This window comes from Acomys russatus, chromosome 29 (assembly GCF_903995435.1).
Source record: "Acomys russatus chromosome 29, mAcoRus1.1, whole genome shotgun sequence".
Lineage (NCBI taxonomy): Eukaryota > Metazoa > Chordata > Mammalia > Rodentia > Muridae > Acomys > Acomys russatus.
The window spans coordinates 14,821,258-14,882,205 of NC_067165.1; the positions used below are offsets into that span (position 1 = coordinate 14,821,258).

The following is a 60,948-nucleotide window of genomic DNA, read 5'->3' on the forward strand; positions in this document are numbered from 1 at the left end:
CGGAATTGTCTGGAGTGCCACTCCTTTGGTCTGGTTTGTTTGTTTTTTTAAATGGTTTCAGTTACAGTGTCTCTTACGCATCCTGACAGAGGTTCACAGTCCTGCCATTGACATTGGGATTGGTTGAGAAGTACCAGGGTTGCTTTTGAGCTGGAGCTATGAGGTTCTGTTTGTTTGTTTGTTTGTTTGTTTTCTCCTTCTCGGCAGTTGGGAAACTTGGCTACAAGGATCAGGGACCTCAGCCCCATTGTGCTTTCCAGCTGTCAGGCACTGAGTGCTGCCAGGTCTACTGCATCTTAGAAAGCCACTAAAAGAATAATCCCTCAAGGGCTGCCAATTCCTCCCCCGCATCCTACTTTGGTCAGAATGTAGTCACCGGACAGTTTTAACTCCACCACCTACCACCACCAGAAAAAATAAAATAAAATAAATAAATAAATCTGTTACCATTTGCCAGCCTCTGGGTTACCTGCTAAGAATTTGGGGCTAGGAAAGGTAATGAAGCTTGTCCAGGGATAGGCTACAAAGAGAAAGACCTGGGATTGGACACGAAACCTCCAGAGTCCTATGGCTGGCAGGCCGAGAATTAGTTCTGGGAACTTCCTAGCCTCTATTTTTTTTTTTTTTTCTTCGCTCCAGTCTGGAATCCTGATTTCATCTCTGGTTCCTGCCTCTGCCCCTGAAACCTTACTCTGAGTAGGAGGACGGCATGGTAGGTGATATATACATAGGCTTTGTAAACAGATCCAAGTTCAAATCTTACTTTCTAATTAACTGTGTGACTTGGAGCAAATCACTTCATCCTTGTTGAGCTGCAAGAGCCAATTCCTAGCTGGGTACAGTGGTGGCACATGCCTGTAATCCCAGCACTCAGGGAGGCAGAGGCAGGAGGATCTCTGTGAGTTCAAGGACAGCCTGGTCTAGAGAGTCCAGGACAGCCAAGGCTACACAGAGAATCCCTGTCTAGAAAAACAAAAACAAACAAACAAAAAAATCAATTCCATAGACTCCTATAAAGACATTGCTTTATGGGGTTGATGAGATGTTTAAATGAGATAATATTTAATGTGTTTACTTCCAGCTGGGTAATGGTGGCACAGCTTTAATCCCAGCCCCTGGGAGGCAGAGACAGGTGGATCTTTGTGAGTTCAAGGCCAGTCTGGTCTATAGAGGGAGTTGCAAGACAGCAAGGGCTACATGGAGAAGCCTTGTCTCAAAAAACCAGAGAAAAACAACAAACTATAGGCATACATGAATTGTGTAATTCAAATGATAATTTCTGTACCTCCCATATCTGATTTCAGTCCCTGTTCTGAGAATCTCTTGGCTCAATGTTGTGTTAACAATGCTCCCTGGCTGGGCGTGGAGGTAGCAGTGCACGCCTTTAATCCCAGCACTCAGGAGGCAGAAGCAGTCGGATCACTGTGGGTTCGAGGCCAGCCTGGTCTACAAAAGCAAGTCCAGGACCGCCAAGGCGGATTCAGCCACCAGAGAGACATCAGAAGGAATTGGAGCAGTAAAGCTACAAAGTTCAAGATTCTGTGGGAGGTGTGCTGGGAGGAAACCAGATTAATTTAGAGTGTAAAGAATAGAGTAATAATGGCTCAGTTATTGTGTTGTGAAGCTTATTATTAAACAAATATAAGAGTGTCAATTATTTGTGTGATAGCTGAAAACCTGAAAAACAAACTCAGTTTTAGAAAAGTAACTTTAACAACAAATAAATAAATAAATCATTCACTTCCACATGAGTATTCTTGGGACATGGCAGGCTTCTCTTGGAGAAGGCAAAGTCTTCTTCCCTCATGGTAATATGAGCCATCTGGTCTCAAGAGACTCCATTCACATCAGTCTGTCAGTCTGTGTAAGAAGCCTTCTCTAAAGGCATAAAGTATAAAACCCAGACAACTGAACACGGCCACCTTGTACCTTGAAGCATGAGAGGAAATGTCACTTCCATCTGAAGGGACTGTGGGATCTTCTTGACAACCCCCGATAGCTAATATTTAGGCTCTAATCGTTTCTTGTTGTTGTTTTGATACAGGGTCTCACTATGTAGCTCTGGAATTCACACTGTAGACCAGACTGGCCTCAAACTCACAGAGATCCACCTGCCTCTGCCTCCCGAGTACTGGGATTAAAGTTGTGTGTCCCTTTGTGTAGTGACAATTCTGGAATTTTGGTTTCTTTAAAAAAAAAAACACACACACAGAAATATTTTAAGAAAGTGTTTTCATTTTAATCCCAGGTGTGGGGTATGGGGCTGCTTTGGACTGTGCGCAGTAGCTGACTATAATTTGCCTTGTGCTCTAGCAGAAGTGTGTTTTTTCCAGCTGCAGATAGTTTCTGTGATTGTGTGACATTTGGAATTCTGGGAACTTTTCAGAAGGTACATAAATGCAAAGGTCCCAATAGGCAGCATGGGTTGTTCAGAGGTGGTGACTATGATTTGTCATGCTCAAAGAAGAAACAAAAGGAGAGAAATTGATCCAGGAATCTCAATCTCTCTCACCCCCATATCTCTCTCTCTCCTCTCTCTCTCTCTCTCTCTCTCTCTCTCTCTCTCTCTCTCTCTCTCTCTCTCTCTCTCTCTCTCTCTCTCTCTCTCTCTCTCTCTCTCTCTCTCTTCCCCCAACCTGGCCCTCTGTCCAGTGTTAGTGGGTGAAACCCTGGGGATAATAGTGGTGAAAAAAAGCCAGGCAGTGGTGGCACACACCTTTAACCCCAGCATTTGGGAGGCAGAGGCAGGTGCATCTCTTTGAGTTTGAGGCTAGCCTGCTCTACAAAGCTAATCCAGGACAGCCAGGTAACACAGATAAACTCTGTCTTGAAAAACCAAACCAAACAAAAACAAAAACAAAAAAGGAGAGAAAAAGAAGAACCCACAAAGTAGCAAGACCAGCCACAACTATGCTCAGCCTGTTATTACCATCATCATCGTTATTGGTGCTAACATTTTTAGTTAGGGCCTGTGTTTATGGTTTTAAAGGACTAGATTCTGCAGTTCTTCAGTTCTCTGACTTTAAGAATCCAAGGGTTAGCTATCTGTGGCGACGAGTTTGAGGCTAGACTTGTCTTCGTAGTTCCAGGACAGGCACAGCTACATAGTGAGACCCTATCACAAACAAACAAATCCAAGAATGTCTGTGCTGCATCTCCCTCAGGCTGGGTCATTTCTTTCTTTCTTTCTTTCTTTCTTTCTTTCTTTCTTTTTTTAATGTTTCTCTCTCTCCCTCTCTCTCTCTCTCTCTCTCTCTCTCTCTGTTGCATTAGAGTGCATGTATGTGCTCATGCACACACATGGACTTGTACACACTCAAACACACTTGTTCTTGCTGGTGGAGGTCAGAGGACACACAGCAGCTGTGCTGGCTGTGTCGTTCTGTCACAGGTGTGCTGTGTTGAACATTTGTCTCCGTAACCGGGGAATTCTTCTACCACAAGGACAGAATTGGAGTCCACCTCTAGACCTAGCTCTCAATGCCTGGATGGACATGTCATGCTCACAGGACATGTTTATGGGATGGATAACCCATTGACCAATGGGCCGTGGGAAATGAGTTCTGGTGTCCTTCTCAGCCACCATCCTGGGATTGCATCGTGATGGGGCTGGCAAAGTGAGCATGTTTCTAAAGTTACCCAAGCAAGTAAAAGCAAGACAGAGTTCGTCCTCACGTGAGTTTGGAGCCAAGAGCAAGACAGATCGGAAGGTCTGGGTCTGGAGCAGATGGTAACTGGAATTCAAATGAGGAGCCAGAGGGGAGTCTCATGAGGGAGGCCACACAGCAAGCAGAAGTGCCCAAATGCCCCAGGTGTGAGTGACTCAGTTCTGCAAGTAGTCATTTAAAAAAAAAAAAAGAAGAAGAAGAAGAGGAAGAGGTCAGGGTATACATGTGAAAAAGTCAGGTGTCCTCAGCCGTGTGTCAGAGTCTCATTTCCCAGCCGACACCCTTCAGGACTGTGGAAGCTCTCCAGGGCTGGCCTTTGCCCTGCTTCCCAGGTGCGGGCTGCTGTGGCTGATCCCCAGACACAGCTGCTTCTACCTCTGAGCATCTTCAAGCCCAAAGTCCAGGAGCCCCTGTTTGCCCCAGCCTCAGCCAGATACCCAGCTTCCCTCAGTGGGGCCAGCTCTTTGATCCAGCCACCCACTCCAGCAATGACTCCCTCCAACAAGACAGGCATCACACTGCTGCTGTGTCTCTCCCTCCCCTCCACCCCCCCCCCCCCCCACCCTCCATCCCTTCTACCCCACCCCCACGCCCATTCTCCAGGCGATCTCCACAGGACTGCTCTAAACCGCAAAGCTGACCCTGACTCTCCACCACCACCACCACCCGCCCCCCGCCCCCCCCCCCCCCCCCTCAGGCCCTCCAACAGCTCCCCATCGCCAGTTCCTCAGCCAGGCACGCAGGGCCCTTCACCAGCTACCCTGCTGACTCTCCCAGCCTTCACTCCCTCCGCACCCTTGAACTTCACCTGAGTTCCATCCACTGAAAACAGTGCACACCTCTGTGCCTTTGCCCTCCTTAAGTCCCCTACTCGGTCTTCATTCAGCCTTCCATTGGTCACACCCTGGTTTTATAAGACCGTATACACAACATCATGGTGGCAATAATGGTGTTGTATTAGAGTTCTTTAGTCATGCTGTTTCTCCAGGTGAGAACATATTGTCCTTCCTAGCTGAACTTGTGCCTGGCTCTTTGTCCCTCTATGTCGCTATATGTCTGATGGAGGAAGGGGGAAAGGAGTGAAAGGCAGTCACTGGCACCAGGTGACTGGAGGCAGGAGTGGAGTTGTGGGTTGGAGAGGATGAGAGAGGGATTTGGAGGAAAGAAAAAAAAAGGCAAAGCATGAAGACACAGAGCTGGTTCCAGGAGGGAGCTGAGGAAGCTGCCCAGAGTGTCAGCCTCAGCTCTCTGTGGGGGTCCATCCCATACCTAAACTCTGTGCTCTGAAATCCCCAGAATCCTTGTCATTTCCTCATGGTTGTTGTTTCTGCTGCCCTGGGAGGAAATGACCCTTGACCCTGTCTTTGGGAAGAGTTATTCAGACCTAACCCAAGACAATTGTCTTCTGGGTGGGCTGTGGGCCACATAATTTGCTCCCACCCTGAGTACCGGGATCTCAGCAGGGCCAGGGTGTGGGGCACCCACCAGGAAGCTCAAGCCAGGGCAGAAGAGAGTAGGAACGAGGAACCGGGGAGCCTCAAGGATTTGAGGCTGGACCAGTGGTGAGTTTCCTGTCCTGGTCCTCTTGTTCTTAGTCATACTCCAGATAACAAAGAATTTCAAGCTCAGAGGAGCTGAAGAAATATGACTGGGGTGCGCAGAGAGAGACCTACTACCCATTTGTACCATACTCACATGGCCTGGCACATGGTAGGATCCAGAACCAACTGGAATAATGGGAAAGCGGTCCTCATCCTAGTGGGCTTTCCATAATGATCATTCCTGGGTCTCACCTGAGAGCTGTTGGCTCAGAAAATTGATGGTTTGGACCGGGGGACTGGGATTGTTTGAAAGTGGCACAAGCGGGGCTGGAGAGCTGGCTCAGAGGTTAGGAGCGCCGCCTGCTCTTCCAAAGGTCCTGAGTTCAATTCCCAGCAACCACATGGTGGCTCACAACCATCTATAATGAGATCTGATGCCTTCTTCTGGCTTGCAGACATGGAGGCAGAGCACTGTATAATAATAATTAAGGCCGGGCAGGGTGTGGCATGCCTTTAATCCCAGCACTTGGGAGGCAGAGGCAGGCAGATCTCTGTGAGTTCTAGGCCAGCCTGGTCTACAGAGTGAGTTCCAGGATAGCCAAGGCTACACAGAGAAACCCTGTCTCGAAAAACCAAAAAGAAAAAGAAAAAAAAAAGAAAGAAAGAAAGAAAAGGAAAAAGAAAAGCCCCTCAGCAAGGTATTCCCCTTGAGACTTGGCCCCAGTGGCTAGGTGCTTCCTTGCCTCATGAGAGACTTCTTGCTCCACAGAACACATTCAGCTTCTTCTTCTTCTTCTTCTTCTTCTTCTTCTTCTTCTTCTTCTTCTTCTTCTTCTCATCACCCTGATCACAGAGCACCTGCCACTCTGCCTTGTTATTATTTAATAACACCAGTGCCAAACAGTTAGCACAGGGTGCTTTGTGTAAGCCTCCCTAGGACCCCTTCAGATGGATGACAACAATGACCACAGTGGCGATGACAGTGACAGTGGTAATGACAGGGAGAGGGTATGGAAACACTTACTGGCTAAAGAGCTGCCAGACCCCCTCACCCTCACAACACTCCTTTGATATTGGACGTGTTTTAAATTTTTAGATAAGGGCCCTGAGCCACACAGAGGTAAATTCATTTGCTCTAGGCCACATAGGAGGTAGGAGAGGCAGGGTCTAACCCAGGCCACGGTCCAAGCACCTACCGGGTTTCCATTCTTTTAAGGATGGAAACATTGAAGTGCATGGAGACCATTAATCCAAACTCAACATTTTCATTTATAAGAACCTCTGATCCTGAGGCTGCACACTCCCACATGGCCCCTGCTTAAACTCTTGCTAAGTTATTTTGGGCTGACCTCCCCAATTCCTTGCCTTCCAGGCTCCCTTCCCCTCTCTCTCCCCATAATCCCCAGAGACTTGCCTCCTCTTCTTCAATGCCTGCTTCCCCTCTGACCTCACTCCCTACCCATCCTGCCCCACCTTGCTTCCCTGGAAGCAAGGCCAGCCAGGCCTGGCTGAGGTCACTGCTCCTCAGGCAGGGAGGGATCCAGAAAGACTCAACTGTTTCCCTTGGTTCCCTTAGCTGGTGTTCTATACTGAGTCTGTTGAGTCGAGGAAAGGCACCTGCCTCTCCTGCCACCCTCCCCACCCCCGACTCAGCTTCTCTATTGGTAAGGTGGAGAATGGCCATGCTCTGGTACCTTCCAGGGCTGAGAGAGACCCTGATGAGACCCTAGGCCCAGGAGGGTACATGCTGATGGGCCCACTCCAACTGCCTCATTTTTGGGCAGTGGTTTAGAAAGTAGGGGTTCCCAAGTCAGCCAGATAACACTACATGTTTATTTGACCTTGCTGGTGCCCTTCTGGGCCTCCGTCATCTATGGGACAGGAATCATAGCAGTACCTTCTGTGTACTCTGAGGCCGTTACGGTTGGAAGGAACCATTAAGGGAAAGGCCACTAGCACAGGGCAGGATCTCCATCAGCAAATGGTGGCAAGTGTCCAGTGAGGCCTTGCCTCCCTCTGTGGAATGCAGGGCCAGCATGGGGCAGCTTGTCAGAGACTTGCTAGGTCTCCAGGGTGGGTCTCCAGTCCAGCCATCAGGCCATGGCCACCAAGAATCACCTCAATAACCGAGTGGGTGACATCAGGCTTCCAAATGTCACTGTGTCAACAAAAATGCTATTGAATTCCGAGTGGGAAAGAGCCCCTCTCCTACTTCTCTTTCTCTGGTTTTGGTTTGTGTTTTGAGATGGTGTCCCAAGCACCCAGGTGGGTGTTGAACTCAGTATGGAGCTGAGGGTGACCTTGAACTCCTGCTTTCCCCTGAGTGCTGGGTTAGAGGCTGAGTGCTGCACCACCAGTTTCTTTGCTATTTTTCTCCTTTGATCAGCTAGTCTACACAAAGCCCGGTGCGTTTTCATGATAAGTCTGAGCTCACCACCAGCTCTGCTGTTCATTCCCAAGGGAGCACGACAAGCCATTTCTCTGTCCTGGGTCACACCTTGCTCATCTGTGAAGTGGGTGGGGTGCTCCCAGCCTTTGAGGGTTCCTGTGAGGGTCACGAGAGTCAGGCACAGAGTACGTAAGTCCTCAGCCACCGAGACGCTAGTTTCTTCTATTCTGGATGAAGACACTGATGTTTGCTCATGTGGTTTTGGTGATTTTTGTTTGTTTGTTTTTCAACCGGATTTCTCTGTGTAGCCCTGACTCCTAGTACTCACTCTCTAGACCAGGCTGGCCTTGAATTCAGAGATTTGTCTGCCTCTGCTTCCAGAATGCTCTCTGTCTATCATCTCTCTCTCTCTCTCTCTCTCTCTCTCTCTCTCTCTCTCTCTCTCTCTCTCTGTGTGTGTGTGTGTGTATGTGTGTATGTGTACATGTACGTGTCCACGACACACATGTGGCATTTAGAGGACAAGGCTCAGGATTTTATTTCTTTCACTGTGTTGGGTCCTGGGAACTGTACCTAAGTCATCAGTCTTGGCTCAAGGTGTCATCCAGCTGGCCTCAGTCCCTTGGCTTGTTCCATAGTCAGGAAGAAACAGGCAGTGGTCAGGAGACCTGCTTGCACTCAGGAAGGCAGTCCCCTGGTGCAGGAGGTGTTTGTTGCTTTGTTTTTGTGGTACCAGTGTTCCTCTCTTGCAAGGAACATCTGCCATCCACCCACATCTTCAGCATAGTCTATGACTTTCTGAGGACAAAGACTAATCCGCCTTGTATGTTACACCCTCATTAGTAATGCCCAGCCAGGCCCAGCTACAGCCCAGCTCCTTCAGACTGGGTCAAAGGGAACAATCACCACGAGAGAGGTGTGGCAGGTAAGGCCACATGTACTGTTCCCACTAGAAAGCCCACAAACACAGGACAGGAAATCAGTGGGCTTGTCCCAATAGTTGGTGCAGAGAAGACAGTGACCTTAGACCTACTGCCTGTAGCTTGGCTGGCAGCATACAGCATTGATTTCCCAGTCTGTCCCTGTGTGTCAAGCTGCTTGGTCTTGCTGTCTCTAAGGAAAAACCAAATCCAATTTTTGGTTTGTTTAGAGTGCTGGGGATTGGCCAGCCATCTACCATCACCAATCTGCATCTGGCTCAGAGCCACTTTGAATCTTCTCTCTTCCAAAAACAATAAAACCCCATTTCTAATTGGGCATCGTGGCACACACCTTTAATCCCAGCACTTGGGAGGCAGAGGGAGGTGGACTGCTGTGAGTTCGAGGCCAGCCTGGTCTACAAAGTACGTCCAGGACAGCCAAGGCTACACAGAGAGACCCTGTCTCGAAAAACCAAAACCAAACCAAACCAAACCAAAAAAACATTTCTTATAGATCTAACTGGCAAAGACTAAAATACAAAGGACACTTAGTATTGATGAGGGCTGTGAAAGGGTGGTGGTAGTGGAAGTCTTGGTTTCTTTAAAAACTCAGTTATGTTATATAAATATGTATTTGCTTTAATCCCAAGTGTCGGCTATGGGGCTGCCTTAGTTTATCCACAGCTGATAACAGCCTCATGCAACTCAGAGAGGGGCATTGTCTTTGCCAGCTAGAGAAAATTTAATTCTGAGAACTCTGAGACTGCCTTCCAGAGTGCAAGCAGGTCTCCTGACCACTGCCTGCTTCTTCCTGACTATGGAACAAACCAAGGGACTGAGGCCAGCTGGATGACATCTTGAGCCAAGACTGATGACTTGGGTACAGTCCCCAGGACCCAACATAGTGGAAGCCCATATCACAGCCCAGGCAGAGAGAAAGGACACTTCAAGGAGATGGTTAGAAAATGCTCTGAGAAAGGACACTCAGAGAGAGAGAGAGAGAGACAGAGACAGAGACAGAGACAGAGACAGAGACAGAGACAGAGACAGAGACAGAGACACAGAGAGACAGAAACACACACATAGACAGAGTTAGAGAGACAAAGAGACAGAGATACACACACATACACACACACATACACAAAGAGAGAGACAGAGAGAAACAGAGAGACAGAGAGAGAGGACACTCAGAGAGAGAGAGAGAGAGAGAAAGAGAGGGGGGAGAGAGAGAGAGAGAGAGAGAGAAAGCTTTGCAGAGAAGGTTGAAGGAGGCTGCTTGTTCATTTGCTGGTCATCAGGACTGCCGCATATCCTGATGACTGAGGTTGGTATTGCCCTAAAGAACCCACCGAACCTAACCAGCTGGAAGTAGCTAAGGAAAACTGCACCTCCTTTTCCCACTAACCTTCTTTCTCTCCTGCCTGGTGGGAGGGGGGAAGGGGGGAAGAAGTATAAGAACTGACCCCTCCCAAATAAAATAAAATTTAAAAGTAGCGTGAGTAAAATAGAGTTGAAACAGTAGCACCTACAGGTGGTGTCTTAGGTTTTTGCTGCTGTGATAAAATGCCGTGTCTGAACATGTGCTGTTGACATGTGCAGAGTCATGTCAAAGACCCCAGTGCTTCAGACCCATGGGAGTGGCAAAACCATCCCTAGAAGAGGCTTAGCAAAGTTTTTCTCTGCTCTCGATATGAGCATTTATGAACAACTGACCAGTATATATAAAAAGTATCAACCACAGACAACTACAGCCTGAGACGGCACCCTCCAAAGACCTACAAAACCTACCTCCTTGTCAGCTGGCTGCAAGAAACCGGCCTCTTCCATTCAGACAAGTACAATAAAGGCATTGAATTTTTTGGTTGCTGGTGGTGGTGATGTGTCTCCATCAGGGCACATGCCCTACCCCATCGCTGATTTTTCCGAGTGTTTGTCCTTTCTTCATTCCCTTATCACCCCCAGTAAGGTGTCCAGGACCAGGGCATGCAGGGCAGGTGACCATGACCAAAAGCAACTTGGGAAGAAAAGTGTTTACTTCTTCTTACAACTCTTAGATCGTACTCCATCAGTGAGAGAAGTCAGGGCGGGAACTCAAGGCAGGAATCTGAAGTCAGAAACTAAAGCAGAAACTACAGAAGTATACTGCTCGCTGGCTTGCTCCCCGTGGCTTGCCAGCCTGCTTCCTTACATACCCCAAGACCACCCGCCCAGGTTGCTACCATTCATCGTGGGCTGGGCCTTCCAATACCTATCATTAATCAAGCAAATGGTGGAAGGTCACAGTGGCGCACGCCTCTATTCCCAGCACTCTGGAGGCAGAGGCAGGTGGATCTCCAGAGGTTCAACGGAAGTCTGGTCTACATAATGAGTCCCCAAAACAATCAGGGCTATATAGAGAGAAGCTGTCTCAAACTAACTCTGCAGACTTGCCTGGTTTTTGTTTGTTTGGTTTGTTTGGTTTGGTTTGGTTTTTTTTTTTTTTTTTTTTTTTTTTGAGACAAGGTTTCTCTTGTGTAGCCATGGTTGTCCTGGACTTACTTTGTAGACCAGGCTAGCCTCCAACTCACAGAGATCTGCCTGCCTCTGCCTCCCTGAGCGCTGGAATTACAGGCGTGTGCCCCCTTGGCCGGCTTAGGCCAATCTTTATGGAGACATTTTCTCTATTTAGAGTCCTCTCCCAGATAACTCTAGCCTGTGTCAACTTGGCAAACAATAACAACAGCAAAATATAACATGCAGGTCGTAGCAAATTGAAGGTATGAAACCTAGAATTTCCCATGCAGCAATTCAGATCTGAAAGGAAGCACAAGATGTTAAGAAAAAAAAAAATTGAGACAAGGTTTTACACTGTAGCCCTCTCTGGCCCACCTCAAGCTTTTCATGATCCTCCTGCCTCAACCTCTTGAGTATTAGGATTATAGGTATAAACCACCACACTCTGAAAAACTTATAATTCTTGAAGCACAATATGTCAACATCTTAAAAATTACAGAGTTTCTTTTCATCTTGTAATTCTTCTCCTACAAAAATTTATACTGGGATACTAATATTTTTTCTTATAGAGTTATTAATAATTACCTCAGGATGAAGGCATCCTATCTAAGGCATCCAGTGGAGCCTCCATTCCATCATCAAGACTATCAGTTGTTAAAAAAAACTGTGTCGTGCCTGATGTGATGGCACATAGATGTAATCCTAGCACTTGGGAGCTAGAGGCCAGAAGGCTAGGAGTCCTAGGTCATCTCTGGCTACACAGAGAGTTTAAGGCCTGGGTAAACATTATCTCAAACAAAACAAAACAAAAAACTGTGCTAGGAAATTTCTACTTGCAGAGACATGTTCATTACTGGCAAGTGACACAGCAATCTAAACCCAGAATGGTCTACATTCATATAACTGGCCAATAAACCAATATGCCTGCTCCACTGGGGCTTGACCTCTTAGAACTCAGCTGCCAGGCCAGAGGAAAACCAGGCTATCCTGCAACAGGCAGGCGAGGATACAATACCACATGAACAGATGGGCCCAAACATGTACCTACAAACACAGCTGCATGAGTGACCTCAGCTGATGTCATGTGCAATGGCTCAATGGGTTCCAAAGCCACAAGTCCTTGCTGTTTAAAACCACTGAGTCTGGAGGTGCTTTCTTTCCTACGCTGTGGTTGAAGCCTGCTGCTGTCCTCATGTCTAGTTTTCAGAGTACACACAGCCTTTTTCTGCAGCAGCTTCCTCCTATGAGTCCTCATCCTTGTCAGCTCCAGGGAGGCAGCGCTTTGAGCGACCCCAGCTTACTGAACCTACTACCGCTGGCCAGTGACTGTACAGCCTTCACAAATACCAGTGTGAGCATGATAAACATTCATATATATAATGTGAGTCTTCTTCTATGAAGAAAAAATTACTCAATGGCAGCCGGGCGGTGGTGGCTCACACCTTTAATCCCACCACTTGGGAGGCAGAGGCAGGCGGATCTCTGTGAGTTCAAGGCCAGCCTGGTATACAAATGGAGCCCAGGACAGCCAAGGCTACACAGAGAAACCCTGTCTTGAAAAACTAAATAAAAAATAAAAATTATTCAATGGCTACTCATTCCTGGTAGAAAAACCAGAAAAATGATTTCAAAATAAGAAAATAATAAGACTACTAGTTTTACTACCCATAGATCCCATAGGTAACTTGAGTTGTCATATAGCATGTATCTATAGAAATCCAGCTATGGGGCACATTATAGCCTCACACTGTAGCCCAGGCTGGCCTCAAACGAAGACAATCCTTCTGCCTCAATCTCCCAAATTCTGAGATCACAGGCATGAGTCACACCTGGATTATTTACATTTGAATTTGTGACAAATTTACAGCTTTGTAACCTTTTTTTCCACTCCAGAATATCTCAACTTCCTTTCTGTGGCAACCAGTTGACCTCAAATGAACATCCTAAGCCAGTGTACATGCACCTGTGTGACATGACACACACCGTTTTTCCACTAGGTTCCCACAGTGAGGGACTCTGTCTGCTTTGTCTGGGGCTGGTAGGGGTTACTTTTGGCAACACCGCTCTCAGCATAAAATTGAAAAGAATCTGAGAGACAAGGAGTAGCCTCAAGCCACCCAGCAAACTTGCCGTGGAGGCCAGATTGAGCAACCCTCTGTCCTCCCGAGTCTCCAGCCACAGCACTCTCCCTGTCTGAGTGAGGCACTGGACTGTCCTGGATTTCAAACTTCTATAAAGATAGGATCTCACTCTCCCTCTATTAAAGTGTGAGTCAGCTCCAGCATCAGGATGAGTCACCCAGCTCTTCCTGATGAACGTGCCTGTGACTGCCAGGAGACACAGGAGGGGACAGCCAGGAAAGATGGACATAGGTAACCTGCTCTGTTAGGGGTGAGCTATGGGAGCTATGTGTTTCTTTTCCATCTAAATTACTTCATGGTTCATTCTTTTTTTTTTCCTTCTTTCTTTCTTTCTTTTTTGTTTGTTTGTTTGTGTTTGTTTGTTGGTTGTTTTGTTTTGTTTTCAAGACAGGGTCCCTGGCTGTCCTGAACTCACTTTGTATACCAGGCTGGCCTCGAAATCACAGAGCTCTGCCTGCCTCTGCCTCCAGAGTGCTGAGATTAAAAGCGTGTGCCACCACACCCGACTCTACATGATTAACTCTAAACGTGAAGATGCTCTCATTTCAATTTGCTACTAAGGTCCTCCCTCACCATGGTCTCCAGCAGCAGCTTAACATCCATGCCACAGTTTCCTCAGCCTCTCTTGTCTTCCCAAGGGGAAGGGGGGAGGGGGAGGGACAGCGTGTGGGAAGGTGTCTTGTTGGTTACATCAATGTGAACCGCATGCCCAGTCGTCCACGCCTCTGTAGAACTCAGTTCTCAGAACAAGCGAGCCAAGTCTGCATTCCCATGCGCCCCGAGCTTCTCAGGCTCTTCTCCTCACTGCTCCCCACATCTTTATGGAAGGCCTCCCGTGTGCTAGGCCCAAGGCGCAGAATAGAACCCACCTCAGAGCCCTACAACTTGAAGAGTATTCAGGGTTCAATTTAGTACAAGAAAACATCCACAAAGAAGAAGTAACTGGCTTAGCACAACATCTCTGGCAATAATACCAGACTTCCAACTCCCAGAACTCTGCCATTCCTGAGGCTCAGACCATATCCAATCCTCTCTCCAATCCCAGAGGCCTACAGGGGGAAAAAATATCAACATACAGAATTTACAAGAGACAGGAGCCTGCCATCCCGGGGTAAACAGGGCTTGGAAGATGTAAAAACCTGGATATAATGGCTACTACTCCCCAAGTACTTGTATGGTGATCATCCAATAGTGACTTTCTCACTCCATATTCACAATCAGTTCTACAGGTGGAGATATTCCCAGCATGCATTTGGGAGACTCAGATCAGGTCACACATCCAAAGCACACAAGCATGAAGCAGGTCTGTCTCTGAATCCTGTACTATAATCTTCTCCACACTTTGTCACCTCCTCCGTCATTTATCCTTTGGCTCTGTCACTCATTAAGCATTTATAGTTTATTTCCTGTGCCAACTAACTTGCTGGACAGAGGAAAGCTGGGGATGACAGAGGGCTTGCCCTGGAGAGGTATTTATCTAAGGGAAAGATAAGGCTCAAATAATTGTAATCTAAGCGATTAGAGCCAGGCTGGGCAGTTGCTTGGCTAGTGCTAGGCCAGGGCCCTAGACAAGTCCTGTTGGTCCAGTCTTTATTGAGTCTAAAGATTTGTGTGGGAGTGTGGGAGTTATAGCATGTAATGGTCAAAGGGCAAATTTTTCTGCAGTCAGTTCTCTCCTTCTACCTTGCTTTTAAGTTTTATTCATTTTATGTCTCTCTCCGTGTTTTTCTCTCTCTCTCCAAAATGAATTTTGTTATTCTCTCTAACTCTCACCTTGTTTTTGAGGCAGGGTCTCTCTTGTTTCTTCCATTGTTTTGCCAGTGGGAGCTCCTGTCTCCAGTTCTCATTCAGTCTGGGTATACTGGGATTGCAGATGCAGCCTCTGGATTCTTATGTAGGTTCTAGAATTTGAACTCAAGTCAAAGGCTTTGCACTGCAAGTGCTTTCATCCAGTGAGCCATCTCACTGGTTCCATGTTTTTAAAATCTAGGTACTAGGTACTAAAACTACTGACTACCAATATGATTTGGGCAAATTTCTTTACTTTGTAGAGCCTTTCTTTCCTCCTTTAGAAAATGGAGATGAAAAAATACAATCATCTCATAGAATTTCTGAGGAGATTAAATTACTGTATTTTCCAGTGTATAAAATGACCCTGCCCCAACTTTTCCACTTAAAATATAGAAGTTAATACACTCTCCGTATAAGACTCCCCCTCTTCCAATGCACTCCCTGTGCAGCAGACTCAGGCATGTGTCTATTTGCATGCAAGGCACAGACAGCCAGGCATTAAAAAGTTAAAAAGTCATCTTATATGCTGGAAACTACCTAGATTATTGTATTGTTCCACTTAACAAACGTACAAAAAGCAGGAGGTAGTGGCTCACCTGAAAGCTGAGGCAGGGGGATTGTGAGTTTGACATAATGTGGCTCTTCTGAAAAACAAACATGAAAAACTTTCAAAATAAAATAACAACAAGAAAAAAATATGTTAACAGCATGTAGCAGCTTTTAGTTTTTTTGAGAGGTTTGGAGTACTGGAAGACACAGACAGGGGACATCTCCCTAGAACTATGTAAAGATTTTAAGGAAAACCAAACAGAAAGCCAATGTGCATTCAGACAACTGCAGAACTCAGAAACACACACACAGTTCAATGTTTTCATAAATGGAACATACCTGTGTCACCAACATCTTAAAAAGAAACATTATCAACAGCGTCAGGGCTTGGGTGTGGTGAGACTGGCCCTCCACACCCAAGGAAAGCTCAAGGCAGGGGTGGGTAGGGGTGCCCCAAAACCCAGTTGTGAAGATAAATAGTGCCCTTAATGCAACTTCTCCCTCTCTCTCTCTCTCTCTCTCTCTCTCTCTGGAATCAAACTCTCTATCCCTGAAGTTCAGTCCCAGTCCTTAATGCCATATTCTTGAGAAATCAAAAAATGATAATAATGAAGAAGAAAAATCCATGATGACAAAGTATCAAAATTTTCAATAAAGTTGGGATTAGTTACTTCTAGCTGCTGAGTCATATAAAAGCTTGGGGCAAAGAGAAAAACACCAGGACTGCTGATTGGCTCTCCAGCTGCCTCACCCTGATTACCCAGCAACCCCCGACTCCCCCACCCTACCCCCGGAGCCCCTCCCTTCCAGACAGAACTGTTCTCCAGACTTCTGAACTCCGGAGCGTTTTGCATGTTGTGTGTATGCAAACACACGATTTTGCGTATGACCTTTCATGTGATGCCTGTGAGATTTAGCCATGTCGTCATATGCCATCTGCTTAAAGCAGAGAGTGATGTTTGAGAGACAAAGGTCATGGCAGGTGGGAAGATACCTGAGAAATGGCTCTATCTAATGGAGGGTAGCAGGGGGTGGGGGAGGCAATAGTCCTATGGAAAGGCAGAAGCCACAGGATTGGTTGGACTAGGGTAATAAGGTGAGTGGCAGGTAGCTCGCTAGGGCAGTTTGGAGGTACCATCTTTGGGGTACTTGGAAGACTGGTGGTGGAGTGGTGAGTTTAGATTTAAGATTTGAGTGTGAGCGCCTGTGGGACACCCAGGACACCGTCCTGAAGGCAGCTAGATAGCCAGCTGTGGCGTTCAGAAAATAGCATGCCCCGGATCAATGAATAGGTGGTAGCACTCGCAGAGAGGCACACCAGACGATCGGGGAAGGGACACCGATGAGATAGATCGGAGCAGGTGGTTGGAACAGGTGTGCATATCAGACTATAATATAAAACACAGAGAACTGTCCTGCCTGGCCCAGCATGTCCTCCGGGAGTCCTATACCATGTTTACATCCAGCGCAGGAGGATCTGAGTTGCAAAACAGCCTTCAGATTAGAGGCGCCCCATCCCGGTCCCTGCCTGAGCCCCTTGCATCAGCTGCCACTGATTCAGCAAAGCCTTTTCGCCCTACGCGGTATACTTGCCTTTAAAGGCAACAGAGCCTTTTCCGGGCTCTCTTACTCACTCTTCGTAGCAGCTAGGACCCGCCCCGCAAAAGCACCGCCCATTCCTAATTCGTGCTAGTAGACACGCACCCGGCAGGCACCCGCCTGCATCATCCTGGGCACCTGGCACCTCTCCGCTAGTCCGGGTAGCTCTTTTTTTCTTCCAGACTGGCTGGGGCTGGAGCAGCTTGGAAACAACCCAGAAAAAACTGCGTTCGTTTAAGGGCTGAAGTCAGCCTCCAGGGAACAAAGCTGCCAGTGTAGGCACAGACCAGCGAGTCTCACCAGGTCTTGGGGGTCCACCGTGGGACTCTACCTCCTCCCATTCAGAAGCCTCAGGTCCGGGCGGGTTTGCTGAGCTGTCATCGGGTTCTTTTCCTCTGAAACCCTCTGTGGCTCTCCACTCCCCACTCGGCTCTGGCTTAGTAGGGGCCAATCACACTACAAGGAGCCACTTCTCCAGGCCTCTCTGTCCACATCCCTGCCCTCCGTGGCACACCATTCCAGCTAAGGCTTTATATCTCCTGGTCTTTCTCTGGTGCTCTCCCCTAGATAGGGTTAAATTCTGTTTCCAAGGACTCGGTCTCCAAGACAATAGTCCACCTAAGAATCTAACCTCTGAGCCAGTGTCCATGGCTCCTGGTGAATTTGCCTCTAAACAGTAGCCTCCAGGGGCCGTAAAACATTTACAGAGAGGAGAGAGACTTGGAATTCCAAGCAGACAATGGGATCTGTGTCTGGGCAGGTATAGGGAGATGGGGGAAAGCAACGTTGTTTCCTGGCTACTCTGTTTTTCCTTGAGTGCCATCGGACCATGGGACTGGGCTGAAATGCTGACACCAACAATTAGTGCAGTTTGAGCAAGGTCTGGTAGTGCAAGCCTTTAATCCCAGTATTTGGTAGGCAAGTGGATCTCTGTGAATCCGAAGCCATCCTGGTCTACAGAGTGAGTTCCAGGACATCCAGTGCTCTATAGTGAAACCCTCTCTCAAAACCAAACCAAACCAGAAGTGTTAGTGCAGTTCACTTTGGGAGAGCCTTGTCCACACCAGGAGCAGACTGTGGTTTTAGAGTCGCGGGGTTTGAAGCTGACATGAGCTGTACGTTTGGCAAGTCAGTTGCAGAGCTGGAACTCCAAAGTCTGAACCTTGCGGTTTATGGTGTTGTCTAAAGATCTTTTTTCTGAAATCATTCATTCCGCTCTTCTGTCTAGACCGGCCTTCCCATCCAGCTGCCTACTGAACTCCTATACTACCTTCCAAACCCTGCTCTGTATCACCTCCCCCTTCCCACAGAGCTACTTCCTGGGAACAGCCTCACCCACCCCCCCCCACCCCTTACCCCCCACCCCCTTATCCCGTACTCTCCCTTGGTGATGTTTTTTACACTCCCCCTCTCCCTGAAGCTAGGAATGCTCTCTCTCTCATGCCTCTGTCCCTAGGAAATTTGACTAGTACAGGACCGGCACAGAGGAGGAAAAGGTGGCTTGTTGGTGGCGAGATAGGCATGTGCTTCTGTGATGGGGGAAGTTGAGTTTGTGAACCAATGCTGTAAGGAAGGGCCTGGGTGGTCGGGTGTGTGGGCCTTGCTCCAGTCCTGATATCAGCTGTACTGAGGGAAAGTAACAGGGTCCAGGGCCGAAGACAGCAAGAGCAGCGCCAGGTCTCACAGACAGCAGAGAAGGAAAGGGGGGTGAGGTGGTGAGCAAGGTGAGAGAAGGAAACCCCAGACTTACCAGGCCCACATGCTTTCCTTTTCAGGGACCCATGCCCAACAAGGGTGCCCCCTAGGCCAGCAGCTGACACACAGCTCAGCTTCTTGTCTCTAACAGAAACTACCTTCTCTGAGATCCCTCCCTCACCCGAACCTAGGTGGGAAACTGGGACTAGAGGCTCTTCCCTCTATGGCCTCCGGGGAAATAGAGTGAACCCAGATGACAATAATGCCACCACCATAGAAGCTATGGACTGTCATGCTGAGCATTTTCAGAGCTTGCCTGTAAGTCTCATAGCACGGGGTTTGATACAAACTCCATTTTATACAGAAGAAAGCTCACTGGCTAGGAGCTTGCCCGGGACCAGCTAGAGCCAGTTTATTATATAGGTGAGCTGGTTCAGGGCCAAGGTGTTCTGTGTCCTTAACCATTTAGACACCCAGCCTCTCTGCTTTTCCCATTTAGGTGTCACCATACAGTCAGAAATAGAGGTAGGTGGCAGTTTTGCAGCCTAAAGAAGCGGTGGGCGTGGATTCTAGGCGCAAAAGAGGAGTTGAGCTTAGGAGCAGGAATACAGGGCACGGAGAGGGGAAACCCGAACTCGGAGCCAGACCTCCCGTGGTCTCTCTAATAAATTAAATACCACTGTACACGTAACATCGCGGTTGTAAACACCCTCCAAATATTAACTCGCTTAATCTTCCTGACAACCCAGGAGGTTGTACTATTATTATCTCCAGTTTACCAAGGTTTATCCAGCAGCCTAGCGTGGAAACCGGAGTCCCAGGCGACCGCTTTATAGCCCGGCACCATTTTGCTAGTGGCCGCTGAGACTCAGAGACGTGTACGAACCAGCCCAGAGCCACACAGCGAGCGCCCCCCTCGGGTGCACGCGCGCGCTCAGCTCGGGACTACCAAGTTGAGCATCTAGAGCTAGTCAGGAACCCTTCCCCCCCACCTCCACCCGGCAGAACCACGCCCCTCGGAGCCCCGCCCCGGACGTGCTGCAAGGCCCCCCCCCCCCCGGCCCACCTACACTCCCCCCCCCCCCGCGGCGCGGGCCAATGGCGGCGGTCCTATAAAAAGGCCGCTCCGCGCGCTCTCCCGCAAGAAGCTGAGGATCTCTTGTGGGTTGCTTTTCTAGACTACCGGGTCCCAAGATCGCCAGGTTGTGGAGGTCCGGCGGGAGACGCATAGTCACAGCAAGCCCGTTCCCCGCCTCGCAGCAAGCACAGCTAGAGCCTCGAGCGCACCGCGGCCATGGAGCCCAGCAGCAAGGTGAGTGGCGGGGCTGTGCGCCCCGGGAGGGGACATGCTGCGGAGCGCTGGGGTCCGGGGGGCGCCCGTGCGAGGCCCCGCTTCCCCACGCGGCTGGGGCGGGGGCCGCGGATCAGGGGCCCTGGCGCCGCACGTCGCGCACGACCTCGGCGGCTCCTCCCGCGCGGGGGAGGGGGCCGGAACGCGGCGCCCATTGGCTAAGAGGGCCGAGCCCCCAGCCGGGCCCCGGCTAGGCGCGGAGGAGGCGGGACCCGCCTGGAGCCCGCGCCGCGCCCGGAACCCGGGCCTTGGGGGTGGCCGGGAGGAGAAGGCACTTCCTCCAGGCCAGGGTCGGGAGACGGCGTGCTCCCGGCACACCTCGATGCGCAGTCCTCCAGGGATGAGGGGCTTTTTCCGGGGCAAGCCACTGTGTAGATAGGATGGGTCTCTCATCACCTGTGAACAGGCTTGCCCTGCAGTGAGCCGATTTACTGAACCCCTCCTGGGTGTGCGACATTGTTTCTTTTCTGCCGTGCCTTTGCTTTGTGTAGAGTTTGTTTTAGTCGCTTAAAAAAAAAAAAACCATTTGGATATTCTCGTTTTAGTCTATAGGAAGGGACAAGGATGCGCACCTTCCGCGACCTCCGCCCTTCCTGCCCCCATTTCCTTTTTAAAGCTAAGAGCAGCGTGAACGTGAGCTAAATCCCGGGTTCCTTTACTGGGGAGTGGAGGGCTTTGGCTTTTGGTGTGACCAAGCAAAGTTCCAGTTGGCTTCCGATGGTCATACTGGCGCCACGGTGATAGGGTATAACCAGGTAAAAATACAAAAAATTGAAAGACGGAAGCCTGAAGTCTTTCAGAAGCTACTTTAAAACTCCGAACTTTGGTTTCTCCACTTAGAGCTTTTCTCCCTGACTTCTTCAAATGCAAGCCTGTGTTACCCTCTGTAGTGCCAGGCCTGGATTGATCCGTCTGTCTTTGTTTCTTTCTTTTCTTTCTTTCTTTCTTTTTTAGAGACAGGGTTTCTCTGTGTAGCCGTGGCTGTCCTGGACTCACTTTGTAGACCAGGCTGGCCTCGAATTCACATCGATCCACCTGCCTCTGCCTCCCGTGAGCCACCACGCCCGGCCGATCCGTCTTTCAAAAGTCCTTGCATTTTGTTTTTGTTTTGGAAACAGTCTCACTATGCAGCCCTGGCTGTCCTAGAACTCTTATGTAGTCCAGGCTGACCTCAAACGCAGAGATCCTGCCTCTGCTTCCTGAGCGCTGTAAAGCCCGGCACCTCAGCATTCCGCCTGGATATATCTTTCTTGAGTGGATAAGGTGACTATTCTGAGTGCAGAAGAGTGAAGGTGAAAATCGACGGGTGATTGATCACCTGGCTCATGGCTAAACTACCTCTCGGTGCCCTTCTGTGTGTCTCTTCACCAGGAACACACAGAAGGGAAGTAAGTTTCCTCAAATCACACAGTTCCTAACGTCTGGGCTGCGTTCACTGTCCCTTTTCACTCGTGTTTTGAATTGTGAGCAGCAGGAAGAGTTCACTTAACTTCTGGGGCAGCCCTTGTGGCGTCTGGAGTAAACGCTGCCACTGGCAGGGGGATGGATGGATTCACCCCTACCGGCTCCGTCTATAACTTATGCAGAATACCTTTTTCCCTGTGGTTTATCTCTGTAATGATAAATTTGTGTTCTTGCACTGTTACGCCAATAGAATCTGATCCCCTCACCCCCCACCCTCACTCCTACCCCCACCCCCACCCCCGTACACACACAGGTTTCTCTGTAGTCCTCCCTGGATGTCCTGGAACTCAGAGATCCGACTGCCTCTGTCTTCCTGTAACTCTGAAAGCACAAGAGAGCAGTTGCCGTAGTTTTTTGTTTTGTTTTGTTTTGTTTTTGAGACAGCGTCTCTACAGAGCACTGGCTGTCCTGGAACTTACTATGTAGACCAACAGATCAGACTGACTTTGAACTCCCGCCTGCCTCTGCCTCCCAGTGCTGGGATTGAAGGCGTGCGCCACTATACCCAGATTAGGTCCTTTTTCATTATCTTGTGTACTTTCTGGGAGGAAAAAAAAGCCCTAACCTTTGCAGACTGCTGATTTCTCCAATCAGGGCAACAAGCCTTTTGGGTTGTGTATTAAAACCTAGTCCTGGAAAGCTGTTTAAATGTCCATCGTCAAGTCACATCACGTCTCAGGTGCGCTCCTGTAGTAAGGAGCTTAACTTGAGTAGGAAGTAGGGCGGGGCATGTGGAAGCTCCTGACCGGCAGGGGCTGAGCTCCTCCCGGCTCCACCTTTTGTAGCCATCCACGGCTGGCCTAGTGCACATCTAGTCCCCGTGGTCCTTTGCTTTACGGGTCAGTCTCTGCGCTCAACGGAAGACTATTTAAAAACCACAGGGTTCTTCGGGATCCAGTGGTAGAAGGACATAAGTATCTGAGGTTCACAGTGAGGTTTTCAATTCTCACTTAGCTCAATTGCCTCACTTGCAGAAGACAGCAGTTTTAATCATTAGACAGTAGCATTTAGTGTTAGGGGTGGAGCGCGGAGGCCTAGAGAGATGGCTGAACAGAGAGAGGCACTTTACCTGCTGGGCATGAGGATCTTTGTTCATCCCTGGCACTCACATGGTAGGAACAAAGCTGATTCCTGCAAGTTGTCCTCTGGCCTTCATATGCACATTGGCATGTGTCACTCCCCACTCTACACAAATAAGTAAGCAAATGTAATTTTAAAGTTAAAAAAAAAGGAAAGGAAAAGGAAAAAGAGCCAGGCAGGTATGCAAATGAATCTCTGAGTTTGAGGCTGACCTTGTCTATATAGCGAGTTGCAGGCTTGTAGCTATGGCCATAGTAAGACCCATCCCTAACTACATTTGGAAAGGGTGGACCCAAAACACGTGTGCCCACTCCTGTGGACGCTCCATAAGCCTGCCTTGTTTCCTTGAATCCCTGTGACACGCTGGGCCATGAGTAACCTTCTGCCTCAGGTGAAGCCTGCATTCTAGCAGCATGTGCTTTTAGGGGGCCGGGATGCGTGCTGAGCTTTGAGAGTTGCTCAGAGAAGTCATTAAAACTCTTCACTGGTCAGGAGTCTGGTGTGTATAGACCGCATGGTCGGGGGTGGGGTGGGGTGGGGGAGCCAGGACAGAGTGCCAGGCCCAGAGCTAAGCCAGCTACTGTGGCTGCCTGCCCTGCCTTAGGCTTCTGGTTGAGGTCCGCACAGTGCCAGGCAGAGGCACAGCTCTGTGGCGGAGCCCTTGCCTAACACGTGCCAGGGTTTACAACTTCACTGTGACGGAAGTGGGAGAGTCCGTGCAATGATGGCCTTAAAGCTCAGAGAAAAGTGACTTCAGAAAGTTTATGAGCTAAGCTCCCCCCCCGCCCCCAAATATGCTGCCAGCCTTTGCACGTAGCATGAAGATAAAGGGAACTCATCAGGAAGAGACCTTCTGGCCATAGGGGCCAGTGGACTTTGAAGATTTGAGGTGTTTTATTGTGCTGGCAGACACCCCCACCCGCAGTCCCATGTTCTGTGCCATCTTCCACCCATCTCAAAGCAGAAGTCTTTAGGCTCCAGGACTTCCAAGCCGTTTCTGGGTACAGTGAGAATCTGAGGTTTGCATTGGGTCTAAATGGACCTTTGGAAGCTTCTGTGAGGAAGCCTCCGTCTCTGTCTCTGGTAGTTGCGGTTAAGACTGTCCTCTTGCCCTCTATCAGGGTGGTGGCTATTGTAAGTAAAAAGAACCCCCTTTTTCGCACCATCTTAGAGACACAAATAATGTCAACAGGCCCAAGATGATTCCTGTTCAGTGTCCACCCTCTGGTTCCCCCTTACTTTCCTTTCCTGGCTGGGTCAGCCCCCAAATCCCCGTGTAATCAGCTTGTGACTTGAGGGAGCGCAGCTTTGCCGGGTGCCTCCTGGTCACAGGGTGTTGGTGCCCAGAGCTCTGCTCCAGCACCAAGGGTACAAACATCAAGCCCCTCCTCCCCCCTCCCCCAGACTGGCAGAGCTGTTCCCCTGGAACAAAGGGGAAACTGTACAACATTGGCCTGGGGCCTGCAGCCTCACCCCCTCACCTCTCTCCTGGGCACAGAGGTGACAAAGCCATTCAGTCTAGCAACCACTGTCCTAGGATGGCAGAGGCCAGGAAAGCTCAGAGAGCTTGTGTCCAGACTGGCCTAGCCTAAAACAAATCTCCAATTGTTACCTCCCTCCCAGGGAGAGGTGGAACAGAGCCTGAGGCTCTGTCATTCGGCCACCAAGCCTGGCAGAAGCTTTAGGCAGGAACGTTGAGGTTTTTGCAGTAACTGAGCCAGGGCCTTCTGGGCCTTGAACCTGGTGGTTCTTGCTTACCCCAAGGCTTTGACATCCAGACAAGGCAGACCGTTCTTACCAGGCCCCAGATGACACATCTGCCCAAATTGCTTAGTCCATAGCTCATGCCCTCTGTCTTGAAATTGAGAGCGCGCTTGGAAGGGCTACTCCGAAATTGCTTTCTTACCTTGTCAGACATCCCTAGCCTATGATCACAATCTTTTGTGGATCAGCCACACTGAAGTGTGCTAGGTGTGAGCCACCCTGTGTAGAGCCATGAAGACTGTTAGCTCTCTGGTCTGCTTTCACAGCAGACTGTGTGGGGGGGTGGGGGATGTCTAGTGTCTGCTGGAGGAGGGATGGGGAGCCTCGCTAAAGGGAAGCAAGAAACAGTACCTCTTAACTTTCCTTCAGCATCAAGCCGTAAACTACGGCTATCGTCCTGACCTGAGCCATGGCTTCCTGCTCAGCTCTCCTGGTATGTGACTCTAAGTGGCCCTCCAGTGTACCAGAGCAACTCTTCAGGGTCCTGACCCATGTCCATGATGCTCTAGGCCCACCTCACCTCCCTATCACAGCCTTGGGTGTGGCCGGTGGTGGCCATGTCAGTCACATGGCTAGTTTGGACCAGCTCCCTGGAGAGTAGTGTGCTAGCTGCTGAAGAGATTTCCGTCAGCCCGAATGTGGGCCTTAGTATCCGGTTAGCCAGCTTTGCCTTCTGAGTTGGGGGCTGCATCGTTGTGCGGGCACTGCACTGTGTAAGAACAGCGACCGCCTTCACCCACACATTTGGCTTCTGGTCTCAACACCACCTTTATTCTCTCCATGAAGAGCCCTTCCGACCTCAACAGCCAGAGTACGATTCTAGGACCTCTTCACTCCCTATTAGTGTGTCATGCCCACAGGCAGTTGCATCTCAGTACCCGATCTTGTGAGTTAGTCTGCTCTGTTGGCCCTGTCCTTACCCCCACTCACCTTATGTCACAGTCAACTAGGCCCACATCTTGCCTGACCACCATAATGTCATTTTTCTCTCCTCTAAACATTTACTTGCAAGAGCTGACCTGGCCATAAATCTGGGCGCAGTGTCTCTCAGCTAAGTAAAACCCTCAGCTAGAATGCTGCACTGGGGGATTACCATCCCCCCAACACTTCTGAAGACTGTGCTAGGCCTGCCAGGCCCTGGGGTGGTGTCCAGTAAAATTCCCAGATGTGACTAGAAAATAAAATTGGAGTTTCAGAAAACACAGAAGAAGTAGTGGAGTAAACTAGATACCCACAAAAGTAAAAGAACAAATACATCTTTTCTCCCAGTTTTCACAGTAGTGTTTACTCCCGAGGCTTCTTTTGTGTATGTGTATACACATGTCCTTGGGTGCAGAATTGGTGTGATGGCTCACACTTCTGTGTTGTGTAGCCCGTCCCGTTGGCCAACCCAAAATGAATACTTCAGTGCCCTGCACAGTTAAGGTATTGGCACCTAGCAACTCAGGGGCCTTCAGGGTTGAGGTCTACATCCCAGGTATCCTTGCACAAATCACTGTCTTCCTCACACAATATAATTATACCTGTGGGTTTTGGTTTGGTTTGGTTTTTGGTTTTTTTTTTCCTTTCCAGCATATGCAGATGTTTTGCATTCTTTTCAACAGCTGCATAGTATTCCATTACAGGCATGTTTCGCTGTGCCCTTGCACTTTTATATATACTGCACATCTATACTTTCTCCACGCAGGACATTACACATTCCTGTTCGGCTCTAGCTGTCAACCGAAATATCAAGTTACACAGGCAGGGATTTGCTTCAGTATATAACCGAATCCCCGTTCACTCAGGTAGCCCTGGGAGCGTGTGCTCAGACAGTCTTCACTCAGCAGTGTCTTAGGAAAACCTCACAGAGAATGGAAGATGTAGGGGAAAGGATTTTCATAAGGTCACAAAAGCGGTGGAGATGGGACTTAAACTTGCTGAGAGTGACAGCGACCTTTGTCTATGCCCAGTCTTAATCAAATTAATTTTCTCTGTTGAATTGGTGCCAGTGCACCACTGGATACACCTGAGGGGTGTCAGCTTCTTTAGGGTCCCTTTATTCACCCCAGGTCTACTCCCACAGGCCAAGGAGGTAGTAGATTGCTCCTCGTGGGAAGAACACTCCCCTCCAGCTACTTACGGATGGTTTTGCCTGAAAGGCGTTGACAATCCAGCATCGCTCAGGCATTGACTTTGCATCCAGCAGCTCAAGGAGCTACAGTCCAGGCAGACAGGGTTTCTATAAAGAGGACAGCAAATATTGCTGGCTTTGTGGCAAGATCTATCTGCCCTAGCTTGCCTCAACCACAGCTGAACCTCTATAGCACAGAAGCCCCAAATAGGTACTCAGATGGGTGATCTTATTAATTAACAGTCACAGAAATTCTAATTTAATGTAGCCTTCATGTATTCACCTCCCTTAGAAATGCAAAGTCCATTCTTAGCTGGTAGGTGGCATCTCTAGTCCCTTAGCCCAGGCAGGGTGATTACTCCAAGCCAAGGTTGGCTGACAATCACCCCTGAGTTGGCTGACAAACTCCAGGAAAAATGACCAAAAGTTTCTCAGGCTTTGGCTGCTGGTTTCAGAATTGACAAGACCTAGAGAGGCGCAGGAATGGAATTTGACCTACATAGAAAGCTACATAGATAGCATGTTTCCTTCAGAAACCAGTACTGGGAAGTAGGGGAGAGAACCTGACCAGGAAGGGCCAGGGCGTGTCGTACCAGAGGCCCTGCTCCGCCCCCACTTGAGGCTTCAGAGGAAGTCCTGCACCCCAGGGTAGGAGCCTTTCCCTCTCTGAGCCTTCCACAGTGAAGTACAGTGGGTCCCTGGTGGCTAAGTCAGGATGTGAACAGCCCCTGGCAGGGTGCCTGGCACCGGTACTGCTAAGTGCCCACCTCCCGCTCCTGCCCCTTTTAAAGACCCACCTGCCTCTAGGGCCACCCCAGAGTGCCCAAGAGGCAGTCATGTGAGTCTTAACATCACTAGAAGGCTTTAAGGAAACTGATTCAAGAGCAGTCAGGGCCTAAGGTCACTTGAATATCGGTGTTCTGGGATCAGACCATCACTCATAAGATTCAGGCGGCTTGAAGGAATCCGGGTGAAACAGCCCTCTGGGAGTTCAGAGAAACTCGGGTCCTACCGCTGGCTTTTTTGTTTCCTGAGTAACCAGTAACCAGGGCCCCTCTTCTTCAACCTCACCTTTCTTATTGATCAAGTGAAGATGGCACACGGCTCTACAGTATCTCAGGATGTTTTGTTTTTTAAACACCCAGAACTTTATTCAAATGCATCCTGAAAAGAAATATATGTAATAAGCAAATGAGTAAAAGGGGCTAAACTTCCTTCCTGCTTCCTAGGGCTAAAATCCTGAGTGGTCCCTGCTCTGGCACACCCCAAGACCATTCAGGAAGCAGCAGAATAAGACAGAGTGACGTCTAAGTGGAGACTCTCCTCCCACAAGGAACATCCTGCCTCTGCCTCCTAGTAGTGGTGCCACGTGCCCTCCCACCCTCTGCCAATATTGACTGAGAGCCCGATGCAAGGCAAGCCAGGCAGGAAGGGCACAGAGGTGGGGCTAAAAGGCCAGGGATCAGAGGGCATTATATTATACACTGTGGCCTGGGCGATTTGTATCCCAGCAAATGGGGGAAGAAAGGTCCCCAAGCTAACACTTCACCAGTTGCTTCCTGGGCTGGGGAGGAGCGGGACATGGAAGACCGACCTTCTTGTATGCTAAGGCCTGAGCGCAGGTGTTTGCTAACTGAGAGCCTGTGGAGCACCTAAGGGATTTGAACTCTGTACACCTGACTTAAGGTCTCCCGTATCCATGTGGGCATGCCACAGAGGCTGGGGGAGGGGACCAGTCGTTTCCACTTCCCGGCTCTGATGTTCTAGCATGCATTAGGGTTTCATTCTGTAAAACGTAAGTGGCATGAGTTTTATCCAAACAGTAAATTGAGAGGTGACTCTTTGTGGGTGTTCCCTTTCTTTCCCTCCCCGGGTATTATTCTGCTGCAAAGACCACACCAACCAGGTTCCCATCTCCAAGTCCCCAGTTGATGGCAGGTAGATATATTAAAGCCAGAGACTGTAGAGAAAACGTCAGGAACAGCTTGGAAGAATGTGGAATATTCTAGAAGGTAGCTTTATCCTCAGGTGAGGCTTGCACCCCTTCTCTAATTCACCACCATCACGTCAGCCTGGTAAAAATAAGCACATGTTGAGTTTATGGATTCTATTTTTTTTTTTAAACATTTATTTATTATGCATACAGTGCTGAAGAGGGCATCAGATCACATTATAGATGGTTGTGAGCCACCATGTGGTTGCTGGGAATTGAACTCATAACCTCTGAAAGAGCAATCACTGCTCTTAACCACCGAGCCATCTCTCCAGCCCATGGATTCCAATTTCATCTGCAGGCTAATGGGAGCAGATGGACAGTGGTGGCCCAGGTGAGGGTGGCTGCCTGTCCTTACCTCATTCAGCAAGCACTTGTTGACTGAGATTTCCCACTAATGTGGAATTTGATAGTGACCCTTTAAGGAAGAGCGGTTCCTGTTTCCTCAGAGGTAGGGGCTGCCTCAGATGCTAACAACAAGGTGAAAGGAAGTGGTCGGCTGTGTCTAGGGCTTATCCCCTTTGACTCCTAAGTCAGCAGTGCTCAAGCAGGGTATGGTAAGTGGTGTGGGCCAGGGTGGGGAGGGCTCTGGGGCAGGTGAAAGACCTCAGGGCCTTGTACCTACCGAGGGGCTCTTCCCCTGCAGTTTGTACTGAGCCTCGCTAAACCCTCATTTTCTTAACCTGGCTCTATCAGCCGTCTCTGTTTCTGCCACTGCACATACTGTTCCGTCTACCTGGAATGTAGTCTTGCCACGTTTTCCCACTTGGCAGACTGCGCATTCGTCCTTCAAGCTGATTTCAATGCCACCTGCTGGGAATTGAGTTTGATTGCCCCCAGGACAAAATTAGAAGTGTGTCCCTCCAGGGATTCCTCAGGTCCCCAAAGCACCTTTTCTGAAATCCAGTGGCCATGGGTGCTCACTGGGTCTGCCTCGCTCGACACCGGTGCTCACTTGACTGCTAGCCATCGCCTTAGCATTAGGCAGGTCTTCTTGACCTTGACCTGCCAATGGCAAAGCCCCTTAGAGAGAGGTTTGTCTTTGTTTTCCGGCAGTTCTCTTCTCCCTACCTGTTGAATAGGGAGGGCCTTAAGGGAGACATAGGCCTAGGATCTCAGGCATTGGAGACAGACTTAATGGAAGACAGGGCCACCTCGCCTACCCTCCATCGCTGTAGTTTCTACTCACACTCCATCTGCATAATTTTTTGACAAGTCTGTATTATTTTTCTCTTATTATTTTTGACTAAGTTTGTTACTTTTTATTATAAGTTATATAAAATTGTGGGTTTTATAAAAGTGGGGAAATGGTCAGAATTCAAGAACCCGCCAAAGGCCCTGAAGTCTCCTTTTTACCTTGCCTCTTGCCAGCACCCAGGACCCCCAGTGTTCATTATTATCTAGGCCAACTCAGAGCTACTCGCCTCAGCTTCCCAAGTGCCGGGATGACAGGAGTAGGCCATCACACTCGACCTTCATTATCCTTCTTGTACATGCTTTTAAGTGGCTTTCATATTTGTCCCTCCAATTGTTTTGTTTTGTTTCATATCAAAGGTGGCGTTCAATATGAATACTGCTTAAGCTTGCTTAAAACTTGCCATCGTAACATGGAGAGGGTCACAAACCAATACATCCTGATACATTCTTTACATATTCCATTACATTGCTATGCCACACCTCACTAAATCCTAGGTGTGTGCTAACTTCATATCTGTTCTAGTGTACTAGAAAAATGCATATCTGCATACCATAAGCAGCACACCTGAACAACCCTGAGCATGTCACTCACCAGATAGCCCAGCACATGGTGGGGCTCAGCTGTCACCACTGAGCCTGCCATTGATGTTTATCACAGTCACTTAAGTCCCAGTGGTCACCTGATGACCCTTGGCTTGGCTATGGCTCACCAGAAGCTTGTCATGTGCTCACCGGCCACTCACCCTGCGCCTGGAGACTCCCTAGAGAGCTGGAAGACAGGAGATCTGAGAGGCCATGCCTTTGATTAGCTCACAGAGGATGGAAGTTGGAGGAAAGCCCCCAAAGTCAAGGATGAATTCGCTCGCAAGGTCAGCCAAGGAGAAACAGGCAGACAGACCAGTAGAAGGCAGGCTCCAACATTCTGAGCTGCGCACTGGAGCAGACGCAGCCCTTCCTCCTCCTCAGACTGATGTGAGAACTAGCTTTGGCAAGCCTGTCCTGCAGCCTTCTGGAAAATGAAAAGACTAGGAACGTGTCTGCTCAAAGGCCATGCCCAGCTCTATCTAGCAATCTAGACGTCAGCACTGCTTCTGGGTACTGAGGGGGAAATGCGCCCAGAGACCCACACAAGGCCGAAGCCCAGCTAATGCCATCCCCCACCACCCTACATCCTCACCTGGCTCTGGACCTGCAGCTACTGTGTGGGTGTTCTGCACCTGCAGATGCTGGCTTTTTTTTTTTTTTTTTTTTTTTTTTTTTTTTTGCATGTCTCCCCAACTCTATTTTCCCACAGCCAGGTAAGGGCCCGCCTAGTGTCACATTTCTTGGCTTCCTCATTTGAAGAGCTGAAGAGAGTCCTTTACTTTTGTGTATCCAGGTGGACACCTCAGTGTGTGTCACCTCTATGTAAGCAGGCCCTTTTCACCTACTGGCCTCATCCCTTCCTGCTGCTTCCAACCCTTTGCCCCTTAGAAACTCTTTGGTTTAGCACTTAGTCATCTCAGGTCACGTACTGTTTGCATCATATTTCTGGTTGGTGCGTTATCTAGTACAAGAAACCCTGAAATGAAAGTACATGCTTTGCCGGGAGGGGGGGAGGGCGTTGGTGTGAGGAGCACTGAATGGGAGACTCCAGAGCCCTGAGTTTCAACCCTGCTGCTGCTGCAGACACCTGAGTATATCAGGTCTTTGGTCTCTTGCTCCGAGCTCTCAGAGCTTGGTTTCCTGCCCCATGAAGGGTAGGAAGGCTGGGGAAGGGCAGGGTCATATCTCCAGGAACAATGTCATTGTCCCCATTTTTGCAGACAGGCACATCAAGGGTGGGGAGGCCGTGGGGCATGGAGAGCCAGCCAGGCCTGCTGGCGTTCCCATGGGCTAGACTCCAGCCATCGCCCTTGGCTTCGCTCCACAGCCTTTCCTTCCCATCTGCGCTGGCCCTTTCCTTTAGTTTGGCCTCCCTGACATGGGAGGGAGGGTCGCTTCCTGGTCCTCCCAGAGTCTGGGGCTACCTGAGGTGTGAGCATCACTCTACCTGGGGAATGAGACTTTGGAAAACCAAAGCTCTATAACTGCATAGAGAAAGCCCTAATTCCTCTCTCCTCAGAGATAAGTCTAGAAGTCAGCTGGGCAGGTTCGGGCACCTGAGGCCAGGAAGTAGCCAGGTTTCCTGGGAGAGGGACAGGTGTGTTGCCAGGATTCAGGCCAGGCATCTGAACATGGGAACCTGCCAGCATTGACTTTGTACTCTGGGCCCAGACATGCCTGTAACCCTGTGATTTCTTCCTCTGCAGAAGGTGACGGGCCGCCTCATGCTGGCCGTGGGAGGGGCAGTGCTCGGATCCCTGCAGTTTGGCTATAACACTGGTGTTATCAACGCCCCTCAGAAGGTAAGTGCTATACTACCCTACCGATATATACCGTCACCCCCACATACTCATGGTGCCTCCTGGGTGTCGACCATCGACATCAACAAACCATCTTCTCATGGCCACAGAATGCTGGGATCTTGGTAGGCCGCCTTAACTAGTTTCCCCAAGCAGCACACTTACAATGATCGGTATAGCGGGGTTTCATTTACATGGTATTTGGGGCTCCCGGCAATGGGGAAACAGTTAGAGAGCAGGAAGCTTTCCCCAGTGCCACTGAAGTAGTCAGACAGAGCTGGTATCTGATGCCACCCTGTTGTGCAGTCTTTATGTTCTCACATCCATCCCATCATCCCAAGTGTGCCCCTACTTGCCCTCTGTGTGCCTAGACTGGAGAGGGCTCTGGCAACCGTCTGGGAGATGAGGAAAAGGGCTTAGGAGCGGAAATGACGATCCACAGCCCCTCCTTCCTCTACACTAGGCATTTTGCATGTGTTTATGGGGCTGGGTGGCGATTTCTATTTTATAGTCCCGGAAACCCGAGGCCCAGGCTGATGAGATGACCCATGGGCCCAAGGTCACACTCTAGAGAATGGTGGCACCAGAAGCCAAGCTGTGTGTTTCCATAGCCTAGGGCTGCCTTCCTAACCTACACTCTCCTGTCACTTTAACAATTCAGACTTCCACAGGGATCACAAAGTGGAAGTATATAGGACTCCTGCCAGACCCATGCTCACTACCTGGGCTGCTGAGACCAGACGGTGAGTGTGAGTGGCTGTCAGGACCAGGGGCCTAGCTCGGGCACCAGACTGTGAGGAATCAGCTGGGCTTCTTCCAAGTAGGCAGAGCTTGGCTGTCTGTAGGGCCACGCCTGATGCTGGGGAACAGTTCACTAGGAAGGCTTGGCTGCTGAGTCACGCTGAGCTGCAGCAGCCCTGATGGGATTTTTCCAGGATCTAACATGGCCACTGTGAGACCATGCTTAGAACAATCCCAAACCCTGGTTTTACTAAGTATTTAGAACAGCTCCTACCAAGGTGTGTGCTTTGAAGCCGGCTCTTTGTAGGAATCCGAGCAGACGGAAAGCCTATAAGATAAGATAGGAGGAGATAGGCAGATGAGCTTGCAATACATTGAGGGTTCCTAGGCACCCCAGATTCAGGTTTAGGATGCTTGAGGAAGCTCCTTAACCGTTTCTGATGATGGGTAGCCGGCATTGGAAAGTACTGGGTTGAGCAATGTCTTAACTGTGGTCACAGTGAGCTACTGACGTAATCAAAGACTCTAAAGGCAGGATAGAGGAAGAGTTTTACCCCAAAACAGACAAGGTGAAGTGAGCAGGGGCCTGCAGGGGAGGCAGTAAGAGTCACAGAGAGAGCCACATCCTTTGGGAAGGATGAACATGGTGGCATGTCAGGAAGGTAGACTGGAGGGGAAGTGAGGAGTTCGCAGCAAGCCAGAACTGGGCTCCTGTGTGGAGCAGCCTGGATCTGCAGCATAGCCAACCTCCGGTTGCCATGGTACATCCAGATGGGCAGGTGGAGGCTGGGCATCATGAGGCCCGTCAAGCCCATGAAGAGGACAGGCCTGGTCAGATCCTGGAGTGATGGGATGGATCTGAGTTATGAGCTGGGGTCAGAGACATTCACAGACTAGTGTCAGAAGAACAAATGCTGGATGCTGGAGAGAGTCAGAGTACAAGATGCCTGCCACCAAGCCTGACCACCTGAGTTTAGCCCCTAGGACTCATATGGTAAAAGACAAGAACAGATTCCTACAAGTTGTCCTCTGATCACCACACACATGCCAGAGTATACATGTACCCTCCCCCACAGATAAGTGGGTTTTTGTTTGTTTGTTTTTTAATCTTGGAAGGAGAGTTAGACAGGATTTAGTCAAAATCATTTCAGGATGAGGACATAAGGGAGAGTGGTTCAAAAATGGCTTTTACACTTCTGGTTCAGGGGAGGAGCTAGTAGGTGTGAGATGCCAGGGGTCAGTTTGTAGGCGTGAGGTGGGCAGGGACCAGGGTTTGTCAGCCACCTAGGTGGACAGAGGTGCTCATGCAACTGAATGGGCAAGCGAGCGAGCGATGGCCGCTGCTATCCAAATGGGCATTGGGGGAAGATCCGGGAAGTAAAGGCAGCAAAGCTCAGCTCCTGAAGACATTCCCAGTGACAGATGGACAGGAGCTGACATCGAGAGCCAGCCAGTGATGTGAGGAGTGGGGGCCAGAGGCTCAAGAGCTCCAGGGCCTTGGCTACATGGCAAGTCTGAGGCCAGTATGGTCTCCAAAGATCCTGTCTCCAAAACAGCCAAAATAAGATATAGAACCCAAAAGCCAGAACTTTGCACGGTCAAAGGAAGACCTGGGGTTTTGAAGGACGAGGATCTGTCCGGTTCATTCTCCTGATTGTGTCTTCGTGCCTAGAACAGTGCTTGTCACAGTAGTAGGCACACACTCAGCAGCAAGCAGATGCGGTGAAAGAGTTGACCAGACACTCAGAGCTGGGCTGGTCATCCCCACACTGCTTAGTGTGGAAACGGCAGTGGCAGCTTTGTGGCTGCCAAGGCCAGCGATGGCAGTGTGCGTAGAAGTCTCTTTGCATTAGTTTGAAGAGGAAAAAGGAGACAGAAACACTAGATACTAGGCCTTCCCAGGAGACTGGGGAAAAAGAGAGAAGAGACAGAAAGAAAGAAGAGGTCACAGTGGCTGCAGGGCTTGCATAAGGTTGGGGTTTGTGTCAGGAGTTTTGTTTTTATTCCAGACTTCCTTTCTGAATACATTGTAAGGCATCAGTAGAGGAGGAGAGGGAACCGCTCAGGGAGCCTGTAGGAGGCAGCTGCTGGGCAGGAGCTTGGGAGACTGCTCTTGCCAAAGAGGGAGGGGCAAGATACTTCTGAAGGTGTGATCAAAGCGGGGAGGAGTCTGTCTGCCTTGGAGGTTCCCTGGCTAGGAAGGAACAGTGGGACAGAAGCGACCAGAATTGCTGACTGTGGTGTCAGAGGACAGGTTAGCCCCACAAAAGTGCATTTATGAGAGCAGTCAGGGACACCTGTCCAAAGGTCACCTCAGGAGCCAGTCTTGAGAATGACCCTGGTAGAGTGACCCTTCTGAGCCAAACACAGCGGCGTTCACGTGTCCATTTCTACACTTTGCAGACATTTCTCCTAAGCCTGGCTGGAGTTTTCCCATGCAGGTAGCCAATTATCATAGGAAAAGAGGATGAAAGGACGCGAGAGTGAAACACGAAAGTGTGGCTCCCCTGGCAAGGATGAAAGGACGCGAGAGTGAAACACGAAAGTGTGGCTCCCCTGGCGTATAGCGCCATACTTGGATACAATTGAATTCATTGCCCAAGGAAGGCACAGTCCAATTCTGCCAGCACTGGCCTTCAACAAGGACTGTTGAATCCACTTGGCCAGACCCTGCCCTCTGCAGCAAGGAGATGGGCTGTGAACACAAAAGCCATCCCATCTAGAGAGGATGGGAGAGACCTCTTAGAAAAGGGAGCATGCTTGGGGATCTGTGAGGGGCAGGTTTCAGGGTCCTCCCACCCCCCGCATGCACTGAAATCTTGGACACTCACAACCCCATATGGAATATAGCGCGGCACTGCCCAAGCCTGCTCGCATCCTTCCTCTCACGCGCTTATCCCTGCATTACCTGCATCTGAGACCACATCAGTGCTGTTGTCAGTAGTTGCCTATTGCTTAGGGATTAAAGACAGAACAGTGTGTCTATGATCAGCACAAATATTTATGTTCACCAGCTGGTCGGACCCACAGATTTTAAGAAAAGAGGCTACAGGAGACCAGACAGACCTCATGAAGGATTTGGCAGCCCACTCAGACTTGGCCCCACAGCAAGTAGAGCCAGATGCCCAGACTAAAAGTGTGCAGGGCCGTGGCCATGGACAGGGCTCCCCTGCCGTGGAATCTGTCCATCTGCACCCAGTGCTCCCACTTCTCAGTCTGTTCCCTGTCCTTGCCCTCGTGAGTAGACATTCCTCCACTCATCCAAAGCAGGAGGTGGTTCTTTGCCATAAAACAGGCCTGAAAGGCTTCTGCCGGAAGTGGCAATTAATTGTGATAGTATCTTAAATGTTTATATAGCACCTGCCCTCAAATTACCTCCTTTCCCTGCACCTTGTAAGCCTGGCAAGCAAGACTAGACTGACTTCCTTTTTGTGGGTTGAGGAAAGCAAGGCTGGCTGGCAAAAGGCACCCGGGAGAGTGAAAGGCTGAGCTGGGGTAGAGTGGGATGGGGTGGGGGATGGGTTTGGGCATTGGCCCTGGTCACCCCAAATCATGGTGGAAACAGTGAGCTTGGCTCCAGAGGGAGCCAGTAACTGCACAGTGACACCCTGGGCCGACCTATTCAGTGGTTCTCTCCCTTTGATGAGGAGCAGGACCAGGCACCTCTGAGGAAGAAAGGCATCCGTGGAACCCTGCGCCTGTTGGGAGGGACCTTAAGGCTCAGCCCTTCTGTTTGGCAAGGGAGGATCCTGGGCTACAGAGGAAGTAAGGCCTTGCCTCAAGTGACCTGGCTTGGCCAGTGACAATGACCTGAGTTGGGCCTGCTTCCCACCCTCAGCCCAGGGCCCCTGTGGCTGAGCTGACACCAAGCCTCTCCTTACCTCTGTGGGGGTACAAACGGCCTTAGTGTGACCCATCGCCACACACCCTTACAGCTTATTTCTTTTCCTGTACATATTCTAAGTGCTTTAGAAAACGGTTATTCGGTTCTCATGATAACCTCCCCAAGTAGGCACCATAACCCCCATTTTCTAAGAAACAAGCACAGAGATGTGGAGAGTCTTTACCAAGGACACACAGCCAGCACAGAGCAGAGCTGGGCTTTGAATCCAATGAGTCAGGTTCTGTTCTGTGCTCAACCTCTGTGGGAGACTGGCACTGAGAAACAGGTGGCATCTAAACACATCCTCCCTCTCCCTTTCTCCTTTCTCCCTCCCTTTACCCCCTCCTCTCCCAGGCTGGCCTTGAACTCTTGCCTCTGGACCCTTTCTCACACTTACCACACCTCTGGCCCACTGTGCTCTGAGCACAGAGCTGAGTCAGGCCCGGTCATGTTCAGAGACACCTCAAAAGCTTCCCACACAGTGCTTACACAATCCCTCATGCCCTCACGGCTTCCCGCTGTCACAGCCCCATTATTGCCAGCCCCCTTTGTCCCCTGCACCCAGCACCAGGGGCACGTGGCTCAGACCATGTTGAAGTTTGATCTACATCACAGCTGTCCGAGGACGGTGACAGAATCATGGACAGGCACAGTGTGAGCAGAGACCCTAGGGCAGTTGGCCCTAACAATGTTTCTCAACCATAGCGCCACAGGTACTCTAGACTAGACTGTTCTTTGGTATTTATTGTGATGGACTGTCTTATATTCAGTAGGATTCCAAAAGCTGTGTGACAGCAGGCATTGTAGTCATGACATGTCCTCTGAGGGAGGGGCAGGTCACCCTTGTTTGAAAACCATTCTGATGGAAGGGGAGGAGTGCTGCTGGCTAGGGGGACTTCCCAGAGGGGAACTGCATTCCCTGAGAGATGATCAGATAGAAGGGAGAGAGCACTTTGAGATGTACAGTGTCACTGTCTGCCCAAAAAGGATGTGAGTCACAGGGCTAGTAAAAGCCGCCCTTCTGACATGGCTCTGGCTGCTGCAGCTGCCAGTGAGGCGAAAGTCTGTATCTTACGTGGAAAGCTCCAGAGGGCTCTGGTGGGCTGTGGAGCAGGGAATCACAAGCCAGGGCAGAGGCCTGCAGATGAGGAGAAAGGCCAGTTCCGGGTCCTCTGAAGCCCCCTGGGTGGTCTGATGCAGCTTCTGGCTTTAACCTGAGCCTCTTCCAGGCTTCAGAGAGGGGGGCCCCTGGGGATGCAGTGGGTGGGACTGTGTCCAGCCCTACCTGCAGCATCTGGCCCTGGGTTCACAGCTGACCCTTGGGTGTAGCTGCATTGTTTCAGAGACCTAAGCTCCGAGGGGAAGAGAGGTTCAGGGGCCTTTGTTCTGAGCAAGGTGAGAGGCTGGGGGTGTAGGGGTCAAGGCCAGGCTGAGGGACTGAGCTGGGACAGTCTGACCTTTTCCTCCATGTGAGAGCAGTGGGAAGGCTGTGGGCCTCTCAGAAGGGCCATATCCCTTCATCCACACAGACCATAGGGGAAAGCCCTCAGGGGACATTGCTGGGCCGTGAGAGAAGATTCCCGCCTGGAAGTGGAACGGTCAAGGGTGGGTGCTGAGCACAGCCAGAGCTTCGCACACATGCCTCTGTGGAGACTCCTAGGGCAGGTCAGCAGGGTAACCAAGCTAGCCAGCACCCCACATGTATAGAGCCTGTGAGCCAAAATGGGGTGCTCATTTCTAAAGGGTTGAAAGAAAAGCAAGTGACAGGCTGTATGTTGCTTCAGCCATTTATATAATAATGTTTTCTATCACAGCTCTGGATCGCTTTGCCTTGCAAGCTCCCCAAAACAGGCACCTCCCACTCCTTGAGGCGGAGAGCCTCTTTCTCAGAAACCGAGGAACCTGCAACTTCTGCTCTCTGGGGCCACAGAACCATTAGGATTCCTGAGCCAGCCGCCCCCCCCATCCCCCACTCCCCGACCCCCCCACCCAAGTTCCTTCAGGTTCTTCCTGCTGTGCAGTCCCTATGGTAGTCATCTGTCCTTGGCAGTGTCAGCTGGGAACCTGTCTCAGATGCTGCTCTGTAGCTTAGGTATTTTTTGTCTGAGTCCTTTGGGGATTCTGATTGTTTTTGCTGTTCCGGTGCTCGAACCTTAGAGTGCCTGGTACATGCTGAGTTAGCACACGCTAGCCCCCTCTTGGTTCTCTCAGAAAGGTGCCTTCTCTCTTAGAGAGCAGCAGTGACATCAGTAACGGCTTTTTCTGTGTGCAGGCTACATGTTCTGCCTCACGTCCCTTCACAGACAGCGCCCTGCCACCACAGAGAGGAAGCAAGTACTTCCTCTCTAAAGAGCAGACGTGCTCACCTACAGTTGCCTGGGCCTGGTAGAGTGTGGCCTTTGCGATTCCCAGGATGCCCTTGGGCATGAACAGCTCCCTCACCCCCACCCCAGAGGAGCAGCCTGGTGAGTTATAGCTTTTTTTCTGGCAGCCCAGGGACCTCAGCTGCACAGGGCCAGGGTGCGTCCCATGTGAGTGAGGTCAAGGAAGCCTCTGAACTAACAAAGCATCGCTAAGACCTCAGCTCCGGCGACAGGCTAACTCCACAATTTCAGCTGACTAGAACCCTCCCTAGCTCGCCAACAGGAGCCCATGAAGAAATGGTTTCACTTTTTGTTTTTGTTTGTTTGTTTGTTTGTGTGGAGGGTGTTTTGCCTGCATGTATGTCTGTACCACATGATCACAGAGGCTAGAAAAGAGTATTAGATGGCATTGCAGATGGTCGTGAGCTGCCATTGGATGCTGGGAACAGAACCTGGATCTTCTGCAAGAGCAGCAAGTGCTGAGCCACCTCTCCAGCACCCCCGGCTTTACATTTTAAAAGGAGTATATGAAAAGCAAGTGAGAGCTTTGTGTGGTTCTAGACCCTTCCATTAGGCCTACTCAGTCCAAACTGTTGTCTGTTCCTACTCTAGGTCAGTTTGTTTCAAATGATCCCAACACAAGAGGAGTAAAGGAGTGCTAGCTTGTTGTCCCTGTAAAAGGCGTGGCTTTGGGGGTGAAAGACAGCAACAGAACATAGGATGGACCTAAGAGAAGACTGATCAGGAGACACTTTCAGCAGGCCTAGGATGGCTAGGTAGGGAGAGTGGCAGCAGCTCCTGCTCCTCACCTCAAGCCCCAGGCAGGGCTGAGGATGCTGCCCCATGGGATCCTGGGAGGGCAGTAGTCAGCACACTCTCCCTGGGGGACACCCCTCTCCCAGATGGATGCTGAGGAGCTTTTCCCCATATAGAAAGAATTCTTAGGATTCTCTGGGCACTCTTTCCTGAGCCAGTGTCAGCTTGGAGCCCCATGTAGACCTCACAAAAGGAGTCTCCAACAGTAGCAGGACTGGGAAGCCAGTAGCTTCTTCCCAGACAGTATTCCCAATTCTGATAGGAAGCCGACTGGCCAGCCTTGAGTGTGGGGCCATGCTGAAGTAGAGGAAGCTGGTTGCCTACGCTTCTTCCGAGGGCTCAGCAGCCTAGGGGAGCTGCTAGGAGAGTGAGTTTTGCCTCACTCCCAGCAACTCAGGCTGGGAACTTAACCTGGGTGTGGGAGAGCTTAGGGCTACCTCATCACTTTGCTGCCTCTGTCCCGGCATTGTGAGGAGAGCTAATGACCTGAGCTGTGGGGAAGAGAAGTTCAGAATTTGTCCTTCAGTTCACAGAAGCAGCTTAAGTCTTAGCTGACTTACTCTCAGCACAGATCCACCATGTGCACGCAGTTCAAATGAGCTCCGTTAACTGACGTCAAACATTCTTTTTTATCAGTTGCGATGGCACATGCCTTTAGTGCTAAGAACTCAGGAGGCAGAGGTAAACGGCATCCACGTAGAGAATTTCAGGACAGCCAGAGCTATGTAGAACGGGCCTGCCTCCAAAAATTTTTTTATTTATTCTTTATGTGTGAGTGTTTCGCCTGCAAGGACATATTTCCCCTTAAATTCCACTTGTGGCTCAGCTTGGTCACCCTGAGTGACCAAAAGGAAAGAGTTCCCACTAGTTCCCAGTGGGCGCTGGAGAAGCAACTGTCGTTTATCTATACGGCTCCCTTACTCAGAACAGTGTGTTCTCCACAGGGCCTGATAAACAGGGCCTCCCATTCCAGCGGTTCTCTGGGGTGTGTATCCCTTGAAGAACACAAGCACTTTGTTTTGTTTGCCGGAGTTGGACCAAGGGCTTCTAGGAAGAGAGCCCAAGACCCTTTGGGTTTTAGGAAGAGAGCCTTTGACTCAAGGTGTCCCTACCACTGGCTCTGGCCCCTCACCTCAGGGAAGACAAATGCCTGGGAGTCTGGAAATCTCTGGGCTGGCTCTCAGAGGCAGGAGCAACAGTGGGAGGGGAGGGGAGGGGAGGTAAGGTGCAGAAGATATCAATCAAAGCAGCAGTCAGTGTTGAATTGTAACAGGAAAGTATAGTCAGACTTTGACAATGGTTTTCACTGAATTGGGGCCAGTACCGTGTGGTTGGTACCATGAATGTGTGTCCTGAATTCCTTTTAGCTCTGTAGAGGAAGCAGTCATGTACCACATGAAGACCTTTCAGTGACAGGCTGTGCGTGCAGAGTGGCCACCCTGTAGTACCATAACAGCCAGGAAGTCACTTGGTGGTTGAGCATATGACCAGCTTGTGCAAGGCCCCGAGTTTATCCTCGGCATCAGAAAACAAACCCATATAGAAAATACTCCTGTGGTCTAGCAACATTAGCATAATAGCACTAATCATAGGTCTTGAACGTGCCCACGAAGCTGCCAGTCATAAGGTTTAGCCTAGGGCTGGGGCTGTAGCTCAGTGGTAGAGGCCTTGTCTAGTATACCCAGGACCCCCAGTTTGGCCTACACTGCAGCAGAAAGAAAGTGTTTACCACAAACAGTGAACAGTTCCATATATGGCGATGACAATAGGGGCTGGAGAGATGGCCCAGTAGGGGTGCAAAGCATGGTTGCTCTTACAGAGAACCTAGGTTTAGCTCTCAGCACCCATGCCAGGTAGCTGCCAACTTCCTATAACTCCAGCCCCAGGGGATCTGACACCCTCTTCTGGCCCACATGAGCATCCGCACTCAGATGCACATACCCACATACAGATATGCACATACACATAATTTAAAGTAAGTTTTTTTAAAAAATTATAAAATGATACTAGAGGTAGCTCTTATTAGCTTTTGACTGTTTCTTTAATCAGAATTTCACAGTGAGTCCCTTTTACATACTAGAAGAGCCTGCCTGGTTGTGCAGCAGCAGCAGAGCGTGTCTCGTGTTTTCTATCACCTCTTAGCTGCATCAAGACCCCCTGGATGACCCACACTGTTTAGGCGTATTCTAAATGCACGCTGGTGTTGGCACAATGGAATCACATAGTAACATGTTTCCCAGAGTGGGTCTCCATGAAGTGACATATGATGGAAATGCTGACGGCGGTGGTAGAGGGGACCCAGTTAGAGCTCAGGGCTGCAGTGCCGTGTCCACATCAGCCTGGGCAAAGGAGACCCGTGAACAATCAGAAGTTTATTGTTTCTACTCAGATCTAGGGTCTGCCCCTGCACTGTCTGGCTTTCCCGTATACAGCAGGTGCTTAGACTGTATACAATATGTGCTTAGGCCACCTTTTCCCAATCTGTTCTAAGCCCTGGAGCCTGGCTCTGTCAGTTTCTGTTACACAACAGAGCAGGGGTAAGGTGGTTAGGGGCTGAGGGCCCAGGCCCACTCCCCACACACTTACTCTGGCAAGTGTGGCTTGGCAGCTTTCCTCTCAGCGCCCCTTCCTCTCTGCCGTACCCTAGTGCTTAGAATCAGGGCTGGAGGAAGAATGGCTGTGAAGAGACCATGTGCAGCAGCATGCAGTGTGCACCTGCGGAGGGGATGGCCTGGGTTAGTGTGGGATTCTGTAAGAACTGCAAGTGATAAGGGTGGATCAAGGGCTATGGCTGGCCTAACCCAAAAGCCTTATGCTCCAGGCAAGAGTCACTCACATCTGTGATCCTAGCATTCAAGGGGCTGAGGCAGGAGGATTGCTATGAGCTCCTGAAACCCTGTCTCAGAGAGAGAGAGAGAGAGAAGGTGAAAGAAAAGTATAATTAATGTGTCATATCCGGGTGTGTACCCAGAAAGTTGTTTCCCTGTGTATGTGTGGGCCTGTCCATGGCTACATGTGTACTGGGTGGGTCTGGCCTAGGTCTGTGGCACTGGGTGTTGTCAGTGTTGCCTGACTGTGGTGAGTGTGTTAGAACCAGCGCCACCTGCCCATGGCCACATCCTTGGCACCAAGTTAGGCTCTCCCTGGTGTGGAGGCAGGGCTAGTGAGCAGTTCTGCACCGAGACAAGAGTCTCCAGTTCTTGGAACCACTTCCTTGCCCAGGGCCTTGTCCCAACCCACCCAGGTGAGCACTTACAAAGGAAAGGGGCCATGGGTCCTTCAAGGTGGCATTTCCAGCCAGTCCCAAGTGAGCCGAGCTTGGGAGACAGAAAGTGCCAGTGTACGTTAGAGCGTGTCCTTCAGTCCTGCAGGCTCCAAATGCAGAGTCAGTGAGTGTACACTTCCCACCCCACCGGCCCTCAGAATGGCAGAACCTGTCTGGCCAGGTGTGCAGGGAGTTGGGAGAGGGCCCAGGGCCTGCAGCTGTGGCTTAGTGGCCTAGAATATACTGGGAGCCATCTGAAAGAGAAAAACTAGGCAGAAGCATTTCACCCCCCACCCCCCACTCCTCACCCCTCACCTCCCCATACCTTCCTGCTCTGTGCCCAAACTGTCTCTGTCATCCCTGGTTCCCCAGCAAGTCTTGAGCACCTTGGGAGAGAGGAGAGAGAGCCCAGCCCTTTGTACGCGAGGAAACTGAACCTGTATAAAAGGAGGAAGCGGGCTGGCAGTGAGTTTGCAGCCGAGCCCTGGCATCGTCTGTGGTGAGGTGGCCACTCTGTCTGGAGGGGCCACCTACCCAGACTCTTCTCCCTGCAGGTAATTGAGGACTTCTACAACAAGACATGGGTCGACCGCTACGGAGAGCCCATCCTGGCCACCACACTCACCACACTCTGGTCCCTCTCGGTGGCCATCTTCTCCGTCGGGGGCATGATTGGTTCCTTCTCTGTGGGTCTCTTCGTTAATCGCTTCGGCAGGTAAGCAGGAAAGGCCCCGGCACTGCCTTGGGGAGCCCATGTCATCCTGCCCTGTGACTTCTAGAGGGAAGTTGGGGTGGTGGTGACCGTGACCTCATCCCTGGGGAACCTGGGGGGTTCTGGGAGCTGGCTGACCTTTGACCCGTCAACAGGCGGAACTCCATGCTGATGATGAACCTGTTGGCCTTTGTGTCTGCTGTGCTCATGGGCTTCTCCAAGCTGGGCAAGTCTTTTGAGATGCTGATCCTGGGCCGCTTCATCATTGGAGTGTACTGTGGCCTGACCACTGGCTTTGTGCCCATGTATGTGGGAGAGGTGTCACCCACAGCTCTTCGTGGAGCCCTTGGCACTCTGCACCAGCTGGGCATCGTCGTTGGCATCCTCATTGCCCAGGTAAGCCAGTTGTGGTCTACCCGCCAAGCATTGTGGCCCTCAGGTCACATGCAAGCAGAGCACACATGACCCTCAGACCCACCAGCCTAAGAGCTCCTTTCACTTTAGGCCTCCAGGCCTGTAAGCCTTCATGCACACCGAACCTTCTTTCTCTCCTGGAGGCAGCTCCTTCTCCATCCCTTAATTCGAGTAGCAACCCTCGGCTGTGCTGGACACATTTAAATGTTGCCTTGTCCCTTGTCCTTGCAGTAAGCTGAGCTGGTTTTGTAGGTGAGGGGACAGGTTCAGAGAGGTCCTCCCCTCTCCCAGCTTCTGGTGGGCAGGGAAGGCCCGCTTGGTGCCTGAGATGGAAACTGGAGGAGGGCCAGGGCGGGGACACTCAGAGTCCCTCGTTTCTTCGTCCAGGTATTTGGCCTAGACTCCATCATGGGCAATGAAACCTTGTGGCCCCTGCTGCTCAGTGTCATCTTCGCCCCAGCCCTGCTGCAGTGTATCCTGCTGCCCTTCTGCCCCGAGAGCCCCCGCTTCCTGCTCATCAATCGGAACGAGGAGAACCGGGCCAAGAGTGGTATGGGCCGGGCCCTGCCCTCCTCCCTGCCCCCCTGAGCTCAGGCTTTTTTCCTCTACTCTGAGCCCCACCCCACCTTCCCTTCGGTCCCACCAGTGCTGAAGAAGCTCCGAGGGACAGCCGACGTGACCCGGGACCTGCAGGAGATGAAAGAAGAAGGCCGACAGATGATGCGGGAGAAGAAGGTCACCATCCTAGAGCTCTTCCGCTCCTCCACCTACCACCAGCCCATCCTCATCGCTGTGGTGCTGCAGCTGTCCCAGCAGCTGTCGGGCATCAACGCCGTGAGTGTCCCACCTACCCCTTCCTGTAGCCCCCAAGTGTGCACCGGGAGGGGTGGGAGGGAGTTCTTGCCAAAGCAGTGTACCTGTGGAGCCAGAACCTGTTGGCAGTATCTACCTGCCTGAGGAGTGCTCCGCCCCCACCCCCACCCCACCGTATTCACCTTGGGTCCCACATGAGCATGTTGGGTCTCCAATTGTCTCCCTTTTCTGGCAGGTGTTCTATTACTCGACCAGCATCTTCGAGAAGGCAGGCGTGCAGCAGCCTGTGTACGCCACCATCGGCTCAGGGATCGTCAACACGGCCTTCACTGTGGTGTCGGTGAGTCTTGCTTTTTTGGTCAGTAGCCAGGGTCCCGTTCAGGGCAGCATGACAGAGTTGTGTCAATGAACTCAGGAGGCTCGTTACTCATACTGTTCAGCTGCCCACGCCCAGGGAGGGGAAGAGACAAGTGCGCTCCCCAGGTCACAGGCAGGATGCCCTCAGCCATCTGATCTTCAGGGTCAACCTCTCACCCTGTTACTGTTGGACTTAAAGGCAGATTTTTGCCCTTATCATCCCCTGTGACGCCCCCAAGCTTCAGCCTCATGAGGAAGCATGGTATTTCCCTCACTAGTGTGTGTATTGCCTTGTGCTCAGCTGTGAGGCACCAGGCGGAAGGAATGTGTCTTCTCACCCACAGCTGTTCGTGGTGGAGCGAGCTGGACGGCGGACCCTGCACCTCATTGGCCTTGCTGGTATGGCAGGCTGTGCTGTCCTCATGACCATCGCTCTGGCTTTGCTGGTAAGTGGCCCTGCCCTGGAAGGCCCCAGGGCAAGGTAGGGTGGGGACCTGGATTTAGATCCTAAAGTGCCCATGTTGCACCCGGCCTAGGCTGCCTGGTGTGGGGTGTGCTTCTGGACAGGAGCCTGCCCTTGGCTTCTCAGGTTGTCTCCTCCATCTCAATCTTTCTCTTCCCTGCCTGGGGATTTCCTGACCCTGCACATCTCATCTCCATATGAATTTATCTATATGGCCGCAATTCATCTCCACAGCAACCCTCAGCAGTATAAAGGTGCCCTTAGTGCCACAGAGGTACACAAACACACCTGGCTCCAGGCTCCAGGCTCCAGGCGAGGAGCCGTGCAGCCTGAGCATCCTGTTCATGAAGTGCTCAAACCAAATGCGCCTTGGGTTTTAGATCTGTGGTATCTGCAAATATACAATGAGTTAACTTTCAGATTGGGGCCCAAGTCTAAGTGTAGAATTCCTTTATGTTTCGTATGTGCCTTCTACCCATAGGCTGATGGCAAATTTAAATGGTGTTTTTATCATGTCACCAGCACTCGAAAAGCTTCAGATTTTGAAGCATTTTGCATTTCTTGTTTTTCAGATTGGGAATGTTCAGCTTGCATTTTACTCAACCTAAGACCCCGTGTTGGATAAGGAATGAAACTAAGAATGGTCCCCAGCCTGTCTGTCACTAGTCCCTAACCACTATAAACAACTTGTTCTCTCTCTCTCTCTCTCTCTTCCTCTCTCTCTCTCCCTCCCTCCCTCTACTGTGTTCAATTCGAGCAAAGGAAAGCACCCAGAGCCCCAGAGCACTGGAGGATAGGCACAGATTAGATCCCCTGAGACTGAGAGCCTGCATAGGGTACCTGGGTGTCTGTTACGTTTTTATTGCTGTAATAAGACACCATGACCAAGGCACTTATAGGAAAAGAGCATCCTCTCTGGGGAGCTCATGGTTCCACAACCATCATGGCAGAGAACATGGCAGCAGATAGGCAGACTTGGCACTGGAGCACTTTCTGAGAGCTTAATATCCTTACTCGCAAGCATGAGGCCAAGAATAGTGTTGGCTTTCTAAACCTGCAACCATGACACACCTCCTCCAACAAGGCCATACCCCCATCCTTCCCAAACAGTTCCAACTTGGGGCCAAACATCCAAATATGAGCCTCTGGGGCCCATTCTTTCAGACCATTGCATTGGGGGTTACACAGCAAATCCAAGGTGACCCAAGGCCCCCTACCTCTCAGCCCAGTGTGGAGACTCCTGCAGCTTCTTTCTCCTCCTGAGAAGCCATCACATCCCAGTCTAACCTCTCACCTCATCTCCCTCAACAGGAACAGCTGCGCTGGATGTCCTATCTGAGCATCGTGGCCATCTTTGGCTTTGTGGCCTTCTTTGAAGTAGGCCCTGGTCCCATCCCATGGTTCATTGTGGCTGAGCTGTTCAGCCAAGGGCCCCGTCCTGCTGCTGTGGCTGTGGCCGGCTTCTCCAACTGGACCTCCAATTTCATTGTGGGCATGTGCTTCCAGTATGTGGAGGTGAGAACCACATTGTCTCTGTCCACCATTTCTCAATGTAGGGACCCAGCATGCTATGTGAGGTGCTTGCCCAAGAATCATGCTGACAAACATGCTGGGCTCAAAAGCCCAGGCCACCAGGCAGGGTCCTTTCAGCCAGGACAGAGGGTGATGTGTGTGTATTTTCCAGGAACTGTGCGGCCCCTACGTCTTCATCATCTTCACGGTGCTCCTCGTGCTCTTCTTCATCTTCACCTACTTCAAAGTTCCTGAGACCAAAGGCCGGACCTTTGATGAGATCGCGTCTGGCTTCCGCCAGGGAGGTGCCAGCCAAAGTGACAAGACCCCTGAGGAGCTCTTCCACCCTCTGGGGGCCGACTCCCAAGTGTGAGGAGCCCCACACCCAGCCCGGCCTGCTCCCAGCAGCCCCAAGGATCTCTCTGGAACACAGGCAGCTAGACGAGGCCTCTTCCAAACTTGACAGATCTCAGGCGAGCCGGGCCTGGGTGCCTTTCTTCAGCCAGCAGTGAAGTCCAGAAGAATATTCAGGACTCTGGCTCTAGAATTTTTAATGAAAGCAAGACTGTTGCTCAGATCTATTAAGATAAGCAACAGGTTTTATAATTTTTTTTATTACCGATTTTGTTATTATTTTTTTTTTATCAGCCACCCTCCTATCTCCTCCACACCTTAGTCTTCACCTTGAATGGCCCAGTGCCTGAAGGTGGGGACCACGCCCTGTCCAGACACTTGCCTTCTTCGCCAAGCTAATCTGTAGGGCTGGACCTATGGCCAAGGACACACTAATCGAACAATGAGCTATGAGGCTTTACTGCAGGAGGCGGTAGCTGCAGCTGCCGCCCCCCTTCCGCAGGCCTGGATCTCCCCCACCATAGGGGTCCAGGCTCCATTTTAGGATTCGCCCATTCCTGTCTCTTCCTTCCAAACCACTCAATTAATCTTTCCTTGCCTGAGACCAGTTGGAAGCACTGGAGTGCAGGGAGCAGAGGGGAAGGGCCAGATTGGGCTGCCAGGTTCTAGCCTCCTGTGCACTGAGGGCCAGACCGTCACCGTCACCATGAGAAAGGCCTCGGAGGCTGAGAACTCACTACTGGATACACGGACACTCCTGCCCTGCTTTGTATAGATGGAAGATATTTATATATTTTTTGGTTGTCAATATTAAATACAGACACTAAGTTATGGTATATCTGGACAAATCCACTTGTAAATACACCAACATACTTCTGTAACTTTACCTAAGCAGATATAAATGGCTGGTTTTTAGAAACACGGTCTCAAGATGTGTGTGGATTGGGGCCACGTAGGTTTGGATGAAAGTGAGAGAAGCAAAGCACGGATGTAACAGGGCAGAGGCTCTGGGCGTCCTGGCCCAGGATCCTGTCAGTTCTAAGCACCCACTCAGCGGCCCTTTTATTGCTCAAAAATCTGTATGACCTCTGACCCAGAGGAGAACTCAAGTTCTCTGTCTTAGCCGGTCACCAGTTTCGTCTGGTTATTTTCAGATTGATACCTGACTATACTGATACTCAAGCTTGAACATTACGCTGAAGTGAAGACAGAGACCCTATCTTGATCTGATAGGCTTCCAAGAAGCTTAACAACTCCCTCCCCATGCCTTGTTCTTCTTCCCCAAATAATTGGGATGCCTTGAATCCAGTCGAGGCCCCCTGAGGGAGTGTCAGGGTGTCTGGGCAGCACTAAACAGGCAGGTCCACCACCATCGAATTCAGAGGCCCTTGAAGGGGCATTCCTGGAGCAGTGTATCTCACCTGTCTGGATTTCTCTGGATTCCTGAGCATTATCCAACCCAGCACCAGGCTGTAGTAGACCACCCTGGGCCTCCTGCCTCCAAAGACCCATTACAAAGCCTGGAGGGAATTTCCCTTCCTGACAGTGCAGAGTGTGTCAGGTCCCAATAACAAAGCTGAGAAGGGCAGACCCTGAGCTGCTCAGGCCTGGTGTGGGGAGTAGTGAGAGTTAGCCTTTGGCTACCTGCAAGGCCTACCACCAGAGAGTGACCCCTCCAGTAAAGCATAGTGTAGGGACTGGTAAGGAGTGCTTAACAGCAGCAGGAATATAGCAAGGCCCAGAGGTCTATAGGTTTGAGAGAAGCGGGTCCAGGGCTGAAAAAGCCAGCTTTCTCGCCTGGAGCCTGGCTTGTCCCTAACACGACGATGCGCAGGCGCAGAGGGGTGGAGATGGCCACATCCTCAAGGCCACGCAGCAGGGACGCGGTCAGCCCACTGATGCGCGGGGGAGGCGGGGTTAGGTGACGTCTTCACCAATAAGAGCGAGGAGGCGGGCTCTAAGCCAGGGAGGAGCACACCTGTTCGGCATCAGGTGAAGCGTTCAGTTTCTGATAGGAAACCAACAGGTTACCGGGGTTGCGCCCTAGCTCCTCCTCCTCCCCATGGTCTAGACCAGTGTCTCTCTGACTAGACCATCCGGACTCCACGGCAGCCTGTATTTTCTTCATTATATTTCTGTCCACCCACTGCGCAGGAGGTGACGGTCCTTCCGCCATAGCAAGGAGGGGCGAGGCTGGACCTCAGCACAAGAGCTTTGTCTAAGCTTCCTAAACCGAATTCTTCCAATGAAGTTTTAGGCGTGAAAGCCGACTCAGAAAGTGCATTCATTAATAGGGAAAGAATGGCTATTGTCTTTTGACAAAACTGCATATTCATGGCCCCTTCTCCCATTCTATTGTCTCTCCAGTCCCTTGTCCACTCAATTGCTCACAGTAGTGCCCGCCCCTTACCCTCCCCCTCACCCCCCCATCAAGCGACAGCCTCCTCCTCATTCCTTTCTTCTCTTTCAATCTATTATGCTGTCCCTCAGGATAATGCCTGGCTTTCTTTTCATTGCGTATGTTACACGTAATGGCTTTCATTACAGCACTTTATGCGTGCATGTGGTGTATATGGATCAGATCGTCCTCCATTACACTGTTCCCCTTCCCTCTTTTGCTGAGCCCTTGCCTGTACCAACTCCCTCTCCCCAACTTCAACTTCTTCTTTCTTTCTTTCTTTCTTTCTTTCTTTCTTTCTTTTTAAATTTCGCCTGGGCAGTAGTGGTACACTCCTTTAATCCCAGCACTCAGGAAGCAGAGGCAGGCAGATCGCTGTGAGTTCGAGGCCAGCCTGGTCTACAGACTGAGTCCAGGACAGTCAAGGCTACACAGAGAAACCCTGTCTCGAGAGATAAAAAACAACAAGATCATTACATCATTACTGGAGGTGGTAGTAATGGGAGTGCATACATGCCACCCATGTGCCTGGAAGTCAGGGAACAACTTGTGAAAGTTAGTTTTCCACAAGTTCCAGGCATCAAACTCAGATGGTCGGGCCTTAGTGGCAAGCACTTCCTCCTGAGCCATCTTGCTGGCCTTTCCTCCTCCTCCTCCTCCTCTTCCTCCTCCTCTTCCTCCTCCTCCTCCTCCCCCTGCTCCCCCTCCTTCCCCCCCCCCACATGAATTTCACTAGAGTGCTTGTAGGGCCATGGGCCATGGCTTGTGTACAGGAACACAGGCACCTTGCCAGTGACTACACATTGAAGAAGCTATCAAGCCATCCTTCGGCAACCATCAACTGCCTTTAGGTCCTCAGAGATGGTGGGGTCCCTCCTGCCCCTCCATGAGAGGGTGTCGATGGCCCAGTTTTGTGTGGGAAATCACAACTGCTGTGAGTTCAAGAGTGACCCAGCCAGTATCATGTCCAAAAACCGGCTTTCCAGAACTCTCCATACACCTTTCTGTTCCTCCATTCTTTCTACCCTCTCTTCCTCAGTGACCCTGAGCAACATGGGTAGAGCATTATGGATGTCCCACTTATGGCTGAACAACTTTAACCAGTTATGGATCTGAAATCACTGCTGCCTACTGCATGAAGAAGGTCCACTGGCTGGAACTGGCAGTGGTACTAATCTATAGGAGAAACATAATTACTAGAAGGCAAGTTGATGGGCATGCCATGTTTATTTAGCAAAGCAGCAACTATAGCTTCCCACTAGGACCTGTGACCTTTCCAGCTATGGGCTTTGGAAGGGTTTACAGTACCAGACAGGCCTTGGTTTCAATCAGAAAGTAGTTGATCACCCCCCGCCCCCCATATCAGATTTGATTCCATTGCATCATTGAGCACATTGTAATCTCCATCTTCCTTAGTCTGAACTTTCAAGGCTTTTTGCGATGTCCCTGTTTTCCCTATCCATATCCTCCGGAGACCAAGCCACTTTGTCTTTGGCTCCCTCATCCCCTTTCCCCTCTGGCTCTTAGGGATTCCCTTCACACAGATTGCCCTCCCCACTGTTTCTAATAACCATCCAGCAGGTGGCCATTCTTGTGAGGAAACCAGGCCTGGCCTATCCACTTATAGGCACACTGCTGCCTACTAGTGGCTGGTGGGTGAATTTAAATCAAGGTTGATTTTTAAGCTCTGCCTCTCTCGTTCAGAAAATAAATTGCTCTGGAGGGGACAGATCCATTTCCTCAAAATGATGTCCCTAAAGCAACAACTGCCATATTACCACACAGCTTAATACCCCATACAGTCCAAAACTTTTACCCAAATTCTGGTTCTTAAAGACCACACCATATGAACAGTGCCTGGTGGTGCATGCCTGAAATCCCAGCACCCAGGAAAGCAGAGGCAGACGGATCTCTGCGAGTTCAAGGTTATCCTAGTCAATAAAGTGAGTCCAGGACAGCCAAGGCAACACATAGAAACCCTGTCCTGAAAAATCAAACAAGCAAACAAACAAACAAAAAACACACCAGCCAGGCATGGTGGCACACGCCTTTAATCCCAGCACTCGAGAGGCAGAGGCAGGCAGATCACCATGAGTTCAAGGTGAGCCTGGTCTAGAAAGCGAGTCCAGGACAGCCAAGGCTACATAGAGAGACCCTATCTCGAAAAATCCAAAAACAAACAAACAAACCAAAAAAAAAAAAAAAACCCACACCATATACTCAATGCTCTATACTCCAGCCAGGCTGATGATTTAGTTTTCCCTAGAAAGCACCACCACACCTATTGCTGTCTTTTTTTTTTTTTAACTGCATTTTTTAAAATATAATTTATTTATTATGTATGCAGTGCTTGCCTGCATGTACACCTGCAGGCCAGAAGAGGGCATCAGATCTCATTATGGATGGCTGTGAGCCACCATGTGGTTGCTGAAAATTGAACTCATGACCTCTGGAAGAGCAGTCAGTGTTCTTAACCGCTGAGTCATCTCTCCAGCCCACCTGTTGCTGTCTTAATCTAACACTTTTGCTAAAGCTTTTTTTCCTCCTGCTCTGCCTTTGTTCTGTTGCTACCTGCACTTTTCCTAAGGACACATGAACAAACATCTATGCATCCCAGGTAGGGAACCAATGGAAGAACAAAAGTGACACCCAAATGTGGCTTAGAGGACCAAGAAGTTTATTGGACTTAGTTCCAGGGACACAAGTGACCCCTAACCAGCCACACGCTGAGCTCTCTCCCCACAGCATGGGTTTTGAGTTGCCCACAGTTCACAGATGTGGTTCGCTTCAACCTTTCACCTTCTATAAACCGTAGCATCTTCCCAAGACCATGTGTGGCTGGGACAACGTCACATACAGCATAGGGGGAGGTGCAAGAAAGAGTAGTTGTGTAAATATAACTTTAATTCAGCAGATGTAATTGTCATCTTGGATACTTACTGCTGAATAAGATCATTCTTTCTAGCTCTTTCTGTACTCTGGCTGGCTGGTTTGACTTGCCTGTTCTGGCTCAAAACTCCTCTCCAAGCTGTCTGATTCAATTTGGCTTCTGACTGAACTGCTCTGCTTGGCCTCAAGCTCTGACAATCTGTTCTACTCTTCTGGCTCCTCCTTCTCATTCTCTGGCTCGTTCTGTCATCTTCACCTGTGTCTAGTTTGTTCTCTCTGCAGCCTGTCTCTGTAAAGCTCTCCCAGTAGAACTGCCTGTTCCTCTCTTCTTCTTCTTTCTCTTCTTCTCTGTCTTTCTCTGTGTTTCTGTCCGTCTGTCTGTCTGTCTGTCTCTCTCTCTCTCTCTGTTGTTCTCTTAAGTCACCTTTCTTTCCTGTGCCATTCTCTTGAGAGTTCAGTGTATTCTATCTCTGACTCATTCTGTCAAACCTTTCTCTGATTCATCACTTTGTCTGCCCCTCAATTAGACATCACTTTCAAACATGGCTGCTTCCTTCTACAAACTAACTTACTTTCGTTGTTTGGGATTAAAGGTGTGTGCTAAAGGCATGTCTGTGTATTCCATCCAGATCACACAGACGTCTAGCAGCTCAGTTACATAGCTGGGACCCCAAGGGAGGGTCTAAAGATTGTTCCTACCCCATTCTTCAATGAAGGAAAGTAAACAGGTCCAAACCCCAGGGCTGCTTGCCAGCCGTTCCAGCTGCTCTGAATGTGATGGTGATGGCTAAGCCAGGTGCTATGGTGCATGCCTTGAGCCCTGGGGGTCATGGCTGTTTTTCTCAGAGGACAGCATTCCACAACTGTTCGTAATGTAGTATGGTCACAGGAGACCAAATTAACTGCCACTTTCTCTGTGAGGGGTTTATTCATTCCTTCACCTCTTACATAATCAAGCACACACTCTGCCTTAGGAACTGAAGTCAGAAGCAGCTGACTCCAGACTGCCTCAGCTGAGTCAGCTTGGGAAAGTCTCTTCACTCTTCTGACTCCTGGTGTCCTCATCTGTTGTCACAAACAAACAAACAAAAACCAGGAAAAATGTGGAATAAGTCTAATGCTGGTGTCACCTGAGGTCCCTTCACTCTTCAGAAAGCAATACTTCCCGCAAAGATTTCTTTTTTTTTTTTTTTTTTTTTTTTTAGTTTGGTTTGGGTTTGTTTTTTTTGTTTTGTTTTCTTTTGGTTTTTCCAGACAGGGTTTCTCTGTATAGCCTTGACTGTCCTGGACTAGCTTTGTAACCAGGCTGGCCTCGAACTCACAGGAATCTACCTGCCTCTGCCTCCTGAGTGCTGGGATTAAAGGCGTGCGCCACCACTGCCTGGCCCCTCAAAGGTTTCTTTTTTTTTGTTTTGTTTTGTTTTTTGTTTTTTGTTTTTCGAGATGGAGTTTCTCTGTGTAGCCTTGGCCATCCTGGACTCACTTTGTAGACTAGGCTGGCCTCGAACTCACAGCGATCCGCCTGCCTCTGCCTCCCGAGTGCTGGGCTTAAAGGCGTGCGCCACCACGCCCGGCTGTCCTCAAAGGTTTCTTAAGATGAGAATTTCACACATGTATTGATCACATCCATTCCACCCCCAACCCCCCACCTCCTCTTCTCAGTCCCCCACCTTACACCCCCCCCCTTACACATTCTCTCCCTTCCCACCCCCATGTGCCCTCACTCACTCAACCACTCTCATTTTGGTTTTTTTGTTTTTTGATCTTTTTTGTTTTGTTTTGAGACAAGTTCTCACTGTGTGGCCTTGGCTGGTATGGAACTCACTATATAGAACAGGCTGACCTTGAACTCATCAGCCTGCTTCTGCCTCTCTAGTGTTGGGATTAAAGATGTGCACTAAATAAACAAACAAATAAATAAAGCTAAAAGTGATCAAGTAAGTGGGTGCACATGAACATGGGAAGAAAAGGTGATGGAAGGACAGGGCCAGTGGAAAAGAAGAGAATGCATGGGGGCTGGAGAGATGATTCAGTGGTTAAGAGCATTGGCTGTTCTTCCTAAAGGACCCAGGTTCAATTCCCAGCACCCACATGGCAGCTCACAACTGTCTCTAACTCCACCTAAAACAAAATAAATAAATTTTTTTTAAAAACATCAGCTGCTTAGAGAGAGAGAGAGAGAGAGAGAGAGAGAGAGAGAGAGAGAATATGCATGCCCAGCTTGCTCCCTGTTTTAAAATTTAAACTAGCTAGGCATGGTGGCAGATGGAGCTCTGTGAGTTCGAGGCCAGCTGGTCTACATAGTGAGTTTCGGGCCAGCCAGAGCATCATATTGAGACCCTGTCTTAAACAAAAAATAAATAAATTTAAATAATTTTTAAAATCTTTACTGGTGGGGAGGTGGTTTGGGTTTGTTTTTGGGGGGGTTGTTTTGTTTTGTTTTGTTTTTTGGTTGTTGTTGTTTTTTGAAACAGGGTTTCTCTGTGTAGCCTTGGCTGTCCTAGACTCACTTTGTAGACCAGGCTGGCCTGGCACTCACAGGGATCCACCTGCCTCTGCCTCTGCCTCTGGAGTGCTGAGATTAAAGACATGCACCGCCACACCCAGTTTAAAATCTTATTTTATGTACATGAGCATTTTGCCTGCATGTATGTCTGTGAAACATGTGTGTTCATGGTGCCTGTGGAGGCCAGAGGAGGGCATTGAGACCCCTGGATCTCGGGTTACAGGCAGTTGTGAGCTTTCATGTGTGCTCAAAATCCAACTGTGGAAGAACAGCCAGAGCTCCTAACTACTGAACCATCTCCCTAGCACCAGCCCCTCCCCTTTTTAAAACCTTCTCCGTTTAGCGATGCCTGTATGTACATGGATGTAGGGCCATGTACTAGAAAATGGGTAGCCTGTTCAGGGGCTGCATCCCCCCCTGAATAAGATCAAATGCCCACCCACTCACTCCCACCCTCATCCCCCCTACCCACCCCTCCTGCTTGAGAGCTCTCGGCTGCCTGCTGCCATGCCTTTCATCTGCCATTGTAAACTCTAACCCTCTGAAACTGTAAGCCCAATTAAACTCTTTCTTTTATAAATTGCCTTGGTTGTGGTGTGTTATCACAGCAACAGAAAAGAAACTATATATGAGTAATGTATTGACCTAGTGACCCTCAGCTACCCACTTAACCCATCAAGTCTGCACTGGTGTTGCCTCCTTCATTCCTAGTATTAATTTCTCTCTGTGTCTCTGTCTCTCTGTTTCTGTCTATCTCTGTCTCTGTCTCTCTCTGTCTCTCTCTCTCTGTCTCTCTCTCTCTCTCTGTCTCTGATTAAGTCAATTTATGGAAGCAGCTGACTTGGGCATCTGCAGTAGTGACTTCAGGCCCGACACTGCTTGAGGTGATCTGTCCAACACTCTCAGAAGGTCTGTGCAGGTCGGTGAGCTATTTGTGGACTCTCCTCGGGAAACACCTGATAGCTTGGACCCTTGAAGTGGTTATCGGTGTTTTGGGGACTTTCAAACTGTTCCTTCTCTCTCAGATTCTTCTATTCTCTACCTCTAACCGAGTCGGCTCCTGCAGCGACCTCGTGGGGGGTAAAGGTCTCTAACAGGCTGGAGCATGGCAAACATGGTGCTAACAGAATTTGCCCTTTTCCCCTATTCCCTCTGCCATGCTAAAAACCATTAGAGTACATCCCTAAATCTAGCCCCCAAGATCTATTCCTTTATTTGGCCACTGACTCATTCTTGAGACAAAACACCAAGGTCCAACAACTAAAATCTATGATTTGGCTAATCTGTCCAATCAGGATTTACCAACTCACCCTAGCACAGGCTCTCCTTTTTTCCTCCTTAAAAACCCATTCCTGCAAAAAATAAAATAAAATAAAATACTTGCTGATGTTGTTTGCTGTTTGCTGTCTGCCTTTGCAGCCTCCTCCCTGCTTGTCCCTCTGAAGTAATACATTTCTTTTGTGCTAAGAACCTGGTGTCTAGATGTGTCCTGTACTAATTCCAAGGGGCCAGGACTTCCCTTACAGTGGGGCTGGTAATGGGGATTCGAATCCATTGTATGGACACCTCCTTTCTGTTTCTTTAGCAGCTAAGTCTACAGTATGGCCTCCTGGCCGACCTGTTCCTGCAGCAAAGAAAATGAGCAAGGACAAGCAGTTACAGCATCTGTAGTCACCCTCTTCCTCAACTAGCGTGGTGCCTAGAACGTCAGCAAATCAAAAGGAGAGACTAATGTCACCATCAAAGACTTGAAAAGTGCAAGGATGGTGATTCCACTACATCCTCACTTGGCACTCTTAACTGGACCGTGTAGAACACAAATGGATCATGGAGAGTCTTGGTAGATTGTGACACACTTTACCAAGTGGTAACTCCAAAGGCATCTATTGTTACATATGGTTTCATTATTTGAGAAACTAACACATTTCCGTGTACTTGGTATGCACCCTTTACTAGGGAAAACGCCCTTTTCTCTATACCCATACCAAAGACCCACCAGTGGAGCTTTCCTTTAGCCAGAAAAGCCAGCAACATGTTTTCACTGTCCGGTCCCAGGAGTCTATGAACTCCTGAGTCCTATGCTATATTTTTGTTTATAGGGCTCTTACTCGCCTTTCTTCTACACTGGTCCACGACACTGATAAAAATAAGTTGATCAGGCATTCATGATCAAGAGGCATCAGCCACGTTAGACTTTTAGTAAGATACCAGCATCAAAGGCACAGAAGTAACAATAAAAAAAATCTTTCCACCTCAGCAGAATTTCTACAAGTGCGAAGGTGAGTTAGCCGATCCTAAGATGAAGGATAAGCTGAGAGAGATGGCCTATCCTACAAGCAAGAAAGAGGAACACCATCGAGCCAGCTTCTTTGGATGTTGGAGAACACCATATGTCTCATTTGAGATTTGCGTCCCTCCAGTTCATTTAACAGGGATCTCCCACCCACATACTCACACTCACCCCTGACAGAAAAAAAATAGCTGCTAGTTTTGTGGGGGACCCAGAACCAGAGAAGGTCTAAGACAGGTTCAGCCTTCCTGCGTGTTGTCCTACCATCTGGGCCCCTTGAGCCGGCAGACCAATGGTGCTCAACCATTGGTGTCAATGGCAGGGAAGGGCACTCTTGGTGTCCTCGGCAAGATTCAATAGTTAGTTGAAGCATGGCCTTTAGGATTTTGGAGCAAGGCCCTGCCATCATCCACAAATAATGGCTCTCCGATTGAGGGACAGCTCCTGGCTGCTAAGGCACCTCTGTAGAAACTGAAAGCTTGACTACCAGTCATAAAGTTACTCTGTGACCCAAACTGCTTATCGTTGTGTAGGTGCTACGGTTATCTGTCCTCTAAAGTCATAAAGTCAGGTGTGCACGCACTCCGTTATCAGATGCAAGTGCTATGTGTGTGACTAGGCAAGACAAGCCCTGCAGACACATGGTACCTGAAACGGCTCAGTGACCAAAGCCCCTCACTCCTGCTACAATGCATCCACTCTCTCCGCACTCAGGGCCTCGTGAGGACTTTCCTACAATCTCCTCACGGAGGAAGAGAAGACACAATCTTGACTTAAGACTGATTCTGTGTGAGATGCAGGTCTCAACCAAAAGCAGACAGCTGCGGCCCAGTCCATGATATTATCAAGGGCGTTTATCCGGGGAAATCTTTCCAGTGAGCAGAACTTGGGGTCTGGGCTGTGCACTTTGGGAGGAGAGCTAGCTGGAGGTGCTGTAATGCACGCGCACAGGCGTACTGTTCACAGCCAATGGCTTGCCTGAGTGCTCAGGGACTTGTACTGAGCATGATTGGAAATTTGGAGAAAGAGAAATTTGAGCTAGGAGCAATGGCACACACCTTTAAGGCAGAACCAGGAGGATCTCTGTGAGTTCGAGGCCAGCCTAGACTATATAGTGAGATCCATGGCAGCCAGGGAGGAGGGCTACATAGTGAGTGAGACCCTTTCTCAAATCAGTCATCCAATTAAAACAAACAAACAAATAGAAAAAAAAGAAAGAAAGAAAGTTGGGGCTATGTATGATCAGTTTCTCTGAAAAGTCAAAAGATGTAAATCATTTGTGTCTTACAGGAATGTTGCCCACACAGTGAGGTAAACAGAGAAGACTTCCGATAGCAGCGGCCCATTCTACAAACACGCCAGGCAGCTCTTTCTCCAGCCCCCTGTGGCATCATTCAAGGGGCTCGTGAACAAGAGAACAAAGCAGCCCTCTGGCAGGGAAGGTTATGCTAGACTCAGGGACACGGGCTTCTGTTTACCAAGGCTGACCTAGCCATAGCCACCGAGTCCACCAGCAACAGCTACAGCTAACACTGAGCCCCCACCAGGACACCATTTCCCAGGGTAATCACTCAATGCCTGGTGGAAGAGTGACTACACTGGGCCGCCTCCATCATGCAAAGAGTAGCAATTTCTTTCTCTCTTTCTTTCTTTCTTTCTTTTTTTTTTTTTTTTTTTTTTTTTTTTGGTGTTTTTCGAGACAGGGTTTCTCTGTGTAGCCTTGGCTGTCCTGCACTTGCTTTGTAGACCAGGCTGGCCTTGAACTCACATCAACCCACTTGCCTCTGCCTCCCGAGTGCTGGAATTAAAGGTGTTGACTCTGGATATGGATCTCCCTTCCCTGCATGCGATGCTATTACCCACTGGCTTACCCATTATCATGGTATTGTACACGTCATGGCAACTGGCTTAACAGGCTTAACAGGATAGTGGGATGGACTTCTGGCAACTCGGTTATAGTTAGAGCTAGTGGGGCCAGTGCTCTAGAAGGCTATAGGTGTTCGGGATCTCTGCTTAATCTATAGTGTCATTCTTCTCTCAGCCAGGACTCACAGGCCTGGGAGTGGAGAATGGGAGTGGGGTTGACACCCCTGCCACCTTTGTTGATACTCTGCGACACTGAACTGCTCCCTAGCCACTTGGGGCTCCCCATGGCTCTGAGTCAGCGGGCCAAGAAGTGGGGTGATTGATCCAGACTACTGAGGGGTCTTTGGCCTACTAAACCATGAAGATAAGGGGGACCCTGACCTGGGAATAGTGGAGACCCACTTAGGGCCTCTATTATCACTAAGCCCTATTGTTATGATCGCTGGAAAAGTATAGCCCACTCCAGGCAGGAACACACATGGCCTGTACTCTTCAATAATGATTATTTTAGTCCCATACCACTTCCTACCCTTGGTAAAAAAAAAAAAACCTTACTCAATGGGGACTCTTGACGAAGGCAAAGTGAATACAGAGTGGGTGGTAGACGCTGACAGTTCTGAAATATCAGCTGCCATCGCGTGATCCCTTACAGAAATGAGTTCTCCAGTGGTCACCAATATTTCCTCCATGGTGTGCCAATCTGTTGGTGTGCCTGTCTACAATAGTAAGCAAGTATCTTTATTTTCTTTCTTATTTTCAGTTAATGTGTAACATGGGACGTGTTGGCTTTACAGCAGCATGTAGTACTGTCAGTTTTATATTGCAGCATTAATCTGTGAGATATCGCGACACAAATGCGTGCCATTCACAGATGTCATGTTCTCTTAAAGGGGGTGAACGGTTTTGCTCACATATAGATAGCAGTACCGTGTTACACAAGACCATGACCTCCTTATTGTCATTTGGAGATGAAATGTGGTTTAAGGAATACCACAATGAAAATAAGAAGCCAAAAGATTAGAACAGATTGTTGAGTTAGTTTGAGGCCAAGCAGAGGAATTCCAGGCCAAGAGAGAAGCCAGATTAAATAAGTCAGCTGGGAGAAGAGTTTGAGCCAAAACAGCTGAGGTGAGCCAGCAGCCCAGAGCTCAGAAAGGATGGGATTACTAAGCAC

General features: G+C 49.9%; 1 protein-coding gene across 1 annotated transcript; it reads left to right on the forward strand.

Moving 5' to 3' along the window:
• Positions 1 to 19,903: 19,903 nt before the first annotated feature.
• On the forward strand, positions 19,904 to 48,128 carry Slc2a1 (solute carrier family 2 member 1). Its single transcript, XM_051171224.1, has 10 exons — positions 19,904 to 20,098; positions 32,040 to 32,135; positions 43,755 to 43,915; positions 44,068 to 44,308; positions 44,714 to 44,876; positions 44,973 to 45,160; positions 45,375 to 45,479; positions 45,841 to 45,942; positions 47,271 to 47,474; positions 47,644 to 48,128. Exons 1-10 carry the CDS (start codon positions 20,081 to 20,083, stop codon positions 47,842 to 47,844), a joined length of 1,479 nt encoding a protein of 492 aa, XP_051027181.1. The 5' UTR covers positions 19,904 to 20,080; the 3' UTR covers positions 47,845 to 48,128.
• Positions 48,129 to 60,948: the final 12,820 nt, after the last annotated feature.

Bases quoted from the DNA above. Each gene is read 5' to 3' on its own strand.
- Slc2a1 (XM_051171224.1), top strand. The intron at 45,161-45,374 runs GTGAGTGTCCCA...CTTTTCTGGCAG, and splicing joins AGCTGTCGGGCATCAACGCC to GTGTTCTATTACTCGACCAG. The intron at 47,475-47,643 runs GTGAGAACCACA...TGTATTTTCCAG, and splicing joins TGTGCTTCCAGTATGTGGAG to GAACTGTGCGGCCCCTACGT.